This window comes from Malania oleifera, chromosome 9, assembly GCF_029873635.1.
Source record: "Malania oleifera isolate guangnan ecotype guangnan chromosome 9, ASM2987363v1, whole genome shotgun sequence".
NCBI lineage: Eukaryota > Viridiplantae > Streptophyta > Magnoliopsida > Santalales > Ximeniaceae > Malania > Malania oleifera.
The window spans coordinates 93,744,746-93,816,834 of record NC_080425.1 but is presented as its reverse complement, the minus strand read 5'-3'; the positions used below and the strand labels follow the sequence as shown (position 1 = coordinate 93,816,834).

At 36.0% G+C, this 72,089-nt stretch overlaps 1 protein-coding gene across 1 annotated transcript; it reads right to left on the bottom strand.

Moving 5' to 3' along the window:
• Window positions 1–26,444: 26,444 nt before the first annotated feature.
• LOC131163585 (serine carboxypeptidase-like 40) lies at window positions 26,445–62,514 on the bottom strand. Its single transcript, XM_058120175.1, has 8 exons — window positions 62,136–62,514; window positions 60,470–60,574; window positions 60,077–60,357; window positions 37,000–37,269; window positions 36,480–36,595; window positions 36,279–36,371; window positions 26,705–26,810; window positions 26,445–26,600 (listed from the first exon to the last, which is right to left on the bottom strand). The coding sequence occupies exons 1-8, from the start codon at window positions 62,512–62,514 to the stop codon at window positions 26,445–26,447; spliced, it is 1,506 nt and encodes a 501-aa protein (XP_057976158.1).
• Window positions 62,515–72,089: the final 9,575 nt, after the last annotated feature.

The following is a 72,089-nucleotide window of genomic DNA, read 5'->3' as shown; positions in this document are numbered from 1 at the left end:
ATTCTTCTTCTTCTTCTTCTTTTTCTTCCATCCTCTCTGTCTCTTTCATCTCATTCCTCTGTCTCATCGCTGCCCCGCATCCATACCCACAGTACCACTCGCAAAGCAGCAGTCGTCCTCTCCCGTTCCAGCCATCAACTTTGGCAACGACCCACTGCTCCGACCACCACTGCAACTCCGGCCAACCATTAGTCTCCTATGCAGCAGCACTCGAGTCACCTTGCTGTGTTACAAAGTCACCCAAGACTCCCAACCGGCTGTCTCCAATCTTCTTCGGCAATCCATCCACTCCGCCTTCAGTTCCCCTACATCACACCAGTCACAGAACGCCGCGGCAAGACGACGTTACACCAGCTCCGCCGGAGCGGAGCTCTTCACACAGCTGCACTGCTGCCGCGGCACCATTGCCGAGCACTCCATCGTCGCCGTGGCCATCTTTCCAGAACTAGAACTTCACGGCCAGCCAGCAAAGCCACGAGCCATCACCGCTGCAACTCCCCACAGGCCACCGTCATCTCCGACGAAGCCTCCACAGCCGCGTCAGCCTCGACTCCAGCCACCGGTGGTCTCCCCTGCTGCACCGACCACCCCCACAGTAGCCAACCACCAGAAACTCGAGCAACTCCATCATAGCCGCGCACATATATATGTCTATATATATACATGTACATGTAAAGTTTAAATTTTTTATTATACATTTAATTGGGTTTATATATATACGTATATTGGTTTTATTTTAAGTCTTAAAGTTCAAGTTTTTATTTTTATTTTTTCTCTTTTCTTTTATTTGCATGTGGGTACGTATTAAAATAATATCTATTGTGGTATTTAGTGTGCGTATATTAATATAATATTTGTTGTAGGATTTAGAAATATTTATATCTAGGCTATGAGTATATGTATATTAATACATTATTTGCTGTAATATTTAGTTAATGTTTATATCTAGGCTATGTATGTGTGTATGTTGATATAATATTTGTTGTAGAATTTAGTTAATATTATTATTATTATTATTATTATTATTATTATTATTATTTTGTTAGTTTTGGTTTGTCCTAATATCTAATGTCTTGATTTTTGCGTATGCAGGTATATAGGTTTTTATGATTTTTATGGTTATTTTAATTTTTGGTATTCAGGGTAAGTTTTGATTGTATTATTCATATAAGTTAATTGTCTTTAATAGGAAATTTTTATAGTTGGAATTTGTCTAGATATTTAAAGTTTATTTTCATTTTATTCGTTGGATTGTTAATATTATTATTGCATGTTTAATACGTAACTAGAATAGTTATTGTAATTATTTACTTAATCCATATGTTTAGGGTTATTTAGGGTTTTCATTGTTGATGTATGTTCAATTTTAATTACTTAGGGTTTTCTTTATTGTATGTGTTATCTATACTCATATTAATATTTTCTGATATTTAGTATTCGTATTCTAATATTTTATCATGTTTACATATAAAGGTATCAATCATTATGGTAAGTTTAGTGTTTTGGTATATATTTTGCTATTATATTTAGTATGATATTGTATATAATATTATGGTATAATTATTATTTAACTTCACTTATTAAGGCATTTTTTTTTTTTATAGATGGTATTACCTTGTATAGTATCTTAAGTGTTTTAATATATATATATATATATATATATGGTATTTTATTGCCTATTTTGAAAGTTGTAATATTTTAACAGATACGCTTATTATCATTACTATTTTTATATGCATTGTGATAATTTAATATTTTAACTTATTATCTTATCAATATATAGTAAAACCTCCCATACTAGTATTTTCCTATAAAAATTTTATATACAATTTCAAAATTTGTGAGCGTATTTTCTTAGATATTTTATTGATTTTTAATCCCTATGATTTTAATGCGGGGGTATGAGCCTTCGGGCTTCACGTACCTTAAGCTCTGAGGGAATATATATGTATATATTATATTTATTTATTTATTTATTTTTCATATGTATTTATAAATTCATAAAAAGGAGTAATTTAAAGATTTATTATATTAACTTAGGGATAATTTCAAATTAATTAGGTACCGTTCGTAAGAACGGGCGCGTAGGGGGTGCTTGTACCTTCCCCTCGCATAACCGAACTCCCGAGCCTAACTCTGGTAATGTAGACCTATTCTACCCTTAACGGGGTAGTAATCATGTGTTCTAACCACACTAAAAGGTTAGTGGCGACTCCGACATTCCATGATTTTTCCTTGAAAATATAAAATTGATTTTTATTTCGCCACCCCGGGGCACATGCGCTCCCAGGACGTCGCGACAAGGATTACAGAAAAACCCTCCCAAAAAAACCAACACTAGCAACCAACCAAATTAGGACAAGAAAAATTAAACATAACTAACAAAGAAGATAAAAATATAAACACGACCAAAATCAAAACGAAATACACCAAACGAAACTTTAGAGTTAAACTAACAACAAATGGAAACGAGACCTCACCTATCCATCCAAAGAATACCTTTCAGATAACGTAGTAGGAGATGTTGTTTTTCGTAAATTACATTGTTTCCCATTTCTCCTTCTTAGCAAGAAAATCAGTTGCACTATTGCTTTCCCTATATTGATGCATCATCATGACGTTTACTCATTCTAACTCCATCACGAGCTCCTCCCAAAATTTCCAAAGATACCATAAAGTACATCTACCTTTCCGAAGCCAATCAACTACAATTCGCGATTTACTTTTAATAATCACATTAAAATAATGCAAACGTTTGCACAAATGAATTCCTTCCCTGATTGTTTTTAATTTTGCATTATTATTAGTACCATTGTCAAAATAACTTGAAAAAGTTGTTTTTACCATGTCATGGCAATCTCGAATAATTCCTCCACTTCCTGAAATACCTAGATTGCCCCTACAACTCTTATCACAATTAAGTTTTAATCACCCTACTGGAGGTTTAACCCACGAAATAAATTTTTTTGGCCTATCGCAAACTCCCTTATGCTTAATTTAAAACTCATTCAAAATCTTAATGTCTGACCTCTTTAATTTTTGAAAAGAATTAGTGCTCTCAATAATAAAACTAACTCAGAATCGAACACTCCTCCACATCTGATCTGCACTTTGATAAACTCCTTCTATTCTCGCTTTACATCTTTGAGTCCAGAGGCACCATGTAATCAAACATGGAATCAGCCCGATTAAAATACCTTTAATAGACGATTTTTTAGCACAGTGGAACTAATTTTGTAGCGACCCTAATCAACTTAACATGAAATATAACATAATAATGGAAAGGTCAACCCGAACCCGTGGATAGCGGGGACAACTGTCATTCATAGTAGAAAACCTACCAATAATAAACATAAAATCTCAAACATCCAATCATAAAAGATAATACCAGAGTTATCTACATTTCCAAAAAACTGTATTCATTTACATTCTTCCAAAATATCAAATTAACTCTAGAACCAGACACAAAATAATTCTAACCCTAGTACAAAATCTTACCCTCCTAACGGGGTAATATCCCTACTCAACGGCAGCCACGAGCCACCGATCACTTAGGGTCTCCTAAAAAATTAATTAATGTTGGGGGTGAGACACTTCTCAGTAAGGGAAAATAAACTAAATACAGCTGTGTGTCAACATGAATATTTAATGCAATTATACGTATACAGTACATTTCATATTTTATAAACGTTCATCATATCATACTGAAAAATCACATGCTTTCGTATTTTCTAGTAAGTCATATCATACATAAAACATTTGTTATACTAATAATACTAGAAACATATACTCAAGATGAATAGCTAGCTGGTGTCATGTATTACCCCTCATGACGGGTTGTGCAGCCCGAGGGCGGGACCCGACAATGGCTGGCCAACCACTGCCGAGTTAAATATGTCTATAAGTACGATGGGCCCTTCAAATCCTGGTCCGAACTGCCAAGTGGACGTCCACACTCTACTAAAAGCCACATTGACTATCCATCTCACATCCCATCGTAGGATGGTTAGCACTAATCTAAACGTAGATATCTGATCTACATATAGCTACAGTACCGAGCTCTTGAACTGAACTAAACTAACATCCGAGTTCTGATAACATATAATACACGATATAATAGCTGCCTCGTGCCGATCATTTTCATAAATACGGCCTCGTGTCGAAATCATAAATACAACCTCGTGCTGAAAACATAAATAAATACGGCCTCGCGCCGAAATCATAAATACGAACTCGTGCCGATAACATAAATAAATACGGCCTCGCGCCGAAATCATAAATATGGCCTCGTGCCGATAACATAAATACGGCCTCGATCCAAAAACGTAAATACATGGCCTCGCACCAGAATCGTTTCAGGTATATACTTTCTGAAAATAAACATTTATCATATATTCATCAAAATCATCGCAACATAATTCATCTTTTCATAATACCTGAAAGCATGCTTTACTCGTAAAATCTTTCATATCATAATACATTTCACGTAAAATAATATTCATGCCACACATGTGCTGTTAAAAGTCATACTTCATATTCTAAAATCATGCTTTTCTAACATCTCATACATACATATACATTTTAATCATCATAGTAGTATTTTCCCAATTGTACATTTCATTCATAATAAATAGTTATAACATAAGCTTTTCTGAAAATAAAATAATTAATCATAATTTACATAGAAATTAATTGCTTTAATTTATTCCCTTACCTGACTACTAAGAAAGCCCCCAAAATATCCTAGGTTAACCCCCGTATGATTTCCTCATCAATATCCTGAAACTTAAAACTCCCAGTATTAAACATCAGTATTTTCATACGTACATTATTTCCTATAACTACCATAAAGTCTAATTTGGCTTAAAAAACCTTACCTCAACTTAGGGATAATTTCCAACTTGCTTTCACCAACGATCCGCTACAACAGATTTGGAGAGAACTTCCTCAGGAGCGTCGTGGTGACTTCGGATTGTCGATCTGGTGTAAATCTGACCTGTAATCAAGGAAAGAAAGGGAGAGAGCCGAAGAGGAGAGAGAGAGGAGTGAGTTGGCTTAGTTTAGAAGTAAAATCCTGATTTTCCATATTTATAGAATAGGGGATTTCGTCGACGAGCCACGTCATTCGTCGACGAAATTCATTCGGCTCAAAACCCCCCTCTCGGTATTTCTTCGTCGACGAATACAGGGGATTCATCAACAAAGCCCTGATGATCCCCTTTTTGTTTTTCCTTCCAAAATGCATTGTCGCGTTCGTCGACGAAGTCGACTGTCTTCTTCTATTTCCGATTTCCATTTCCCTTCCTTTTATTATTTAAATCTCATTATTATTCGGGTCGTTACAAATTTGCTATTTTGTTTTTCCAGGGAAGGGATCGTTGGAAAGGAAACCCCAACGCCACACTAGCCCAACGCCAAACCTTTGAAGCCACCTCACCTAAAGAAACTATATGATCAATGTTTTCCTGACTTCTCTGAACACAGTAATCACAAACCGAAGCCATCGATATTTCTTTAGCCTAAATTCTATCATCTACAGTCAAACATCTAAACCAGACTCTCGATAAACACATTGAGATTCTTCTAGGCAATAAAAATGCCAAAACTAGTCATTCCACACAAAATTATCACTTCTACTCCTCACTGCCTCCCAAGCCATTTTTGTAGAAAAATTACTGTCGGGGGCAGCCTTCCAGACAAAAATAACCTGCCCACTTTTACCTACAGGCACCTAGTGCAAAATTTCCCTTGTTTTATTGGTACCAACCAATTCCAGTACTAAATCAAAGTTCCATTTTTTCTTTTTTAGACATGCTTAATGTATAATCTTGCATTTCGTTTCATTTCCAATTCATTCTATTCTAGTGTATCAAACACTTGAGTAAATATAAATTTTTTTCTTTTCTCACAAAATCATTACAATTTTGTAGGATGATTATTTCAAATCACATGGGAACATAAATTATTTAGCCTATTACTAAAGCATTGTACAATTTCATAACAGGAAAAAAAATTTATATAAAAATATGAGGTAGGGAGAATCGTACTCTCAAAATAATAGCCATTTTTGTGTCTAAGATTGAAAATTTTAATCTCAAAACTTTTCAAATTTATATACATTTGAAAAGTTAAATCATCTTAAAACTTTTCTAATTTACATATATTTAAAATTTATTAATCTCCCACCATTTGCAACTAGACATTTAGATGGAGTCTTTGAATATTCCAAGAACATCAATTGCGTGTTTGGTTCATTCTAAGAATCTTGATAGCAGGTGTCGCAATGTTCCCGACAAAGGACACGCAATGAGGAGAAATAATAATACTATAAGTTCGATGGAGTCGTTACTAACCTATTATTTACCTAGGTGCAGTTAGGACACCTAATTACTACTCGTTTGATTGGTCTCTAGATTAAACCTAAGCCAAGGAACCAGTAGTCTTGATTTGTTTTTACCAGAGTTAGGATCGGGAGTTCAGTTATACGAGAGGAATGTATCAGCACCTCTTACACACTCATACTATGAACGGTACCTAATTAATTATGAATTATCACTAGATTGAATTTAATGGTTTTTAATTAACTCCGTTTAAAATAAGATAAAACAAACAAAAAAATAAATTAAACTAAAACAAGTAATGGAAATTAAAGTGTGATTTATGAATGTCTAATAAAACCTCCAAACGAGAAAATCTTGTTAGATGAACCCCCTTTAGAGCTAATACAGGTGAGGTCTAATACCCATTTTGCCCTGTTTTTAAATCATTGGGACGCACGCAGGCGAAAATCGAAAAAAATTTCCAAATTTTGAGCAGTAGAGTCTTTAAAAATATCTCCAGATTTTTCCAAATTTTATAAAAAAAAAATTCTAAAATTTTTCAAATATTTGTCCTAACTTTTTCGAATTTTTCCAAATTTTTTTTCTAATTTTTCCTCATTTTAAAATTAAAAATCCAATCAAAATTAAAATTATATAATAAAATTTTTATTTAAAAAAAAAAAAAAAGCTTAGGAAAAACCAAATCGATTCAACCAGTCTAAACCGAGTTTAGCCCGATTAGGGGTTTGATGGGCCACGTGTCCACCTACAATGGGGACATGTGGCAAACTCTCTTTTTTCTTCTTTTTTATTTTTTGAATTTACACATTTTTTTTTATTTTTAATTTACTGTAACAGGGTGACGTTAACATGACGTCACCAGCCATGTGTCAATCCCTGATTGGTTATAAAAGTTTGACTGTGATTGCTGACGTGGCAGCAATTAGGTAGTTCAGAGAAAATACAAATCGGACAATCAAGATTGCTCCACATTGCCCCCAAAACACTTGGACAGGGTTGTGACACGTATCCTACTAAGCCCTAGGTATAAATACCTTTTTGTTATCTTCTTTCTTCCTTTTCTCTTGTTCACTTTCTCACTTCTTCCTTTTCTTCTTCCATTCTCTCTCTCTCTCTCTCTCTCTCTCTCTCTCTCTTCTATATGGTTCTTTTTTTTATCTGTTTCTCTTTCTACGGATCTTCTCTTCTCTCTCTTTGCACAGATCATCTCTTCTCTTTGGTCTTCTCTCGATTCTTCTCCTTCTCTCTATTTCTGATGTCTTCATGTGTACTTAACCTTTTTTTTTTTTTTTTTTTTTAATTTTTTGCAGGTTTTAAACAGAGATGGTTGTTCAAGTTTTCGATGGAGGCAAATAAGTGTCTCACCCCCTATTTTTTGGATACTATCTTTTTCACTTTGTTTACTCCTCTCAGGAGCCAAACAAGCTTTTGGGATTAACCTAGGTTGGGTCAAACTACGGCTAGGGTTAGATCTGTGGACAGGGTTTGGTTAGGTTAAACTGGTTCAGGGTCAAGTTAAGCCCACTTGGGGCCAATGGCTAGGTTGGTTTAAGGTTTGAGTTAATTGGTTTGTTGGGCTGAGTCAGCTTGAGGCTTGACCAGTGGTTGGGTTGGTTCAAGGGCTTGTTAGGTTTGTTGGGCTTGAGTTCGGTTGGGCCCACTTAGGGCTTGACTAGTGGCTTTTTTTTGGGCTTAAAAAAATGATTCTGGGCCTGGTTTTTAAAACAGTTTGGGGCTTTTTAAAACGTGGGCCATGACCTAGGCTTTTTAAATAATAGTGGGCTTTGAGGATTTAAAAAAAAAAATTGTGCGTTTTGGACTTTTTAAAACATGGATATGGGTATGGTTTTTAAACAACTTGGCTTGTCCAATTTTAGCGCTACATGCATGCACAATGTGCATTGTGATCCCACACTAAGTAGCAATTGCCAAATTCCAAAGTGTTTGGTTGAATTCTAATGCTTGACTATAGGGCCCATTAGATATAAATTATTTAACATATAACATGACAACTAATGAATAAAGACATTAGAAGTTTGCACTGTTAGAAGAGAAACACTCAATTATCTTATTAACACTATAAAAGGCTTTATACAAGGGGACAAGGGTAACTTAGGAAATATACAAGGATACAAGGGTAACTTAGGAAGTATACTAACATCCCCCCTCAAACTCAAGGTGGTATTGAAGATGTCAACTGGAGTTTGCATACTAAAGCACGATGGCAACCAGGTGGATGAGCCTTTGTGAAGATATCAGCCAATTGATCAGTCGAAAGAACTGACAAGAGGCGAAGTGTCCCTTCCTGAAGATGATGACGCATGAAATGACAATCGATCTTGATGTGTTTGGTGCGTTCATGAAAAATATCGTTGTGAGCGATCTGGACAGCACTGTGATTGTCACAGTAAAGCAGAGTGTGTGAGGGCTGAGGAACACCCATATCGTGGAGAAGCCAACGAAGCCAAAGAAGCTCAGAAGTTGTATCAGCAAGAGCCCGATACTCAGCCTCAGTACTAGAGCGAGCAACAACAGTCTGCTTTTTGCTTCGCCAAGAGATAAGAGAGTCACCAAGTAGAAAAAGAAAACCAGTGGTAGATCAACGATCAGTAGGTTCCCCTGCCCAATCAGCATCTGAATAAACCTGCAACGTCAAGGATGAGTGAGAGGAAAAGAAAAGCCTATGAAATAGGGTTCCCTTCACATATCGTAAGATGCGAAGAATAGCTGCATAGTGAACGGAACGAGGAGCTGACATAAACTGGCTAACAAGGTGCACTGCATAGGCAATGTCAGGTCTAGTGACAGTGAGATAAATCAAGCTCCCAACAAGTTGTCGGTAACGAGTGGCATCAGGAAGAAGCTCCCCATCAGTAGGACGAAGTTTGATGTTGGGCTCCAGCGGACTATCAGTGATCTTACAATCTGTGATACCGGCACGTGTCAAAAGATCAAAAGCATATTTAGCTTGAGTCAAAGAGTAGCCATCAGAGGTAGGAGACACTTCAAAGCCAAGGAAGTAGCGAAGAGAACCGAGGTCTTTCATCTCAAACTGCTGACACAGAAATTGCTTAAGCTCATGAATACCAGTAGTATCATCACCAGTAATGATCATATCATCAACATAAAGTAGTAAAATAGTGATGCCAGTAGCTGTGTGACGGGTAAAAAAGGCTGAATCATAGGGGCTAGAGGCAAACCCAAGTTGTGCAATAGTGGAGCTGAACTTGGCAAACCAAGCACGAGGAGCTTGCTTAAGCCCATATAAAGCACGATGGAGACGACAGACCTTACCAGAAGGATGAGGATATCCCGGAGGAGGCTGCATATATACCTCATCAGCCAAATCACCATGTAAGAAGGCATTCTTAACATCCATCTGAAATAAAGGCCATCGGCGAGCAGAGGCAATAGCCAACAGTGAGCGAACGGAGGTAATACGAGCAACAGGAGCAAATGTCTCCTCATAATCAATGTCATATTCCTGAGTAAAGCCCTTTCGCACTAAACGAGCTTTATATCTTACTTCAGAACCGTCGGAGTTCGTTTTCCGTTTATACACCCATTTGTTCCCAACTACAGTCTTTCCAGGAGGCAGGTCAACTAGGTCCCAAGTATGAGTTTTGTGAAGGGCGTCTAGTTCTTCAGACATAGCTTGCTTCCAAATAGGAACAGAACAAGCTTCACGATAATCGTGAGGCTCGTGAAGGGAGTCAAGAGGAGAAAAGCAGTGATAATCACTAAGATAGGTAGGAGGTGCCCTTACCCGACTAGAATGACGGACATCCAAATCATAGGACTCAGGCGGAGTGGATGCGATGGCATGATCATCAGAAGGGCCAGGTTCGGGAGAGGCAGACACAGAGTGATCACCTGATGAGCTGTCATGACCTGCACTAGAGGAATAATCCGGAGAGAGATCGATCGCAGGGTTAGTAAAAATAGGAGAGTATGAGGGACAATCAGAAGAAAATGGAGAGATACTAGTGAACATTTTGTGTTCCCAAAACTGAACATGTCGAGAGACTCGAAGACGCTTATCTATGGGGTCGTAGCACTGATAACCCTTGTGTTCAATGCCATAACCAAGAAAGCAACAGAGACGAGAACGAGGTTCAAGTTTTGTATGTTCATGAGGTGGAAGCAAAACAAAGCAAGCACAACCAAATACTCTGAGAAGAGAATAATGAGGTACCTTTCCATAGAGAGCCTCATATGGGGATTTATTAGAAAGAGTAGGGGTGGGAACCCGATTAATAGTGTAAACAGCTGTAAGAGCAGCTTCTCCCCAAAAGGATTCTGGGAGGGAGGCAGAGAAGAGTTGAGAGCGAATAGTGTCAAGGATGTGGCGATGCTTACGTTCAGCACGACCATTCTGTTGGGAGGTGAATGGACAGGATCGATGGGATAAGGTGCCAGCCTCATGAAGTTCTGCAATGAAAGGAGTAGAAGTATATTCTAGGGCATTGTCGGACCGAAAGACTTTAATGTTGTGATTAAATTGAGTTTGAATCATTTTCTTAAAGTCACGAAAAACAGTAAGTAACCCAGTGCGATCATGCAAAAGATAAATCCATGTAAACCGAGAGTAGTCATTGATAAAAATAACAAAGTAACGAGACCCACCCTTAGTAGGGACAGGAGCAGGTCCCCAAATATAAGAATGAACCAAATCAAAAGGTGAAGAAGACAGAGAAGTACTTTCATTAAAAGGTAAAGCTTTCTGTTTCCCAAGTTGACAAGACATACAATCAAAAGGTTCAAACTTAACATTTCCCAAGCAACCACTAGAAGCTAAAGACTGAACACGAGGTAATGAGGTATGACCAAGACGAGAATGCCAAACACGGGAAGACACTGCAGCAGAAATAGATGGGGGAGAACACGAACGAGGCAAATGCAGAGATGTGAGCTCGAAAAGGCGACCAACTTTACGCCCTGTCCTAACAAGCTGGCCCGTCTTTGGATCCTGCACATCACAACCTTTGTGAGAAAAGGTTAAAATCAAACCACTCTCAACAAGTTGACCAACAGAAAGAAGATTGAGAGACAAGTTAGGCACAACATATGTGTTAGGTACAGAAAAAACAGGAGTAGAAACATGACCAAGATGACTAACAAACATATGCGAACCATCAGCAGTATAAATCAAGGGAACAGGAGTTAGAGACTGCTTATGCGTCACTAAAGAGGAATCAGAGGTCATATGATTGCAACAGGCAGAATCAATAAACCAAGGTGAAGAGATACCAGTGGAAACTGATAGGGCAGTAGAAGTGCGGGAGAAAACCTGGGTGACAATTGCCTCAAGGTCAGCTGCAGAAAGAGACGACAAAGGAGGTGCAGGAGATGGAGCAGAAATTGAGGAGCTGGTGGAGACAGCAGCAATAGCCCTAGAAGAGGAAGATGTCTTAGCTTTGAGAGCATCCCTAGCATCCTTGGCCTTCTTTTTAGGACAATCAGAAATACGATGACCTTCCTCCTTACTGTCGCGACGTCCCGGGAGCGCGTGTGCCCCGGGCGGCGAAATTAAAATCAATTTTAAATTTTCGGGAAAAACAAGGAGTGTCGGAGTCGCCACTAACTTTTTAGTGTAGTTAGAACACATGATTACTACCCCGTTAGGGGTAGAATGGGTCTACATTAGCAGAGCTGGGGTCGGGAGTTCGGTTGCGAGGGGAAGGTACGAGCACCCCCTACGTGCCCGTTCTTACGAACGATACCTAATTGTTTGAAATTATCCCTAAGTTAATTTTAAAAAAGTCTTTAAATTACTCCTTTTATGAATTTATAAATACACATGAAAAATAAATAAATAAATAAATATAATATATATATATATATATATATATTCCCTCAGAGCTTAAGGTACGTGATGCCCGAAGGCTCATACCCCCGCAATAAAATCATAGGGATTTACGTACACGAAAATAAATAGTAAAATAAAATAATAAGAGTAAATATCATAATACATAATACAAAATTTGAATATACCTGAGAAACAAAAATACAAAGAATATTTGATATTAATAATAATAATAAAAAGTAATAACAATAGTAACAATAATGAAAACATAATACTATAATAATATTCATATACTAATAATACCATATTAATATTGCAAGCTATACTGTAACAATAACATACAATGATCCCACAATGACACTACATAAATAATTAAAGAATAATAATTATATACTAATAATAATATCACATGATAATAACACTACCTTAGCATATGAATATGTATGTATGATAATAATAAATGACTTGTACTCTTATATATTGTAATAATAATACGTAAATCAAATATATATACGTACACTAATAGTAATAATAACATCTATTTTAACACACACACACACACACACACATATATATATATATATATATATATACCTATATAAAAATAATAATAATATAAAATAATACTACACATCTAAAAACATACATATGTATATGTATATAATAATAAAGATAATAATTACGGCAATACTAATACTAATAATGATAATAAGCCTATTTTAATAATACCAAACCTACCTTAATATTAACACATAATTAATGGTAACATGTACAATATGGAAATAATTAAAGAAATAAATTAATCCTATAATTAACACGTAAACTATACAATTTGGAAACAAATCAAGTGAAATTATGGGAACAGTTCAAATTATAATCTATTATGCAAATATATATATATGGGTACAATATGGAAACATGTGATAATTAGGAAATATACCAAAATCTAACATGGAGATACAATAATAATACGAAAATAAATATGTAATCAAATATACGATAAGAAGGGTAGGTAAAAGTAACATAAAAATGCACATAAACATATGAGGTGACCACAATAATAAGATGTAAACTATACAATTAAGTGATGATATAAATATGGCAATAAATAATTAAGGCAATGACAATAATACACAATTAAAATATGCAATCAATAATAACATAAATATAAATATATAAGGTCATCATAATAATAATCACATAAATATGCACAAATATATAATCAAATAAATATGCAACATAATAATAATAATAATATGCAAAATAAATATACAATGATAATATTAACATGACAACAAAAATTATTATATTTAAATATTACAATTGAAATCTTACCTTGGCAATGAAAAAAAAAATCCTACAACAATGAAGACAAACCAATTAGTGTAGCACAAAAGAAATTTAAACAACTATCACGACAAGGATATGTAACCTGTAATAACAATGTTAAATCATAAAACATGTATAACTAAATATATATATATATAAATTGCTTAACATAATCAACAATTATTCGTAACAATATAAACAATATAAACCCTAAATATGGACATGTATACATTGAAATTAATAACGACAATAAAAACATAAAAATTCCATATACATACAAATATGACGATAACAAAAGTTTTAACAATAGTATACAACAATAATCATGGCAATAATAATACAACAATAAAATATCAATAATAATAAAATCAATATGATAATCAACATAATAACGATACTAATAACAATATCCAAACAATATAGTAATTTTACTAATAATGAAATACAAACAGAATAGTATAAAAATATTACAATAATGTTATTAATAATAAGATACAAGCAATGTAACAATATTACTAATGATAATATGTAAATAATAATATTAATACTACTAATAATATAGGAATAGCAATAAATGTAAAATATATAGGTACATATATATTAACACTAACAATAAAATAAATATATATATATGTGTGAGTGTAAGTGTGTGTGTGCGTGCGTGGGTGTTCTGTGTATGTGTGTGTGTATTCTGTGTACGTGTGTGTGTGTGGTGTGTATACTGGTGTGTTGTGAGTGTGGGTTCTGTGTATGGGTGCGTATGTGGGTGTGAGTTCTGTGTATAGGTGCGTATGTGGGGCTGGTTGGCGGTCGGAGATGGGAGAACAGTGACGGGTTCTGCTGCTGTGAGTGGCTGGCGCGAATGGTGGCTGGCCGGAGCAGAGGGCTGCTGGAGTGATGGTGAAGATGCTGCTTGTATGATGGCTGCCTCGGCTGGAGAGGGCCTTGTGAGAGATGACAACGGTAAGCCTGAGGAGCCAGAGTTGATGGGGCTGCCGAAGTGTGGCTGTGCTGGTCTGCGGGGAACGACGGCGTGGATGGGATGTCGGGGAGCGTTGATGATGGTGGGCTGTTGTAGGGGGGTCTTGTAACTGCAGAGACGGGGGCGGGGTGGAGCTGTTGCTGCTGCTACTGCCTGTGTCCGTGGAGTGGTGCTGCCGGTGGAGATGGTGGCTGCAGAGAGGAGAGCTGCTGTCGGAGGATTAGTGGAACGTGAGTAGCGTGATGGCAAAACGGGGGGCTTAGGGTTTTTTTTTTTTTTTGTTTTTCTCTTTTTCCTTTTTTTTTGAATGGCTCCTGCCCCGCTGCCCTACTCTTGCTGTGCGCCCCCCACCTTTTAAAAGAAAATTTTTGAGAACCCTAATAAAAAAACTTCTTTTTATTTTATTTTATTTTTCTTTTTTCTCTTTTTTTTTTATGCTTTTATTCTTATGGTAATAGTGAAAATGGTAACTAAATATATATAATAATAATAATAATGATAATAATAATAATAGTAATGTAGTAATGATAAGATTTGAAAATAATATAATAATAGTATGATAATAATCATAATAAAGTAATATTTAAAAATAATAATAATAATAATAAGGATAATAAGAAAAATAATAGTAAAGTAATAATAATAATTATAACACTCTAGTAATAAAATAATATTTAAAATAATGATAATGATAATAAGAGAAATAATAATAATAATATATTAAAAATGGTAATGGTAATAATAATAAAATACTATGATAATAATAATAATAATAATAATAATAATAATAATAATAATAATAATAATAGAAATAAGAATAAAGCAATAATAATAACGTATGAATAATAATAATAATATATCAAAAACAATAAAATAAATGAAAAATAAAAATAATTATAGTAAAGTAAAAATAAAATAAAGATAATAAAAGTACTAGTAATAATAATAAAAATGAAAAAAAATAATAATAATGATAATAAAAATACTAGCAAAATAATAGTAAAGTACTAATAATAATAATAATAATAATAATAATAATAATAATAATGAAAATAATAAGAGAGGACCCCGTGTTCTATTTGGTTAGGGCAAAAATAAGGTGTCTACACTTACAATAGCGGCACTGGCCATTAAAACGTCGCGATCTAGAAGAAGCAATAGCCGCAGCAGGAGTAGATGAACTAGATGAAGCAGTAGCCAAGATCATATTGATAGAATGAACACGACGAGTCTCTTGGCGTGTCTCCTCAGAAATGAGCTCCGCAAGAGCAACTTCAAGTGTAGGAAGAGGAGATCGATGCAACAAAGAAGCTCGAGTAGTCTCAAATTCATCCCGGATATGCATCATAAAGTATAGGAACTGACGGCGATCCCAATATGCCACAAAAAGCCTAATTGACTGCTCATCAGAAAAAACAAGGTCAGCATGAGAAAGCTGATCCCAAATGCCACTAACATGAGCATGAAACTCGGCAATAGATTGTCCAGGTGCCTGATGCATATGAGAAAGCCTAGTTTCCAACTAAAACTCGAGAGCACCATCACTACCACAGTTGTATCGTGTGGCCAAAAAATCCCAAGCAAGTTTGGCATTACGAAACTTAGGAAGGAGACTCTGAATAGTAGGAACGGAGGTATTAATAAACCAGGAAAGAATCTTACAGTGAGTACTTTCCCATTCATCAAGAGCCTCATCAAACTCCTCAGTGGATTGCGAGGCAGTTTTGGTAGGTTTCGGTTTTGTTCCAGTGACAAAACGCCATAATCGTCGATCAATCAAAAAAACTGACATTTGTTGAGCCCACGCATTGTAGTTGGAGCTATTCAAAATAATCTCTATAGGGCGAGCAACATCGGTGAAAGACGCCATTAAAAAAATAATAATAATAATAAATGCAAGGACAATGGTGGAAAATATGAAGCACAGGAAGGAGAGTAAGAACTCAGCAGATTTTTTTTTTTTTTTCTTCTTACTCTCCAATGGAAGCCCACTACTAAACACACAAAAAAATTATTATTATTAGTATTTTCTGTTTGGAACATCAGTAATGCTGGTGCCTTTGCTGTATTTTCTTTATGTTTATTTTCCATTTAAGTCATTAGAGCGCAACATGCTTTGGAACCGATGCTGGTGCTGCCGTAGGGACAAAACCGATGAGACGACGCTGAGAAGCAAGGTCGCCGGAGAATCAAGAAGGACCACGACCAAGATGGCTGAGAACGGAAGACCACGACCACCACGAGTGCAGAGACGACGAACGGAGACGATGCCGGAGAAACAGAGACGACGCCGGAGAAACAGAGACGACGCTGGAGAAGGAGACGACGAACCAAGATGCCACGAACAGAACACTACCACGACGAGTGCAGAGACGACCCCGGAGAAGGAGACGCGAGACGGTGGAGAACGGAGACGACGCCTGGAGAACACCGAGAGGGAGCCACGAACAGACCACGACGGTCTATTGCTGCAGGAGAGATGGCGGGTCGGGTGCTGGCTGTCACGGCTGGCCGAGGAGCTCGGGTGGCTGGAGACGGTGGCAGACTGCACGGGAGGCTGCTGGTGCTGGCTTAACGGAACGGCGGCGGTGAAAAAATAAACAACCCTAGTAGGCTCTGATACCATGTTAGAAGAGAAACACACAATTATCTTATTAACACTATAAAAGGCTTTATACAAGGGGACAAGGGTAACTTAGAAAATATATAAGGATACAAGGGTAACTTAGGAAGTATACTAACATGCACAATATTACATTTTTGTACTTGAATTCTAAATCATCTTATAATATTTTGAAATTAAACTCCCTAAAATTATTCATCTTACTCGTAATAAAAAAATATGCATAAAAAAAGGTTATATGTTGCACTTCTTTTGACTTATGATTCATTTGGTAGGCAAGAATAGGGTTAAATTAAATGGGATTAGTCTTCATATTTAGACATGCTTAATGCACAATCTTCCATTCCATTTCATTTTCAATTCATTCTATTCTAATATATCAAACATTTGAGTAAATAATTTTGTGGCATGGGAACATGAATTATTTAGCTTACTGCTAAAGCATTGTACAATTTTATAACATAAATACAAACTATATAAAAATATGCGGTAGGGAGAATCCCCCAACGAAGACCGGCGCAGATCAGATCTCCTCGCCCTCGATCCGTTTCTATCCTCCATCCCTCCTTCTCTCGGTGTCGTCACCATAATGATTTGATCCATCGATTTCACCGTTTGGCTGGAGGCGATAGCAACTCTGTTCTTGGCCTGCGGCGACGGCCGCGGCTGCAACGGCAGCGAGGAATGATCTGTTCGAGTCTTGGTGTCAAAACACACAAAGGAAGGAGCTGTAAGCTCAGCGTATTTGTATAGTAACTGTTTTGTGTTATTTTGTTTCTTCGGAAGGAAGAAAAATAAATTATAAAAATGTGTTCTTGCAAGTTTGTTATCCATTTTCAACTGTTTGTTAAATAATTAAATATTATATTTTATGATTTCTGGTTGTTTTCATGTTGATAGGAATTTTAATATCTACATTTTTTTATAATTATATTATTCATTTTTTGTACTTTCAAATTCAAATTAAAATTAAATAGTTATACGAATTTAAATATAATTAAAATATAAATATAAATAAATTTTTTTAAAAAAAATAAAGGCAATTACAATATACTTTCACTATTTTTAAATTATCATGTCCAGTAAAAGTTTTATTGTAAAGTAAAATTTGAAAGTAAAATAATTATGATAATTTTTTATTATAATATATATTTTTTAATTGTATTAGTTACAATTTTATTATTTTAATCATATTTTTTATAATATTATTTGATTTAAAAATGAAAATGGGCATTTTTAAAAGTATGTTTTTAATTCGTATTAGTTTTATAAATGTTAATCAAATAGGTTGTTGGTTTCTAGTTTTTTTAATTTTTGTTTATGGTTTTGGTTTTCATTTCTAGTTTTCTTTTTTCTAATTTTTGAGAGTGATATTCAAACGAGCCCTAATAAATCAATGAGCAGTATATGTTTTGAACTTCTTTCCACCTTAAAATTTTGGAAGTTAATTTTTTTTAAAAAAAAAAATTAATAATGTATAAAGTCAATTATTTATTTATTAATATAGTAGGTGTTTTTTTTTCTATTTTCTTAGATAACTAAGCATAGAAAAAAGAATTATTTTGAATTTTATTTTTCTTTCTCTAATATTTTAGAAGTTGTAATTGGGGTTTCAGTGTTTTGGTTCCTAAAATTCTACAAATTTAACGAAGTTTTAAGAATTTATAAAATATTTGAATTGTAAATTTAATATGATTTTCGAAGATCATCATGAATAAAATCTCGTCGTTTTTGTATTGTTTTATTTCCACTGTAAATTTATGAATATATTATATTCATTGTTATACCTTTTTATATCTACAAATATATTTAAATTCAATAGACATTTTTTCACACCAACTTATGCAATATTGCAAGACACCTCAAAATTATTCATATCCTCTATTCCTTTACAATATTTCATGATTCATAGGATTCTAGCTTGATTTTTATCTTATAGATTCTCATTTTTAGAAATCAATTCCACTATTTGCAAATCAAACACTTTCTCAATACATTTAAACCAACCAAAATCATATTGTAAAAATACAAATAAGATATTATACAATTCCTAGTGTATGAACATTCAAATAAAATAGTGAGATTGAGTGAAACGAGGACCCATTTGGAGAGTAACCACCTAGGCAAAGATCTTAGACGATACTCACTACAAATTTCAAGACAAAACTAAACTGCAAAACTAAACAAGAAAATCCACCCATTTATGCCTAAAATTAAATTGAGAATAAGGTAAAAATTTCATAAATTTTACTATATAATAACCGGATCAAATGGGGTCTCTACATATATTTAATATAGTTAATTTAAATATTGCGCATTGTATCGATATCCAATTAAGTCTGTAATATCCATTATGAATATATATTGATGATAATAATAATAATAATAATAATAATAATAATATATTATAGTTGGTAAAATAACTGTTTAGAATATATTATTAAATTATTATATATATATATATAGACAAAAATGTCCTTAACATATATGTCACATGATCATTGGTTTATTAGGTGCCAACTAAGATGCTAATGTGATACGTACTTAGTATCTAATATTTTTCGAAGGTTGGAGAAGCCGAGAGTTATTTCTCTTTTCATTTTTCCTAAATTTAAGAAAGAAGATTCTTCAGGCTTGGTATAGTTTTTTGAATGGCAAACTATCCTTTTAACTTTATCTTAGTCCTTAACAAGACTTGTAATTAAATTAAACCTTATTTAGACTGTCTTAAAAAATGAGTGCTTTTTCAAAAAAGTACTTTTGTATTATGTATTTTTTGTCACTAAGTAGTGTTTAGCTTACACTTATTTTAAAAAATACTTTTTCAAATGATTCTTGTAAGGAAAATAAGTATTCTCTGAAAAAGTTTTTCAGAAAAAAAAAATACTTATTTAAAAAAGTACTTATAATAAACAACTTCACACTATTTTATACAAGTACTTTTTTAGAAAAATATTTTTCTATAAGTGGTTTCAAACAATTCCTAATATAATTTTAAACTTTTGTCCATTTTATTTATGTCGTAACGTTCCAAAGAAAGGTACGGAATAGCGAAAGATAATAATAATAATAATAATAATAATAATAATAATAATAAATGTTCGATAGAGTCGCCACTAACTTGTTTTTTGCTTAGGTACGATTAGTTTACTTAATTACCACTCATTGATTGGTCTTTAGATTAATCCTAAGATCAAGGAACCAGTAGTCTCAGTCTGATTTTATCAAAATTGGAATCGGAAGTTCAGTTATGTGAGGGGAATGTATTAGCACCCCCTATAGACTGTTCTACGAACGATACCTAATTAAATATAAATTATTGCTAAAATGAATCGAATGGTTCTTTAATTAACTTCTTAATAACAAATAAATATTGAAATTTAAAAATATATATATATAAAATAAAGTGTGATTTAGGAATGTTTAATAAGATCTCTAAAGGAAGTAAACTTATTAGATAAACCTCATTCAGAACTAATATAAGCGAGATTTGAAACACCTATTTATCCTTTGTTTAATCATTGAGATGCACACACACGTCAAATAAAATATATACATATTTTAATACACAAAATCATTAAAAAAAAAAAAATCATGAAACTCAAGCAAAAAAAGTTCTTAAAACATTTCCAAGTTTCCAAAATTTTTCCAAGATTTTTCTAAAATTTTCTGATATTTTTCAACAATTTTTTGAATTTTTTTCTCCATTCTATTTATTTTTGGTATTTTATTTTTCTATTTTTTGCTATTAGAGTAAAAAATAACTCAAATAATTTTTATTTATTTAGTTATTTTAAATAATTTTTCCAGATTTTTTTATTTTTCTACTTTTTTTCAATCTTTAAAAATTAAAATTATTTTTTTAAATTATAAATAAATTGACTGTCCAAGAGGAGTTAGACCGGTTCAATCGATCTAAACTGGATCAATGGGCCAACTCAGGTTGACCCAAGTCAAATTGGATTGATCTGGTTCAGGGAAGAGGTTGCCACATGTCATCCGATGGTGGTGGCTTGTGGTGTAGAAGATTTATATTTTTCATTATATTTCATTTCTTTTTCTTTTTTTTTTGAATTGATTGTAGTAGGGTGACGTCAGTTGACATGTGGCAAGATGCATAGGGTGCTGGCTTGTGACACAGATCGTTGATATGACAGCGATTCGACCGTCTAAAGAAAATATATATTAGGTGGCTAGGATTACGCCACATCGCTCCCCAAATGCGCAGTCCTGGTTGTACCACGTGTCACCTTCTGTACGGTGACACATGTCTCACTAATTTTGTTTTTTTAAAAAAATATTTTTTTTCTTTTTCTTGTTTTCTTTTCTTTTCCTTTCAATTTTTTCCCAATCACACACACTCTCTCTCTCTCTCTCTCTCTCTCTCTCTCAGCTATCAAATTCTTCCTTCTTTCCTAACTTTTTTCCTCATTTTGCAGGTTCAAAACATAGTTTTGTGAAGGTAGAGCTTTGAGCCTTCCCCAAACCCCTCCAACCAGATCTTCTTAGATAAGTTTCTGCTCCTATAATCTTTATATTTTTTGTGCTTCTTTGAGATTGTTATGAAGACTTGCTAGTTGATTGGGTATTTTCTTGGAATCTAAACAGAATTGGGGTTGATTGACCTGATTATAGTTGAGTTTAAATCTGTTGATTGGGTTAGGTTATGTGCCCAATTGGGCTAGGCCAGCTAAGTTTAGGTTTTTATATTAGATGGGCTAACTGGAATGGGCTGTTAAATTGAGCTCAAGGAATAGGCTAGGTTTATTTTGAGTCAAATTGGGCTTCAGGTAGTTGGGCCGTGAATTAACCTTGATTGAGCCCAATTGGGCTTTGGGTTTAAGGTTTATTAAGTTGTGGGCCTAGGTGGAATTGGGTTAATTTACTTGGGCTTGGATTCTGGGTAAGTTAGGATTGGGTTTTTGGGCTAAAGGGTCGATATGACCCAGTCAAGGGTTTACTTGGGTTGGTTGACTTGAACCCGAGTCAAGTTGACTTGGATTCTTGGGTCGAGAATGGGGTTCTCGGATCTGAGTTATTGGATTCAAGTCTGGCATTTGGTATTTGAGTTTTTGAGTTGAGGATTTGACTTAAACACTCTAATATTGGGGTTTTTTAGAGGGATTTTTGGATTGGAAACTTGAGAGACTTTTGTTTTTTTGGGGTATTTTGGGACTGATTGGGGAACTTGGCTTAAAATTTTAAAATAGGAATCTTGGTAACAAGGTTTAGAAATTGAAATTCTTGGGTTTAAGTGTTCAACAATTTCAAATGTGCCCGCAAAACAAAACTTTTAAATCCAAAATTAGAGTAATAGGCACTAACCTTATGCTCTTTACTTTCCTATTTTTGAATTTCTCTTGTTCGCAAGTTGGCTTCTTCTCTTTGCCCAAGCTCCAATATTCTCTCTCTGACCTTTACTTCTGAAATCCAAAGTTCAACAAGCTCCTAATGTGCTACCTTCCAGCTTCTCACCTTCTCTTTAGAGGAGCCCATGGGTGAGCTTGATACACATGAGTAAACAACAACTTGACCCAAAAGTTTCAACCTATTGGGTCTTGGGTCCAACTATGTATATAAGCTCCCATCATCCATTCTAATTTTCTAATGTGGGACAAGCTCACAAGTGAAATTCTCAACAATCTCCCTCTCACTTGTGAGTTCCAGCTACTCCCCCTTGAACGGAAACCGTCTTCCTTATAGGACAATTCTCCAACAGTTGCTCAAGTGGGCTTTACCACTGGCGCCTTACGTGCCTTAGATTGCATTCCATGTGCCTCCGAACCAATCCTACCTCTCACGTCTTGACCCTATTCGGATCCATCCGCAGCCTAGATGATCCTTATTGACCTCAGCCACACACTTGATCCTCCAACTATTAGCACATCAGGAGAATTAGCTTCCCGTCTCGACTTTTATGATGTCGCTCACCCAAAGTTACGAACCGTCGACTCTGATACTACTTGTTAGGACTGGAGGAGCCCATGGGTGAGCTTGATACACATGGGTGAACAACTTGACCTATTGGATCTTGGGTCCAACCATGTATATAAGCCCCCATCATCCACTTTAATTTTTCAATGTGGGACAAACTCACAAGTGAAATTTTCAACACTCTCAATCTTAATCTCTCAGTTTTTCCTCTTCAATCTCTCATTTTTCAGTAAGCAACTCTTTCTTCTGTTTGCTTCCCTTTTTCCAATAATCGAATCTTCTCCAATTTTTTCCTCCTCCCATTTGCCTTTCGAAGCTCAATATTTCCAGGCCAAGATGAGAAATCCTACTTTGATTTGATTGGTCAATCAATTTTAGATTGATAAATCAAATTTAAAACTAATTTATTGATTAAATTCAATTGATCAATTAATTGTTCAATCGAATTAAAAACTTATTAGTTTTTTTTATTTTGATTTATTAACTGAAAACTCTATTGTGTAGGTGTGTGTGCAAGTGTAAGCATGGAGGAGCTGACCTACTAAATTTTTTTTTTATTTTTCTGTTTATATTTTTGCATTCAAATTTTATTTTCCATGTATTTAGTTTTTTATTCTTTTATATAAACATGTATAAATAAATATGAATTGAATGGAATAGTTTGATTTTTTTTTCTATATGGAGCCCCAGACAAAATAGGGTGTTTACAATTTATATTTGGTTGATTTTTAAAACACTCTTATAATTGATCTGTAATTGCTCTATAATTACCCAAACTACCCTTCAATTATTTATTTATTGAAATATTGGTATCTGAAACTCTTTGAACACTTGATTAATCCACCAAGATAATGAACCTACGCATTTACCCTTTTCCACTTAAATACTAAGATATTATATCAAATGGAAAGTCGTAATCTCAAAACTCAAATATTTTCTCAAATACCCTCCAATTCTTGAATATTTTCTTTATAATTTTTTAAAAAACTAAAAAAATAGAGTTGTGGAGCACAATATAGACGATAATACAGTGCTTGGCATTCTTAGTAGTATTGTTAGAAAAAGGAAACATAATAATAACAAGTTTTTATTCATTTTTTTTTTTATCAAATAAAATTATAAAAATTTGAAAATTATATGTGTTGCTACTTTGTATTACAATAAATATCCAAGGACTCTTTATTTCATATAAAATCATCTCTCATTAGTTAGTGACAATCATCTTTCTTGCATTTCAACTTCAGTTAAATTGTTGAGAGTGGTAAAAATACTTCCATCTTTCATAATAATGGGCATCTCTCAACTACTATTATTGTAACCTTTGGCCTTCATCTAGTCATCTTTTTTTTTTTTTTTGATTACATAGGAACTCCAGCCACCAACGAGCCATTCGGACCCCCTGGTGCGGCACCAAACCTACGGATCAACGTCCTCCGCCCTTAGGTCTCGCTAAATAGGGTAAAGTCCGGAATGTGGACACAACTTTTGTGCATCAGTTAGACGTTCGGCCAACCCGACCCCCGGGACACATCTCTATTACCATCTATGGTCTCTACTAGCTCACAGAAAACTCTCATCATTCACTGTCTTCGCTGGCTCACAGAGCGAACTCTCACCATCCACGATCCCCATTGGCTCACAGAGTAAACTCTCACCATCCACAGATACTGCTGGCTCCATGAGTGTATTTACCTAGAATTGAACTCCCTATGCTCCTTACTTGTTGATGTCTTTCCACTGCGTCATGCCCGTGGGGACTTCATCTAGTCATCTTCCTATTACATTTAATTGACAAGTGAAAGATATTATTAAATATCACTCATAATTTTCTCATGGAAGACAATTAAACAAATTGAAAAAAATTAAATTTGGGCAAATAAGATTTAGCCTACATTCTAGTACTAAAGATAAGGTCTCATGAAACTTGGCAACTTTGAGATTTTTTCTTATTATTCCTCCTTTCCTTTTATTGAAGCACAACATCCCAAACCATATTGGGCTCCTTCTCGATCAATAAATGAAACTCAATATTCTAAAGCATGTCATAATTTTGTTGGTTCACATTAAGTTTTATACTCTTTGACATATTATCAAGACGAGGCAAAGCTAACTCTTCTATTCACGCACTTCATTGTGGGAAATTACACACATTTATATGGAAGTGGTGTGCAAGCTAATTGTATCATGTGTTGTAAAATGATTGAAAAATATATTTATAATAGAAATTACACATGTTTATACTTGATTAAACTTGTGTCTATCAAATCATAAATTCAAGACATTAATTCTAATAATGAAAAACATTATATATAAATTTGCAAAGTTTCTAAGCACTAAGAAGCTTAATTATTATAGTTGATTTCTCCTCTTTGGTGTCGCCTGAATGACTTTTGTAATTCCTCATGGGGTTTACCCCTAATTTTCTACTTGACATACACTGGAATTGGGTCTAAGACCATTATATTTGGTATTAGAGCCACCCTGAGGGTGATATCATGTGAATGGATCCATCCTGGGGTTGTTATCATGTGAGTGGATCATACATAGAGGTGTAAGTCACTTTGATGAAGACTCCATAAATTGGATGGGATAGACTATCACGATCCCACATTGGATGTATACTAGGGAGATCACTCTAACGAGGACATCAGAAATCGAACGGGAGAGCCTATCATGGTCTCACATCAAATGTGTACTAGGGAAATTTTGGACTTATAAGAAGGATTTGAACTTTAGCTAAGTGATATATCTTTTATAAGACAAATCCATGAGACCAGTAGATTAAAGCAGACAATACCTCATCGAAGTTGGACCCAAGACCATAACATTCTCGAGCCCTTTTAACCATATTTCAATATATTCAAGACATACACTAGTAGCAATAAATAAAGGGTATTTATTTGTAGTTTTCAACTACGGTCAAGAATCATTGTGTTTGTGCATGTTGGGGTAAGCACCAATCATTTAGTTTGAAAAGTAATTAATTACAAGTCAAATAAATGAAAAGAGATAGAACTAATCAAATTAATAAAGTTGGGGGAGGGGATTAATTTGATTAAAAAAAACATCATGATAATCTTTTTAATTGTGTGACATTAAAAAGTCTATAACAATCGCTCAATCATAATAGATGGTATTGAAGAATATTAGAGAAAAATAGTTATATTTTAAAGTATTGGAGTGCAACGTGAATCTAAGAAAGTGCACGCTAGCTAAGTGAAATATTCACTAATTGTGTATTACTTTCTTATTGATTGTTGAGTAAATAGAAACCACACACACACATATAGAGTAACCAACTTTGGCCAAACCGTTGCCGTTAATTTCCTTCAATGAAACCCTAATAATTTCTTTATTAATTGCTGAATACTTGAAGTTCATAACAAGCAGAGTAATGCTAAATATTGGATTGGAGACTTGAGGATCAAATTAGTTCTGCTTTGAAGTATTGGGGAGGAGTGTTCCACTAAGGAAGTGCGTGAAAAGTGCAAGAGCCTTGTTGGGTTCGTAACTTGGCGCCTCATGCCCTGCTCCTCTTATTGTAGAAAATGTTAGTCCATTGAACTCTAACGCATACCCAGCAACCTGTAAGACAAATTACAAATTTGTTCATCAATATAATCCTTTTGGCATAAAGCCAAAGTTCTTTAAAAGCACTTTGAGCTCAAGTGGAATTGAGTAAAAATTACCTCTTCGTTAAGGTACCAAGGATACCATGGAAACTTTGTAGTCATATTCATTGCTTTTATAGAACTTTTTGTTGAAGTAACTGGTAACACTCCATCAATATCACCACTGCTTTCAATTCATTACACACCCCTCATCAAATCGATATAATTTAATCATTGTTCTCTAAGTACAAGGTGTAAAGAAATATACATGTGACCTAATTTCCTATAGAATTCATAGCAAATTATTGCAAGTATTGATCTAACCAGCGAGCGCAACATGATTTATGTGGTTCAATATGTAATCAAAATAACAATCCATGAAGTGGTTGGCCTAAATGCAATTTTCTATCTCGTTGTATTTAAAATGCACTCAAATTTGCTTGTGTCGTGCTTAAAGTTAAAGTCAACTTTTTAAAAAACAAATAAAGGAGGATAATGGGTTGTTGAGTTGTGACCCATATTTAGAGGATATACACTTGAAAGTTGTTACAAATTAGAGGGCTTAGGAGTCACAAGACCACTAAGCCCTCAGTACATGAGACTTCTTTATCTGCTTGAACTAATTAAGTGGGGTGCATTGAAGGGGGGGGGGGGGGGAGGGTATGGGAGGGTGAAGTCCCCCTTCACAGTATGATATGGTATGTTTGAGTCAAGGTGTAATGTAATTGTATATCATATGAGGGTATTTTGAGATTTTCATACAGAATTATATATACACATTGTTTTTCATATGAGGGTTGAAACTCTAAGATTGTTTTTCATTATTATGCAAGGACTCCATGGATATATGCATATTATCAAACTACATAAATTCGTGTTCTTCTTCTCTCTTTTTGATTTTCTCTAATTTTTATATTTGCTATGTATGTGCGAGCATCATTTCACAACATTAGGTAATTGATAACATTTGCTATATCCCCATAACGTAAATCATTATTGATTATTTATTGTAACATCCCATTTTTTTAGGACATTGCCCTAATCTTTTGAATAATAAAAAATAATTCGTAAAGGTTTTGTCTCACTAGTGAAACTAAAGATCTAGTTGTTATTGTTTCCTTGGTTGTTGGTTAGGATCTAAAGTGCATATAAAGATTTTATAGTTTGGAGTGTTCACATTTTTAATTAGACAAAAATACTCTTCTTATGAATCAAAATTAACATTCTTTCAGTTTTTTTTATTTAGAAATTGAGTCCAATAGGAACTTTTATAAACGTAATCCTAAAATTAAAGGAGATAAACAAGCATATTTGATTTCTCAAATTTTGTCCATCTCTTCTTTGTATCCCTTAAAAGATAACATCGTGCTCTCTCTTTCTAATCGCAAAACTAAATATAACTAAACATTGCATTATTATTTCGTTTCAAATTAAAATCAAATCCAATGAAAAGTGTTAAGTTTTCATATTACAATATCAGTATAAAATGTTGAATGTAGGTACTACTACTACTACTACTAATAATAATAATAATAATAATAGCTTAGTAAAAATGGTATGAAGTTCATTATAACTCAAATTGTGAATAATCGAATCTTTATTACAAAAATAAATTTTATTCAATTGATATAGTACGTGGTTTATATATATATCTTGTAATATGTGACTCTGTATACAAAACACATGATCACACAATTGTGCTATTGCATGTGTATGCACACCCATACATGAGAGAGAGAGAGAGAGAGAGAGAGGAGAGAGAGAGAGAGAGAGAGAGAGAGAGAGAGAGAGAGAGAGAGAGAGAGAGAGAGAGAGAGAGAGAGAGAGAGAGAGAGAGAGAGTAACCAATTTAAAATTACCAACAATATTATAGAAGATCATTATAAAATCCAAACTCAATTAGGTTTATTCAATTCTATCATATCATATGACTAACATCGCATATGTAAATGTGTCATACCTAATATATACTTTAAAATCACAAACTTTAACTAGATAAGAGAAAAAAGATAACGAACCCAAATTCCCAAAAAAAAATTATTGTGATTTCAGCAATTCTAAAACCCTAACTTGACTAGGTATCTTATCTTAAACATAACATAGATTATTAGATTATACAAACAACTTTACATTAGCCTATTAACAAATCTTCTCTTGAAAAAATAAAAATAAAAATAAAGGATCAATAAAAGCCCACAATTTGGTGTAGACAAGCATCAATTAAACTACAAATTGGTGACAATTTTACCCATACCCATCTTTGGTATGCTATAATGGAATAAACTCAAAGTGGAATAAAATAAAAAATTATTTTTCTAATATGTAAAATTATAAAAGCAAATCCACACATCTATGGGCTTAGTATCTATAGAAATCGACCGCTCCTCTTCTATGGGTCTACATTTAGAAGAACATATTTATAAATTCTCTAACCCAATATGATTTCTCTCTCCATAAGAGCAAGCCCAATTTTTCAATAGTTGCTTAACTGGGTCTTACCCTATGCTTTATGTGCCTTGGTCATAGGTCAGGTTCTTCAATTGTTAGCATCTTACGATAATTAATTTTGCACTATGACTTTACAATGTCCCTCACTAGAGTTATGAACCATAAATTTTGAAATCACTTGTTGTGATTAGAAAAATGGTTTACATCCATAGGAACACATGTATGAATACTTGAATCCAATATAAATTGTCTCTTCATGGGAGCAAGTTCAATTTTATTATAGTTGCTCAAGTGGGTCTTACCCTGCACTTTACGTGCCTAGGTTACACGCTAGTTTTTTAACTATTAACACGTTAGGAAAGTTAACTTTACATCTCAACTTTACAATGTCCCCTTCTACAATTATGAATCATCCACTCTAATGCCACTTGTTATGATTGGGGAAATTCCTCATGGGTGGGTGATATAAATAGGTGAGCACTAACTTAATTCAAAAGTTTAAGACTTCATTTTTGAATCCAACTATTAACAATGCATCACATCTCGACACACTCAATGAGAGTGATGTTGCTCATGGTTACATCGACGGTTTCAGGAAAAAACAAATTCAAAAGGAAATCATCGACTGTTTCATCAAACCATCGATTGTTTCATTTAATCGTCAATGGTTTCATCAAACCATCAACGATTTTGTCTACTGCAAATTTAAATGTTAAAGATTCAAGGCAAATCATCACAATAAAGTCTGAGCAGTATCAAAGATCCAAAGTCAATTGTCTAAGGATCATATATGCTAACAAATCAAGAGTCTATTGATTCAAAAAAATTAAAGGAGCATATATATCAATTACGTAGATTTTATCTCAGATTTCATGGGATTTATGATATCTCCTTTATGTTTAACTATATCTGGTAAACTTGTTTAATTACCCCAACTAGTATCCTCCTTATGCACTTAGTGTTCACTTTTCATTTTTTGTAATGATGTCGTATTTGTGTGTGGCTCTTATACTTGGTGGAGTTCATAAACAAAGGAAGAAAAGCATATGGTTGAAGTTTTGGTGCTCTGCAGTAAGGACTCGTCGACGAGTGTGCCTCACTTGTTGTCGAGTAGATACCAAGAGCTCAAGAATTGCAGAAGTCTTGAGATACTGAGAGCAGGAAATGAGAAACTCGAAAACTCATTGATGAGTAGACTCACTAGTCGATAGGTGGTCTTCTTTATTTCATCGAAGAGTGCCCTAGTCTCGTCGATGAGTGTTCTGGGTTAAGAGGAAGAATTCAAATTTTGAATTGGAACGTTGTGACGATTGGGGATTCGAATGGAAGCCTCCGGTGGGTTATTAAATATACTATTCTGAGTATATTTTTGGAAGAAAGAGGGTGAGATAAGGAGAGAAGATCATTGTATACCGTTGTAGTGTGTATCTTTGATTTTCATAGTGAAACTCTTGTCGATTGCTCCCGTGGATGTAGGCTTTGCCGAATCACGTAATTCCTAGTGTCATTGTTCTTATTATTGTTTTCTTTATGTTTCTATGGTTGTGCAAGTATTCTGTATTCACCATTTAGATTGTTGTAATTGTATGTTTGATCCTTTAAATAATACTATTATTCCGCTATGCATTGTTGGAAGAGGCTTTATTACACAGCAAAATGGTATCAGAGCGAAGTTGTAATTGCTTCTGCATTAGAGAATCTCATGGTGCAACAAGGTTAATTTGGTGAAAGTATTATACAAATTTCAACCAGATAGCATAGGTGCAACTACTTGGAATGAATTAGGAGCAATCATTTATATTTGTTTGGCTAAAGATGTGTTGTATCACGTCATGGATAAGAATTCTCCAGCATTAGTTTGGTGAAAGCGGGAATGTCATTATATGTCTAAGGTTTCGTCAAAATCTGCAAGTGTAATGGAGGAAGATTCAGAATGTTGTGATGGAGATATGCTATGTGTTTCATCATGTTCGGAGTGCCTCACGGGTGTTTGGAGATATTAGATGCTCCTATCCTAGGAAATGGTTTGACACCTACAAGTCAGTTTATATTGGTTGTATTTTAGTGGAAAATAATATTTCATGCAAAAAATTTGTTATTGGAAATGTCAAAGTCGGAATGTATGATGTTGTTGTAAAAGCCATATGTGATGTAAAGCATGAATCGGGTCTAAGGAAGAATGTTATTTCATTAGGTATTTTAGATTGTGGAGAAATGACAGTGCGTGAAGGCGAATCGATAGTGACAAAAGGAGAAAAGATAGCGGGAAATATCTATGCACTGCAGGGTGTTACGGTTGTAGACGGAGTTGTTGAATCTAAATCAGATATTTTATGGCATATGCGGTTAAAGAATATAGGTGACTACATGTATTCAGATGTTTGGAAACCGATAATGATAGCATCAGGGAATGGACATATGTATTTCATGGATTTGTCATGAAGGGTCTTGGTATACTTCATGCGGTGGCTGAGGTGGAGAACCAGACCGAAAAAGGGATTCTCAAGTCAAACATTGGGGCTGAGTACGCTGATTTTGTTCAAAAAGTTTCATGAGCAGGGCGAGTCATATGCAAGGCTTGCAGGGTACTTCTTGGTAAAGTCAGTGAGTATGACGTGTTTCTCGTGTGACCGATTGCCAAAGGTATCTCTAGATGAGAAAGTTGTAGGTAAATTATGGGCAAGTTTTGCGGTAGACTACTCAGTTGTGAGTAGATGTCCACTGGTGCACTATTCTAGTGATGGAGGATCTATGCTTGATGTGATGTTCGAACAATACACTTTTATGGAGTATAAGAAAGGTGGGTTCAAGTTAAGTGATCCTATGGAAAACAAAAGGGTGATCGAGGACATGGCTTTTGTTGATGAAGTCATGGTGCACCGTACTCAGGTAAAGGAAGAGAAACAAATGCCAGAAAACTGTATCAACAGTAATCATGTTATTCAAGTGGTGTTAGGGACTCAGGGCAAAAATGTGGGGAGTTCTATCTTAGGTCAACAGTATCATCATATGAATAGACATGTGATGCAGGTGAAGTAATAGACTTAGGACAGAGATGACATAGTTCATATTGTAGGGAGTTTCAGCTCAGGAGACCAGCAGAATCACGGTAGACCCATGGGCATTATTAGATCACCACTCAGGTATAAATTTGACACTCTGGAGTTTTATGTATTCATTACTAGCAACAGCAAGGTATCTACTATTTTTCAAGTTTCAATGCATGGCAAAGAGAAAAATAGAAGAAAAAGTGTGATGGTAGATAAAATGGATGTATTGCATATGTACCAGGTGTGTGACTTGGTGAGACTTCTAGTGTGGAAGAGGGTGATAGTATGTAGTGATGTGATGTATCTATTGTGTGTGAATGACATGTTATTGGCTGGAAAGATTTTAACTAAAGCTAATCAATTGAGAACTTTGTTGAAAGTTTTTTACATGAATGTCTTGGATATGGCCAAGATGGGTTTTGGTTTGCTGATTTGTATGGACAGAACTACAGGGATATTCAATGTTATCTCAGGGTGGTTTTATGGACAAGGCTATAGGGAGATTGGTGTTATCTCGGGGTAGCTTTATGGATGGAATCGTAGGGAGACTTTGTTTGTTGTCTCAAGGGGGTTTCGTGGAGAATCAATATGGAATGTCTACCGTACGATACCCAAGGACAGGCTGTGATTGTAGTGACCCAAAGAATAATAGCATTTTAATAATAAAGAGGGAGAGAAAATAGATACAGAAAAAGAAGGAGGCCGTAGACTTTGTCAATGACATTGCATTTTGGGGATAATTTTAATTTTAGGAAACTGCCAGGACTCGTCGATGAATACAAGGGTTCGTCGACGAGTGCAAAAGAAAATTCGTTGACGAATACAAGGCTTCGTCGATGAGAAAATACCGAAAGACAATTTTTGGCTGCTCTGAATTTCATCGATGAATACAGGGTCTCGTCGACGAATTTAATGAAGGACTCGTGGATGAGGTGACGTGTCTCGTCGACGAATCTGGCCCTATAAATAGCTAAAAACCGGATTTTTAACCCATTTTTCACGCTCCTCTCTCTCTCCTCTCTCTCCCTACATCACTCTCTCCCTTCTCTCTTCGTTTCTGGCCTCGTTGGTCGCCGGATCGAAGATATGAAGTTACCACGACGCTCCTGGCGAAGTTCTCTGCAAGTTTGTCGGAGTGGATCGTTGGGGAATCGAAGTTGGATTTCATCCCAAATTCAGGGTAAGACCTTTTAGTCCCTTTTTGGCCTTATGATAGTTATAGAAAATGATGTAGGCAGAGAAATACTGATATTATGTTCTGACATATATTAGTTTCAGGGTGTTTTGTAAGAGGCCCTGTGGGTATTAGGCTAGTATTCCATAGGGGCATTCCAGTAGTTAGGTAAGGGAAATATGCTATGCTAGGTATTTTAAAAATATTATACAGTTTATTTAATGATGAAAATTATGTATTACAGTATCGTGTGGCTTTTGAATATGAATATAGTACGAATATAAGTTTTACGAAATTTCAGTATCCTGATTTTACGATATTTTAGTACCATGATTTTATGGATTTTAGTACCATGATTTTTATGAATCTCAGTACCATGATTACACGAATATTAGTATTATGATTATGCAGTTTCATTATTATGATTATATAGTTCTCAGTATTACAACATATGAATTACAGTGCAGTTATGCAGCATCATGATTAATTTAGTACTTCAGAATCATGGTAATTCAAATATATATATATATATATATATATAGAAATATACTATATAATATCAGACCCTGTTGGACTTGCAGCTACAGAGGACGGTACTGTTGCTACAGATGCTATGTTAGTTTATGAGTGCAATCACCTATTTAGATAATACGTGGTAAGGTCGTTCACCTAGGCCCTTGAAGAGGTTAGGCTCCCCATCTAGATATGGGTTGAGGTGAGCAGATCAACCTATGGAGTATAGTGATTTATTCCTGGTTGACTAGTTAGGGTAAATCCAGCCTACGGGCCACACAACCCTGTCATGAGGGGGTAAGTCATGATACACAGATAGCCACAGGGAACATTTTCAGTTATTATTACGTATGTATAGATTTGCAAAAACAGGGAACATACTTACTTATACTAGAAGTATTTTGAATAATAAACTCCAATACTGTCATGTTAAGCAATAGGGACAGGGGTGGTGAATTTTATTACTTATACCGTACTTACATATTCAGTTATACACGTTTACATGAAAACAAATTCCATGATATACAGTAGCTCATTTTCCAAACACTAGTAATAACATATTTCTTCTTACTAAGCGTTGGCTCATCCTAGTGTTCAATTATTTTTCAGGTGATCCAGGTAGGCGAGTAGATCAGGCTTGCAGGTAGAGGGGCTTTAGTGGTGCCCTGTCAGAGAGTGAGTACATTTTTGGAAATGATTTTTGTATACCCTAGCTAGCTGAGGGCGCTTTGGGAACAGAGATATGTACATATTTTGGGAAACATGTAGTACTCTGGTATTGTGTGGTATTGTATATATATGTTCATATGGTTATGTCTATTTGATTTATGCTTTTCGCTGCTTAGGTTCATGGTTGGGTCTATCCCAGTATGGTATCAGAGCATTTAGATAATCATAGTATATATTTAAAATAATAATAATGATAAATATAATCAGTTTATTAAGCAAGTCGTTACAGTGATATTCGGGATATGTCAAAGGTCCTTCATGATTGTGCAATGGGGTGTTTTAGCAGGAAACATAGTGAACCGTCAATTGTCAGTTTTGTTGAAAACTATACAGGGGGCTTTGGTGATATAAGGCTTGCAACAGTTTTTATGTTTTCTATTGTGGAAAGGTCTTGTTGGAAGCCTAGGGTGAAGTCTTCAGGTGATGCATCTACAACTGCATCGGAGTTGATGGTAGAATCTGAAACTACCATCGGCAAGTTCAAGCGGCGTTGCTTGGACTTGGTGCATGTCTTTAAGTGATAAAAAGGAGACGGCCCCAACTAAACATTTTAAGGTCGAGGTGGAGCAATCAGATATGTTTTTCAAGTTCTTATAAGGGGCGTATAATCGCTAAGGTGGAGATTGTTGTATTTTTGTGTGACACTTATACTTGGTGGAGTTCATAAATAAAGGAAGAAAAACATATGATTGAAGTTTTGGTGCTTTGCAGTAGGGACTCATCGACGAGTGTGCCTCACTCGTCGACAAGTAGATACCAAGAGCCCGAGAATTGCAGAAGTTTTGAGATACCGAGAGCTGGAAATCAGAAACTTGAAGACTCGTTGACGAGTAGACTGACTAGTCAACGAGTGGTCTTCTCTCTTTCGTCGACGGGTGTCTTGTTATCGTCGACGAGTGTTCTAAGCTGTAAGGAGGAATTCAATATTTGAATTGGAACGTTGCGACGATTGGGGATTCGGAGGGAAGCCTCCTTAGAGTTATTAATTATACTATTCTGCGTATATTTTTGGAAGAGAGAGGGTGAGAGAAGGAGAGAAATATCATTGTAGTATGTATCTTTGATTTTCATAGTGAAACGCTTGCTGATTGCTCCCATGGATGTAGGCTTTGCAGAACCACGTAATTCTTGGTATCGTTGTTCTTATTATTGTTTTCTTTATGTTGCTATGGTCGTGGAAGTATTATGTATTCATCATTTAAATTGTTGTAAGCGTATGTTTGATCCTTTACAATAATAGTATTATTCTGCTGTGCATTGTTGGAAGAGGCGTTATTACACAACAAAGGAAAATTACAATTTTCTGCTCTTCTCATTTTTTTTCTTTAACAGCTATGTATATAAACATACATCACATATTCAAATTTTTTATTGTGAGACAAATTGACAAGTGAAATTCTCTACAATTAAAATTATACATTCTTTAAAAATAAAAAATAAAAAACCCACTTGGGATGCCTTTCAAGTCTATAAGTACCCCCAAATGGTCTTACAAGTAAAGCATGTCATGCACCTAACCTAACTAAAACGGCATTCAATAGTAGTGAAGGATTAGGGTGTGTCTGTTTTGTTTGGCTAATGTTTTAACAGGATGGAGCTAGACTAATTGTTGGGTATACCATTTGCGACGATACATAGGCATTAGTGAAATAAAGGCTAACGCTAATTCACTGAAATAAAAATGAATGCATTCATTTTGAAACCTCAGAATATAATTAATGTTAAATAATGCAATTACCTATATAGCCATAATCGAACGCCATTCGCCATTAACTCTTGTAAAATAGAGAACATTGACGATGGGCTATCTTCCCATTTTTCTAGAGTCTCACTGCAATGTTTAATTTTGAAATATTTAATTAGATGTTAACGTTCTAAGCAACGTGCCAGCACGCATGCTAGTGTACATAAATTGAGAAGAGCATTGTCTATAGTATACCTGCAACCAGACCAAGGATACTTGAGTTTGGTAAGATTAGCATGGAGGGCTTGCTGAACATCAGGCCTATTCAAATAAGCATGGACGTAATTGTCACTGCATGGATCAAATTGCTCCTGCCCATCACATAATTATACAAATTAATGTACACAACATAAGAAATACTTATGTTACATATATATAATTATTTATTTATATATGGACACACATGTATACATGCATATATACATAAGTACATACAAGCAATTAAGATAAACCTAGCAAGTTACTTGGTCTGTAAATAATTTTAATATGTCCATTCTTATTTGGATATTTTTTTGAAATGAAGAAAGATCTCCGACTGTTTAGAAAATTTATCATTTATGATTTTTTTTTTGTATAAATTACTGCAAACAAATCAAAAATCGTTATCCATAGGCAATATAAGTGTTTATTTGTAAGTGGTACTAAATAGAGGCTCAAGATTGCAAACAATAATTTTATTTCTACGATTATATAAGGCACGGGCACTTCAACTTACGCAATTAGTTTTGCTATCAGGCCTGATCTTGGTATTATTGGAAGAGGGACATAATGGAGCATAAATGTTGTAGATGTCAATATTGGCAACATCCTTACGATACACCTTCAAGGCTGCCACACACCTAGGAGATTGAAAGGTGGCTGTTGCAGAGAAATTACATTGCGTCTGAATTTCAATATTGGTTTCATCGGAGATAATCGCATGGGTCGCCAAATAATCATACCTTCCTCTCCTATCAGTTTCATAATTAATCAATGCATTTCCTATCTGCGACCATATCACAAATAATATATATAGTTAATTCAATCCAATTAATTAATTGTACATATACTATGTACACACATACATGCACATGCATTATTATTAGAATAATGATGCTAAGCCCCATTCGATGTTTATATTTCATATAAATATAAATATATAATTGAGTTACCCTTATATGACAACTCTAATTTGTTAAATTGTAAAGTCTTTTTCAAGCATTCAAAGTCTAACATAGGGGCTGTACTATTCATATGGTGATTGTACTATTTATATGGTGGCTGCACTATTCATTTGATGGCTGCACAAGTCTACAAAGGTGGCTACACTATTCATTTGGTGGTTGCACTATTCATTTAGTGGCTGCACAAGTCTACAAAGGTGGCTACACTATTCATTCGATGACTTTGAAAAAGAGGCTTACAAAATCCCTATAAATAGGGAAGTGGTGGTGAAGGAAGTTGTATCCATCCCAAGCATCTCCAACTCCACCTTTAGAGAGAGATCAAGTGCACTCCTACAAAGTATCTCTGTTGTAGCCCGTGTTTCTTGTTTCTCCTAATTTGAGAGAAGTTGTATTATTATTTTTTTTTCATAGTGGATTCCTTCTACTCTTACCCGTGGTTTTTCCCTCAATTTGTTTGGAGGTTTTCCACGTAAATCTTGGTGTCAATTCCTCTTTTCTAATTTCTTGTTTTAGCTGTGTGATACTGTTCCTACCCATTCAATTTCCTAACAGTGGTATCAGAGCCTTGGGTTACGGCCTTTGGGTTGGGGTTACTATTCACAGCTACTATTCACACGTGTCACCGGATACTTTTACAGTATTGTGAATGTATACGAGATTTGTTCAAGTATACAGTTCCATTCATTTACGATACTGTTCACGTATACGGTATTGATCACGGTGAAAAAGTGGGAGCCGGGTTAGTGGAGGAGCAGATCTTATCTACTACAATGGCAGCAAAGTACGAAATTGAGAAGTTCAATGGGGGTAATTTCTCCCTTTGGAAATTGAAGATGAAAGCGGTCCTGAGAAAGGACAATTGCTTAGCGGCAATTGGAGACAGACCAATAGGGATAACTAACGAAAAATGGAGCGAGATGGATGACAATGCTGTGGCTAATCTTCATCTAGCATTAGCAGATTCGGTGTTATCAAGCATTGCAGAGAAGAAGTCAGCAAAAGAAATTTGGGATGCACTGACAAAGCTCTATGAGAATATTGAGCCAACCGAATGAGCGGAGCTTCTACTCCAAAGTCTGCCAGATTCGTATGATCAACTCATCATCAACATTACAAATAATATTTAGTCAGATAATCTAGTCTTCGATGATGTTGCGGCAGCTGTTCTGGAAGAGGAATCCAGACGCAAAAACAAGGAAGACAGATCGTCCAGTTCTCAACAAGTTGAGGCACTACCGATGATGAGAGGAAGATCAACAGAACGTGGCCCTAGTGGGAGTCACAATCATGGTAGATCAAAGTCAAGGAGTAAGAAGAATTTTAAATGTTACAACTGTGGCAAAAGGGGGCACATCTCGAAGGATTGTTGGCATAAGAAGAAGAATGCAGGGAAAGCTCCTGAGGAGAACGCTTCTCAAGGATGCACTGCGAGTACTTCCAGTGATGGCGAAATCCTGTACAGCGAAGCAGAAACGATCTCTAATGGCGGTAAGAAACTTACTGATGTATGGATCATGGATTCAGGAGCAACTTGGCACATGACCTCTCGTCGAGATTGGTTCCACTCTTATGAACCTGTTTCAGGCGGATCTATATTCATGGGTAATGATCATGCCTTAGAGATCGCTGGAGTTGGTAATATTAAACTGAAAATGTACGACGGTACAATTCGCACCATTCAAGGGGTACGACATGTGAAGGGCTTGAAGAAAAATTTACTGTCTCTCGGACAGTTAGATGACCTTAGCTGTAAGACCCTTATTGAAAATGGGATCTTGAAGGTTGTCAAAGGCGCGCTTGTATTGATGAAAGCAGAGAAGATCGTGGCAAATCTATACACACTGCTAGGAAATACTATACAACAGGGAGACGCATCAGTTGCATCAACCCAGGAAGAATCAACGATAATGTGGCATCGTAAACTTGGCCACATGTCTGAACGTGGTCTGAAGATTCTTTCAGAACGTAATCTTCTTCCCGGACTCAAATCAGTAAGTCTACCTTCCTGTGAGCATTGTGTTACAAGTAAGCAACATAGAATAAAATTTGAAAGATCTATTGCCAGAAGCAAACACATTCTAGACTTGATTCATTCTGACGTATGGGAATCACCAGTTCCATCCCTAGGAGGAGCGCATTATTTTGTATCATTTATTGATGACTACTCCAGGAGATTATGGGTGTATCCAATCAAGAGGAAGTCAGATGTGTTTCTAGTGTTCAAAGAATTCAAAGCGCAGGTGGAACTTGAATCTGGAAAAAGAATCAAGTGCTTAAGGATAGATAATGGAGGAGAATATAAAGATGGCAATTTTATTTCATTTTGCAAGCAAAATGGTATTCAAAGGCAGTTCACTGTTGTGCATACACCTCAGCAAAATGGCGTAGCAGAGCGGATGAATAGAACCATATTGGAAAGGACCAGAGCCATGTTGAAGACTGCAGATCTAGCCAAGTCATTCTGGGCTGAAGCAGTCAAAACCGCTTGTTATGTGATAAATCAATCACCGTCAACAACAATTGGTTTGAAGACACCAATGGAGATGTGGATTGGTAAGCCAGCCCAATATTCTTCTCTTCACATTTTTGGATGTCCTGCATATGTAATGTATAATACCCAGGAAAGAACTAAACTGGACCCAAAGTCTAGGAAATGCATATTCTTGGGTTATGCTGACGGAGTCAAGGGGTATCGTCTGTGGGATCCCACTGCCCGCAAGGTTGTAGTCAGCAGAGATGTGATATTTTTAGAAAATGAAATGCAAAATAAAGAAAACAACAGCACTTCAGAAACGAATACTGTTCAGATAGAAGAAAATAAAGATTCTTCTGAAACCGCACCAGAGCATGAGGAACAAGAATCAAATGAGGCCAATGATACAGAAGTTCGACGTTCAGTACGTGAAACAAGGAAACCATCATGGCACTCAGATTATGTCATGGCAAGCAATACTGCATATTGTCTTCTAACAGAAGATGGAGAGCCATCAACTTTCCATGAGGCTATTAGTAGCACTGATGTTTCTTTGTGGATGACAGCAATGCAGGAAGAAATTGAAGCCTTGTACAGAAATAATACATGGGAGCTTGTTCCATTACCACATGGACGTAAAGCCATTGGAAATAAATAGGTCTACAAGATCAAACGAGATGGTAATGATCAGGTGGAACGATATCGTGCAAGACTGGTAGTAAAAGGGTATGCTCAGAAAGAAGGTATTGACTTTAATGAGATATTTTCTCCAATTGTTAGACTTACTACTATCAGAACTGTATTGGCTATGTGTGCTGTGTTTGATTTATATCTAGAGCAGTTAGACGTGAAAACTGCTTTTCTTCATGGAGAACTTGAAGAAGAAATTTACATGCTCCAACCAGAAGGTTTTGAAGAAAAAGGAAAAGAAAGCTTGGTTTGCAGGTTAACCAAATCTCTGTACGGTTTAAAGCAGGTGCCAAGATGTTGGTACAAGAGATTTGATTCCTTCATAATTAGTCTCAGATACAACAGACTCAGTATAGACCATTGTACGTACTACAAGAGGTTTGGTAATAATGATTTCATTATTTTATTGTTGTATGTGGATGATATGTTGGTTGTAGGCCCCAACAAAGAAAGAGTCCAAGAATTAAAGGCACAATTGGCTAGGGAGTTTGATATGAAGGATTTGGGACCAGCAAACAAGATTTTAGGGATGCAAATTAACCGAGACAGAAAAGACAAGAAGATTTGGCTTTCTCAAAAGAATTATTTGAAGAAAGTCTTGCGACGCTTCAACATGCAAGATTGTAAGCCAATTTCTACCCCAATTATCCTCAAGTATGTGTCCTAGCAATGAAGCAGAGAGGATGGAATTGTCTCGAGTGTCGTATGCATCAGCAGTGGGAAGCCTAATGTATGCTATGATTTGTACAAGACCAGATATTGCTCAAGCAGTTGGTACGGTCAGTCGGTTCATGGTGAATCCTGGTAGAGAGCATTGGAATGCTGTGAAGAGGGTTCTAAGATACATTAAAGGGACCTCAGATGCTGCATTATGTTACGAAGGATCAGAATTTATTGTCAGGGGATATGTTGATTCAGATTTTGCAGGTGATCTTGACAAAAGAAAATCCACTATAGGTTATGTGTTTACTCTTGCAGGAGGAGCAGTAAGCTGGGTATCAAAGTTGCAGACTGTTGTGGCATTGTCTACGAATGAAGCTGAATATATGGCAGCTACGCAGGCTTGTAAGGAGGCAATATGGATTAAAAGACTATTGGAAGAACTCGGGCACAGTCAAGAGGAAATTTCTCTATATTGTGACAGTCAGAGTGCCTTGCATATTGCAAGGAATCTAGCTTTTCATTCTAGGACAAAACACATCGGAGTACAGTATCACTTCATTCGAGAAGTTGTGGAAGAAGGAAGTGTGGACATGCAAAAGATTCACACTAAAGACAACCTAGCAGATGTTATGACAAAACCAATCAACACTGACAAGTTCATATGGAGTAGATCCTCTTATGGCTTAACAGAAACGTAAGTGGCATGAAACTGGCAAGACTAGAAAGGATGAAAAAAAAAAAAAGAAAAAAAAAAGGGGGATTTGAAAATGACTTTAAGTGGGAGAATGTTAAATTGTAAAGTCTTTTTCAAGCATTCAAAGTCTAACATAGGGGCTGTACTATTCATATGGTGATTGTACTATTTATATGGTGGCTGCACTATTCATTTGATGGCTGCACAAGTCTACAAAGGTGGCTACACTATTCATTTGGTGGTTGCACTATTCATTTAGTGGCTGCACAAGTCTACAAAGGTGGCTACACTATTCATTCGACGACTTTGAAAAGGAGGCTTAGAAAATCCCTATAAATAGGGAAGTGGTGGTGAAGGAAGTTGTATCCATCCCAAGCATCTCCAACTCCACCTTTAGAGAGAGATCAAGTGCTCTCCTACAAAGTATCTCTGTTGTAGCCCGTGTTTCTTGTTTCTCCTAATTTGAGAGAAGTTGTATTATTATTTTTTTTTTCATAGTGGATTCCTTCTACTCTTGCCCGTGGTTTTTCCCTCAATTTGTTTGGGGGTTTTCCACGTAAATCTTGGTGTCAATTCCTCTTTTCTAATTTCTTGTTTTAGCTGTGTGATACTGTTCCTACCCATTCAATTTCCTAACATAATTTATCCTTTATCTTTGTGAAATTCTTTGTAGTGGCTTTATCCACATTTCATTTCAAAAGAAACCTCAAGTCTCTATTTTATAATATATCCCTTTTGATTCCTAGGATCATAATTATAAAATGCTCTGTTTATTTTTGGGTCATAATACAAGAATTTACAAATTAGATAAGAATTTATTAAAAGAGTTCCAGGTGAAAACGAGAATGTCAAAGTTTAGAAGTCCTCGAAAAGTAGTATGAGAAAATCCTCAAATAGATTGGTTGAAACTAACTATAAATGACTCTTGTAAAGGTGTGGTGGTGACATCTGTGACTCATCGGGTAATATTAAGGCTACTTTCTCTGAAAAATTTGAGTCAGGTACTAACAATGGAGCAGAGTTATGGGCTCTTACTGGTGGTGTTTGACTCTATAAAGAGTTGGAATATTAGAATATATGTATTGAAAGGGACTCGAAATTGGTGGTGGATGACTTACACCTAGAATTTGTTTCTCCTGATATTTATGGACTTTTGGGAATTGTTGTAGAAGAAGTTCTAAGGTCTTCGGTTCTCTATAAAGTACAAATTTAGAGAAGGTAATCAGGTGATGAATTTTTTGGCTTGTCAAGGCGAGGGAGGCAACATGAGGAAATATTTAATAGGTGATGTGTTGTTGAATAAAATAAGAGCTCTCATTCGTATGGATAAGATGAGTATTCCAAGCCGTCGTCTTTAATTTTCATCATTTATTTTTCCTCTGTTTTCCTCTAGTTTATGTTTGCAGGTAGTTGACATTATTTTGTAGGTAATTCTTTTATATATATTTGTTTTGTTTTGTTTTGATTACATACATGCCGGATAATGACATGATTTTTTTAGTATTGGTCTTGATGCTTGGTATTATTATCATTAGTATTGGTCAAATATAATTTTTAACTAGTAAAATGGTCATCACCATGCTATGGGACAATTTAAAACGTAAAATTTGAAAAAAAAAAAAAATTTACATGTTCCATTAAAATACTTTATAACATAATTAATATTTCAATGATATGAGGGGCAGTGATGTAATTTTACCTGAAATATATTGTAAATGAAATAAAACAGCAGGGGGCATGAGGTGGAATTTTTAGTTCAGTTTTGGGCAGCTTCAGAACAGAGTGTTTTTTCCACAGCCGAGAGATTGCAGCGCAGGAGTCTTCTTCACCCGAGCGCAGGACGTCTTCTTCTTCCACAGCTGCAGCGAGTCTTCCTCTCTTCAGCCGCGAGTCTTCACCAGCGCGAGAGAAGGAGACGGCAGGAGGACGTTCGGCATTGGGAGGTGCACGCTCAGGTAAAGAAGAGGTAATGCACAGATCTATTTCTTGGGAGGGATTTTTTTAGGGAAACTAGAGAGAAGGATAGGAAGAAGCCTAGGGTTCTTCGCAGGTGCGAGGGGCTTTTTTGGATTGTTCTTGGACTGATTTTCAGAGGAGATTGATAAGCCAAGAAAGGGAAAATCTGTGCATATATATTTGTTTCCCTGGATTTAATATAGTATTTTGGAATGTGAGTTTCTCTCGTGGATGTAGGTCACTTTTTGGGCCGAACCACGTAAACTTGTTCTTATGATTGTGCTTGTGGCATGTTTATGTTTTCATGAATTCATTGAGGCTTTGCTGAATTTATTTGGTGAATAAATTATTTTTCTTGATCAGAATTATAACACATGGACACGTTAAAATAAACAAGTTTAAGTTTAGGTGTGATTATAGTTGATGCTCCGACAAAATCAGATTGTTATTGTGGTTTGTTTGAAATTAATTAAAATCTGAAAATATAATTAGCAATCAGTTGAATTACACACAACAAAAAAAATATATAATATCTTAAAGATATATGTGTGCATGCGTAGGCACATAGTCACGTAGTCTAACTAATTTTGCACTAAATCATCAAAATAATGAATCTACAAAATAAATAATAAAACAAATTTAAAGTTAAAACAAATAAAATATGACAAATCAAGAACCTAATATGAATCTTTATTAAGTGCTTTGAAACCCAATTTAAGAGGCAGAAGAAATGCAAGTGTATCCAAAGTCTATAATCTTCTTGATGTTCATAAAATATCGTTGATTCACATAGTTAAAAGCTTTCCCCAACTCTAATTTGCAAAGTAAGTCTATCCTTTTTGTTTTCCTCCAAAAGTCAATGCATTCATTTTGCACTAAAAAAGCATCAAGAATCTGTCTATTACTCATAAACCCCAATCGATTCTCTAAAACTATAGAAGGGAATAGCTAAAGTTTTAGTCATAATTTTGTAAAAAGGCCAATAGGTCTGAAGCCTCTCACATTTTGTGCTCCCCCATTTTTAGGAATGAGGGCAATGAATGTGGCATTTAAGCTTTTTACAAAGCAGCCCGCCTAGGCGAACTCCCTAAGGCTTCCATGAAATAATTTTTGAAGGATTTGCAGCAATTCAGAAAAAGGGCAGTTGACAAGCCATCGGGGTCTCGAGGCTTTGTCCCTGTTCAAGGATTTAATTGCATTTAACACCTCTTCCTTAAAAAAAAAAATCTTCTTCTAATGTCTTTCTCTCCTGAACTAAGATTTTCTTAAATAATGACCGATGATATTCAACTACCCCTTTTTTTTTTACCTCCTCAGAAAACTTACAAGACTTTATCATTAACAACAATGTTGGGGATGTAGTTTGCCGTTCTTCTGAAGGAAGCCATGTTATGGAAGTACTTTGTATTCTTATCCCTACTTTAAGCTAAGTTCCTCTCAATTTGAGTCTCCAAGAGGATTCCACTTATCAAGGAAGAAAAGTAAATTCTTCATTGTATTATTTCTGGATTTATTTGGATTTAAACAAACCTTAATATAATTGTGATAAGTGAATTGGAGATGGAGATTTTACAAATTGGAAAAGTCTCGTTGGAGACGAACTAGAAAGATTTCAGACAGATGGAATACCTGTTAGGGTTTTACAGATCAAGTAATTAATGGAGAAAAATAAACAAAACACACACACAAATATTGACACCAGAGTTATGTGGTTCGGCCAAAATCCGGCCTACGTCCACGAGAGCGAGAGATTACTATGTACTGGGAAAAATATAGAGGAGGAGGAGGATACAATCACTCAACTCTTACAGCTCTCTCTCTCTCTACACAATCTCTCTACTTCACGCAGCTTACACTGCAACACACTCTTTCAAACTCTGCACTCTTATGCACGCTGCAACACACCACACTCTCATCCACAACTCCACACACACGTGTATATATATATACACAAGGGGGAGCAAAAAATTCAACGGGCGGTGGCTAAATGTCAACATGGCCGGCAAAGTAGGTGGAGCAGCAAAGGGTGACAGAGGAGCAGCTGGCACTGAAGATGTTGAAGGAGCAGCAGCCGTTTGCTTTGACTGGGTATGGATCCATCAATTCTCCCTCTCTATACCCATAGGAGGAGAATAATATGTTAATCTTAAATTGACGTCCATCCCAGCTATATCCCTACATAGCTGGAGCTTCTCATAAGTTACCCCCTTTGTTAACATGTCTGCCGGATTCTCTTTAGTATGAATTTTGACTAGCTTCAACAGCTGTTGTTCCATCACTTCGCGTATCCAATGATAGCAAATGTCAATATGTTTTGTTCAGGAATGGTACATTGAATTCTTGTTCAAGTCCAGTGCACTCTGACTATCACAATGTACCTTGTATTCTTCCTATTTGACTCCTAACTCTTGAAGAAACCGCTTTAAGCACAACATCTCCTTCCCAGCTTCCGCTGCGGCAATATATTCTGCTTCTGTTGTGGATAGGGCAACACACTTTTGTAATTTTGACTGCCATGATACAGCTCCCCCTGCAAAGGTGAACAAAAAACCTGATGTGGACTTTCTTCCATCAAGATCACCAGCCATGTCTGCATCAGTGTAACCCTCCAAGATTGGTTCAGCTTCCCCGAAACATAAGCATAATCCCGATGTACCTTTCAAGTACTTGAGAATCCATTTCACAGCTTCCCAATGGTCTTTCCCTGGATTGGAAAGAAACCTGCTCACAAGGCCTACAGCGTGGGAATGTCTGGTCTGGTATATACTATTGCGTACATCAAGCTTCCAACTACTGATGAGTATGGGACTATTGACATTTCTTCCCTTGATGAGTGAGACAACTTCTTGCTTAGCTTGAAATGATTAGCCAGTGGAGTACTTACTGGCTTGGCACTTTCCATGTTGAACCTTTTGATTACGCATTCAATATACTTCTCCTGTGATAACCATAATTTTCTGGCTTTCCTGTCGCGACTGATCTTGATGCCTAGGATCTGCTGAGCTGGGCCTAAGTCTTTCATTTCAAATGACTTAGACAACTCCATCTTTAACTTGTTGATCTTGCTTGCATCCTGACCAATGATCAACATGTCATCAACATAGAGTAGTAGTATGACAAGACTACTATCAGAGAATATCTGAACATATGCACACTGATCTGCTGCAGTCCTCTTGTATCCGTGACTCACCATGAAAGAGTCAAATTTTCTATACCATTGTCTTGGTGCTTGCTTAAGGCCGTAGAGACTTTTCTTCAACCTGTAGACTAGGTGTTCCTTCCCTGGAACTTCAAATCTTTCTGGTTGCTCCATATAGATGTCTTCTTCCAAGTCTCCATGTAGGAAGGCTGTCTTCACATCCATTTGTTCAAGCTCTAGATTTAACTTGGCTACTAATCCGAGTATGACTCAAATTGTTGTCATTTCATTACTGGCGAAAATATCTCGTCAAAGTCAACGCCTTTCTTCTGTTCGAAACCTTTGACGACCAATCTGGCTTTATGCGTCACAATTTGTCCACTACCATCTTTCTTAAGCTTGAAGACCCATTTGTTCCTTAGTGCTCTCTTCCCTTTGGGAAGTTTTACCCGTTCATACGTTTGATTCTTATGTAAAGAATTCACCTCTGCTTTCATAGCTTCCATCTATTTGATTTTGTCAGTATGAGACTGGACCTCTTGGAAACTTTTTGGCTCCCCCTCATCAGTGAGTAAAAGATATTCTGATTCTGGATATCTTCTCGATGGAATCAGAATATGACCTCTTTCAGATCTTCTGGGCTCAACTTCTTCTGGAGGAGGATATACTTCATCATCTAACTGATGTGATGATTCTGCAATTTCTGGTGAAGGGGGTTGTTGCTCCCCCTACTCAACACCGTCTACATCTGTTTCCAAAGGATCATCCTGCAATTCTCCATGGTTTGTGGGAGAATATGATGGTGTAGGATCCGTTACAATGACTGGAGCACTGGAACTAGGCTGGTTAGACTTTGTTTGTGGTTCAAAGTCCTCAAACACCTGGTTTTCATGGAAAACCACATCTCTCGATCTGATGACCTGCTTCCTCTCTGGATCCCATAATCTGTAGCCGAATTCATCATCTCTATAGCCAATAAAGATACATGGAATGGACTTCACGTCGAGCTTTTGCCTCTGCTCATTAGATATATATGCAAAAGCTTTGCACCCAAACACTCTTAGATGAGTGTAAGAAACTTTTCTTCTGGTCCATTCTTTCTCTGGAATTCCAAATTTAAGTGGTGCTAACGGTGATCTGTTGATAAGGTAACATGCGGCACGAATAGCTTCCCCCCGGAATGGCTTAGGTAATTTAGCCATACTGAGCATACTTCTAACTCTCTCCATAATGGTTCGATTCATTCTTTCAGCTACACCATTATATTGTGGGGTACGTGGGGCCGTCTTTTCATGCCTAATACCACGTTCAGTACAGTATGCTCTGAACTCGTTGTATACTCGCCTCCATTGTCTGTCCGGAGGCACTTCAATTTCTTCCCTGTTTGCCTCTCCACCATAGCATGAAATTCCTTGAAATATTTAAATACCTGGTCCTTTGTTTTCAGAAAATATACCCACACCTTCCTTGAAGCGTCGTCAATAAAGGTAACAAAATACCTTTTGCCACCGATTGATTCTATTTCAATGGGTCTGCATACATCAGAATGTACCAAACTCAATGGCTTTGACCTTCTCTTCATAGAGGAACTAAATGAAACTCTATGCTGTTTCCCAAATAAGCAATGATCACATGGGTTTAAGGCAATACCTTTTGTGATTTTGATAAATGCCTTCTTCGCCAGTGTAAGGAGCCCTTTTTCACCCACGTGTCCGAGTCTCTTGTGCCATAGGTTTGGTGATGCTTCATCTTTCATTGCATTGATGGCATCAGTACAAATCTTCACTTGCGTCTTGTACAATGTGCAGCAATTGCGTCCTCGTGCTATTGTCAAATTACCTTTTGATAATTTCCAAGCACCTTTCCCAAAGTAGCTTTCATAACCATGTTTATCAAGGGCTGCCCCAGAAATAAGGTTGAGTTGAAGGTCTGGGACATGTCGAACATCCTTTAGTGTTATGGTGCAACCAATATTGGTCACAATCTGCACGTCTCCGATTCCCACGATCTGGGAAGAACTAGTGTTCCCCATCTTTACTGTACCAAAATCTCCATATTATACATCGTGAAGAATTCTTTGTGGGGAGTGGCATGGTAGGAGGTTCCTGTGTCTACCACCCATTCAGTGTCGTGGTTCCCGATATGACAACATGCATCTTCTTCAATTGAAAAGACTGATATATCTTGGGTTAAGGTGATCGAGTTCTCACCTTCCTCTTTCTTTTGTTGCTGGCGGCTTTGACCATGATCCCGTCGAAATTTTCGACAATCTTTCTTCATGTGGCCTTCGATGCCACAATAGTAACAAGAGATCTTTCCTCTCTGCCAATTTTTACCATCACTGAATCTACTGCAATCCTGGGATCTTCCTTTAGATTTGCTTCTACCTCTGCCTCTACCTCGACTTCTGGTACTGGTACTTTCTTGAGGTCGACCTCTAGTTTTAGTAACAAAGGCTTGTGACTGATCTGCACCTGTTTCTTTTCTCCTGGCCTCTTCGTTGAATAAGGCATCTTTTACCATCGCCATGGTAAGTTTGCCGTCAGGAGCTGAATTGCTGAGAGTGATAACCAATATCTTCCAACTGTCCGGTAAGGAGCTAAGAAGCAGCAATGCTTCTGCTTCATCACCAAGATCCATCTTTACTGATGAAAGCTGATTTACTAGGTTTTGGAACTCACTAGTATGTTCAGCTATAGAGGTCCCGCTTTTTAACTTTAGATTAACAAGCTGTCTCATTAACATGGCTTTGTTGCAAGCAATCTTGGCCTGGTACATGTTTTCCAGCTTCTCCTAAAGACTATAAGCATCAGTCTCTTGTGCGACGTGATGATATACCTTATGGTCAATTCATTGTCTGATTTGACCAATGGTCTTCCTATTCATTCTTCTCCAATCATCATCTTTTACGGAATTTGGTTTCATACCTTTATAATCCAAAGAATCTGCCAGATCCTTACAATTAAGGAGATCCTCCATCCGAGACCTCCACAGAGTGTAATTGGAGGCTGTGAGCTTGATCATAGTACCCGAGTCTGACTCCTCCATTGATTTTTAGCACTAACTTGCTTGTACAGAAAAATTGGGATAGAATCTCAAGAAACCGGATATACAGTTGCGTCCAAAATGGTCGAAAACCCTAGAAATGGCTTAAGTTGTTCGAAAAACGGACCTGGAATGGCTTTGAAAAGCCCGGTCAAAATTTGGTCAAATTGGTCAACTCTAGTCTACTATGCTGACGTGGCAGTGATGACGTGTCAGCTGACGTGGATAGGGGCCCACTGCGGGTCCCAGTGCTGACGTGGCACTGCCCGGGTTGCTGACTAGGCGCCACGTGTCGCTAACTGGTCGCGGGTCCCGACTGACGTGGCCGCTGACTGTGCTGCTGACGCGGCGCTGAAGTGGCTCGCTGACTGTGCGGCTGACGTGGCCTGGCGTTGGTTGATGCGGCGCTGACTCAACGATTATGTGGCTGCTGACGTCAACGTCTTCTTCCTGCGAATGTGCGCCGGACCTTCGCCGGCGCGTGAACAAGCGTGACGATGCTTCCCGATCAATAGTCGGTGCGTGGAGGTGCGTGTGGGAGCGTGGAAACGTCGCCTTGACATTGGCGGCGCGTGTAGGCGCGTGCAGCATTTTTTGAAATCGTTTGGAGCTCCGGTTGACACCGTTTGCTTCGTCTCGACGAGTGGAGTTTGATGGTAGCCTCAAAATTAAATTTTGAGCTACTGGATAGAGGCTAAAAAATCTGGGAATTTTCTCCGATCTGAAATTCTACTCCAACAATACTCTCTAATACCACTTTGTTAGGGTTTTACAGATCAAGTAATTAATGGAGAAAAATAAACAAAGCACACACACAAATATTGGCACCAGAGTTACGTGGTTCGGCCAAAATCTGGCCTACGTCCAAGGGAGCGAGAGATTACTATGTACTGGAAAAAATACAGAGGAGGAGGGGGATACAATTACTTAACTCTTACATCTCTCTCTCTCTACACAATCTCTCTACTTCACGCAGCTTACACTGCAACACACTCTCTCAAACTTTGCACTCTTATGCACGCTGCAACACACCACACTCTCATCATACACAACTCCACACACACGTGTATATATATATACACAAGGGGGAGCAAAAAATTCAACGGCCAGTGGCTAAATGTCAGCATGGCCGGCAACGTAGGTGGAGCAGTAAAGGGTGACGGAGGAGCAGTCGGCGCCGAAGATGTTGAAGGAGCAGCAGCCGTTTGCTTTGACTGGGTATGGATCCATCAATACCTCTGTATCAAAGTGAGGGGTAACAATTTTTCAGTAGATCATTGTTCTTTGCAAAGGAGCCAATGTCATGGCTATGTCAGAGTTTGGAAGAAGTGGGACAAAACAAAGTTCTAAGGGAGCATGCAGAAAAGGTTTGGGAAGATCGGACTTACTGCTACCAGATTAACAAAAAAATGGGGACGATGACATATGAAGGTTACTGAAGAGGTTAAGTGTAAGGGAACATTCTATATACAGATTCAAATGGATCATACATTGCAAGCTTGTAATTGGCTTGCTTGGCCCATCAGAAAATGGCAAAAGAAAGTGACGGTGGTGCCGGTGTAGGCTACGAGAAAGTAAGGGCAACTTGGAAACTGTTGAAGATTAAACTTGAGAACAGTGGGACGGTGGCAGCAAAAATTTGACTGCAGAAGCTTCATCAACCAGCAGCCCACCTCCATTGAAGTTAAGCAAAATTTGGCCACCAACCTTACAAAACTAGCCACCATTGTTGATTATTTGTTTTCTGTAATTGTTATAAATAGGTGAGTGTGTGTGTGTGCATTGTAAATGTGTGGTGTGTTGAGAGTGGAAAGCCAGTGAGTGAGCGAGAGATTTTGTTTTTAAATTCCTTTGTATTATTTTCCAGATTGAAATATATTTGTTTCATATTTATCCTCACTGAGTTTCAGTCACATCCAGTGACTGAGTGTACCTCTCCACCCATCAGTGGTATCAGAGCGTCCACGTACGCTGGAATTTGCCAAACATAGGCGAACGAGAAATTCAATTTTCTTCTCAGTTTTGAAGTTACTCCAAATCCCAAATTGAGTCTTCCATTGTGCAATTCGACTCGAGACGATTCCAACAGTGGAAACTACGTCTCAAACGGACACCGGGAGAGTATACACGAGCTCCCACGAGCCTCCCACGAAGACAGCGCTCTTTCCACGCGCCGCACGCGCCGACGAAGACTCCTTCAGACGGCGACACTAGCCTCATGCTCCCGCACGCATCTTCTTCGCCCGATTGGCGAGATCCGACCCGGATAGCGACCCGCAACCTGGCTCAGCAACCTGCAACCCGGATCCGTGCCCGAGACTCGACCCGCATCCGACCCGCCTCCCAGCAGCGGACACGCGGCGCGAGCAGAGAACGCCACGTGGCATAACGGGAAAATTAACGCTGTTAAACGGCCGTTAAGTTAAACCGGTTAGTTTAAAAATTCACCAGAATTTTCCTGTAGCCGGTTCAGTAATTTTTAAACCGGTTCTTTACAAAACAAAACCGGTTCCTAAGGTTTTTCGATCTTCTGAATACATTGGTGGCATTAGATTTACCAAAATCAGCCCCCATCTCTCTGTTTTTATATACTAAATTCGATGGCTAACGGTACTATCCAATCGGTCATTCCAAAATTGACCTGAGAGAATTATGACAACTGGTCGATTCAAATGAGAGCCCTTCTAGGTTCTCAGGATGTCATGGATATCGTTGAAGATGGGTACAGAGAAAGTCCATCAAAAGAAGTCGAAGCAGTTATGCCCGATGCTCAAAGAACGATCTTGCGAGCCGATCGAAAGAAAGATTGTAAGGCGAAATCCATAATCTTATAAGGCCTTGATGAGACCACGTTTGAAATCATCGCCTCCGCAAAGACAACCAAAGAAGTCTGGGACTCTCTCCATCGAACACACAAAGGTGCAGATAAAGTAAAAAAGATTCATCTTCAGACATTGTGAGGTGAATTCGAATCTCTCAAAATGAAGTCTACTGAATCCATTGTAGACTACTATACACGAGTAATGGTAGTATCAAATCAAATGAGAAGAAATGGAGAGACTCTCAATGATGAGAGAATTTGTGAGAAAATTTTGCTATTTTTAGATCCAAAATATAATTATATAGCTGTGACCCTAGAGGAAACAAAAGACTTGGAAACAATGTCTGTAGAAGAACTTGTGGGCTCACTCCAAGCCCATAAGCAAAAAGTCAATAGAAGAAGTGATGATAAAGCACTGGAGCAAGCTCTCCAAACGAAGTTGTCCCTCACTACAGATAGATACGACAAAGGGGGGACGTCACAGCAAGGAAGAGGACGAGACCGAGGATCTCGTGGAAGAAATTCTGGAAATTTTGATTCCAGAGGAGGTGGCAGAGGCAGAAGAGGTCCCACTAGAGGAGGATGAAATCAATAGAGCTATGTCCCACAAGGCAGAGGACAAGGAAGAAGAGGAGGATACAATAATCGATCGAATGTAGACAAAAGAAACATTCAATGCTACAATTGTCACAAGTATGGACACTATAGCAATGAATGTTGGGGGCAACAATAAGAAAAGGTTAGCGAGGAGGCCAACCTTGCTGAAACTGATCATGCAGATGGAGAGTCGTTGATGCTGATGGCACACAATTCAACTCCCCAGGACCAAAGCGTTTGGTACCTTGATTCTAGAGCTAGCAACCATATGACTAGCAGAAAGAACTTATTCTTTGAACTTAATGAGAAAGTTCAGGGGGAGATCTCTTTCGGCGATAATTCCAAAATCCCAGTCCAAGGGAGAGGAGATGTTTTGATCAAACAAAAGTCTGGAGATCTTGCTTACATTTCCAACGTCTACTATGTGCCAGCCATGAAGACTAATATACTTAGTCTCGGACAGCTCATGGAGAGAGACTATCGAATTAGCCTCAGTGATAAGCAGATGGTGATAATAGATGCTCGAGGAAAGCTTGTTACTCGAGTTCAAATGGCAAAGAATTGAATGTTTCCGCTTGCCATCCAACATGATACGCCAAGGTGTTTGAGCGTTATCATCAAAGACAAAGACTGGCTATGACATCTAAGGTATGGGCATCTAAACTTTGAAAGTTTGAAGCAATTAGGAAGCAAGAAGATGGTGAAGGGCTTACCCAATATTCATCATCCAAATGTGATATGTGAAAGCTGTATTTTGAGCAAGCAACATAGAAACAGCTTTGGAAAGCAAGCCGACTGGAGATCAACCATGCCGCTCCAGCTAATACACACAAATGTGTGTGGTCCACTAAGACCATTTTCGAATGGACAGAATCGATACTTCCTCACCTTCATCGACGACTACAGCAGGAAGACCTGGGTCTACTTCTTGAAAAGGAAGTTAGAGGTATTCGATAAGTTCAAAGAGTTCAAAACTCTTGTGGAGAAACAAAGTGGCTTCCGCATTAAGTCACTTCGGTCAGACCAAGGAGGAGAGTACAAAGACGAAGCTTTCCTGGGATTCCTTAGACAACAAAGAATTCAGAAACAGTTCACACCATCATACACTCCCCAGTTGAATGGTGTAGCCGAAAGGAAGAACCGCACAATCCTTAACATGGCTAGAAGCATGTTAAAGGATAAGAATGTGCCCAAGAGTTTTTGGGCAGAAGCAGTGTTATGTGCAATCTATCTGCTCAATAGGTGTCCTACGAAGAGCCTTGACACAAAGACACCATATGAAGCCTGGAGTACTCACAAGCCCAGTGTGAGTCATCTGAGGGTGTTTGGCTCCATAGCCTATGCCAAGATCCCAGAAGCAAGAAGGACAAAGCTGGATGATAAAGGAGATAAGTGTATCCTTGTAGGATACGGTGACAGCACCATGGGATATCGACTCTACAATCCCATCAACAAGAAAGTCTTTCACAGCCGGGATGTCATCTTTGAAGAAAATGAATCCTGGAAATGGGACCAGGTTGAATGTTCCAAAGATGCGGAATTGACACTTGAAGTAGAAGAACCTACACAGACAAGAGAAGTGGCTATTGAGCCACAAGTTCCTGAGCTGCAGACACCTCCACATGGTTCACCATAGAGGAATGAAGCTCCATCACCAATAGAGCGTGAAATCTCAGACATGAGACCTAGAGGAGCTTGAAATCTAGCCGACCTGTATGAAACTACAGAACCAATTGAAGAGTATGTTACTCTTTACTGTCTATTGTTAACCAGCGACCCGGTTAGCTTTGAGGAAGCTAACGAAGAAGACAAATGGAGAAAAGCGATGGATGAGGAGATTCAATCCATCAAGAAGAACAAAACTTGGGAGTTGAAAAATCTCCCGAAGGGCCGCAAAACCATTGGTGTTAAATGGGTCTACAAGACCAAAAAGAATGCTCAAGGAGAAGTTCAGAGATACAAAGCAAGACTTGTCGCCAAAGGCTACAAGCAAAAAGAAGGGATTGATTATGGAGAAATCTTTGCCCCGATTGCCAGACTTGAAACCATCAGATTACTTATTTCACTTTCAGCACAAAATGGATGGAAAATTTACCAGCTGGACATGAAATCAGCATTTTTGAATGGTTTTCTAGAAGAAGAGATTTATATCGATCAACCACCTGGATATGTAATGAAGGGCAAAGGAGACAGAGTGTACAAGTTGAAGAAAACACTCTATGGTTTGAAGCAAGCACCTCGTGCGTGGAACATGAGGATTGATGACTACTTCCAGAAGAATGGATTTGAGAAGTGTCCCTACGAGCATGCGATATATATAAAGATGGAGACAGATGGAAGCATGCTGATAGCCTGCCTATATGTTGATGATCTGATCTTCACCGGCAACAATCTAGAGATGTTTGCCGCTTTCAAAAGGAGCATGGTCAAAGAATTCGAAATGACGGATATTGGCCAGATGGCTCACTTCCTTGGCATAGAAGTCGTGCAAAGCGAGAAAGGAATTTTCATCTCCCAAAGCCACTATGCAAAAGAAGTATTGAAGAAGTTTGGGATGGACAAATGCAAACCAGTGACAACTCCAGTTGAAATGGGATTAGAGTTGAGAAAGAATGAGCAAGGAGATGTTGACCCCACATATTTTAAGAGTCTGGTTGGAAGCTTGAGGTATTTGACGTGCACCAGACCAGATATACTCTCTGGAGTTGGACTTGTCAGCAGGTACATGGAGACTCCTGACCAGTCCCACCTGAATGCAGTGAAAAGAATACTCCGATATGTCAAAGGTACCATCACTGATGGTATGTTTTATTCATCAAGAGGTAATTGCAGACTTATTGGCTATTCAGATAGCGATTGGGGAAGAGATCTTGATGAAAGAAAAAGCACGACTGGATTCACATTTTTCATGGGAGATACAGCGTTTACATGGTCTTCAAAGAAGCAACCCATCGTAACGTTGTCATCATGTGAAGCTGAGTATGTTGCTGCCAGCTCGACTCTTTGTCATGGAATATGGATTAGGAATGTACTGAAGTATCTGGGATTTCTTGAAGATAACCCCACAGAAGTTTACATCGACAACCGATCAGCGATTGCACTTGCGAAAAATCCAGTTTACCATGAAAGAAGTAAACATATTGATACTCGGTATCATTTTATCAGGGAGCATGTCAAAAATAAAGAAGTGGAATTGATATCTTGCAGAACGTATGATCAGATTGCTGACATTTTCACAAAGCCACTCAAACATGATATTTTTGTAAGACTGAAGACAATGCTCGGAATGACAAAGTTAGGAGAGTCAAGTTTAAGGGGGGATGTTGAAGATTAAACTTGAGAACAGTGGGATGGTGGCAGCAAAAATTTGACTGCAGAAGCTTCATCAATCGGCAGCCCACCTCCATTGAAGTTAAGCAAAATTTGGCCACCAACCTTACCAAACTAGCCACCATTGTTGATTATTTGTTTTCTGTAATTGCTATAAATAGGTGAGTGTGTGTGCATTGTAAATGTGTGGTGTGTTGAGAGTGGAAAGCCAGTGAGTGAGCGAGAGATTTTGTTTTTAAATTCCTCTGTATTATTTTCCAGATTGAAATATATTTGTTTCATATTTATCCTCACTGAGTTTTAGTCACATCCAGTGACTGAGTGTACCTCTCCACCCATCAGAAATAGGTGGAAGCAGGAAAATTCTGTTTGCAAGCAACATTGGAAGAAGATTTTCCCATAGAAAGGGAATGCAAAATCAATTCCGCTGAATCAGGTATCTTTATTATGCTAGATAATTTCAACAGAGACAGAAGAACAAGGTTTCTTAAAAGATGTCTGCTGGAAAGAAAAGGAATCAATCTTAAGGCAGAAAACAAGGATATTGAATTGCTCAGCATAGGGGACAAGGAGAGAGGAAGACGGCGCGTGGATGCACGCATGCAACCTGCGAGCCCACTAGGTTGTGGTGAAAGGAGTGCGTCCCATCCTTGAATGCATCGGGACCAGTCGATCTTTAATGCAAGAAAAAAGTTAATTTGAACCCGATATATATATATATATATATATATATAAATTAAAGAGATATATTATTTTTTATATTTTATGTTTTTTTAAAAGTATTAACAAATAAAATAAAAAGTATTATTATTATTATTTTTAAAAAAATTACGTCACTTTATATGAAATGTTTTTAAAAAAATTAAATTATATTTTTAAACGGATTTTTATACACATTTATGACTTGCTTATTAAATGAGCGAATTTGAGTTTATATTCTAGTCATCTATTAATGAACGGTTCAACCTGAATCTAAACCCGTTCAACCTCTACCTATTTATGATCTTTTCAAATTCGACCCACTAATCCGTTTTGCAACTCCTAGTTGCAAATGATAGTGATCACGTGTTGGTTGGTATGCATGCAGGCCCAAAGTTTGTGGACGGTGCATTGGCGGGCTCTCAAACTAGGCCTGACCATCAAAAGGCAACCCAGTTGTAATGGGCAAATGGATCATGGTCAAAGCCCATCATCTTTTTGCAAGAACATAGAGGAATAAAACCCATCCCATTTATGACTCGCTTATTTAATGGGCAAGTTTGAGTTTATATGCTAGTCATCTGTTAATGAAGAGTTCAACCTGAATCTAAACCCGTTCAACCTCTACCCATTTATGACCCTTTCAAACTCGACCCGCTAATCCGTTTTGCCATTCCTAGCTGCAAATGATAGTGACCACGTGTCGATTGGTATGCATGTAGGCCCAGAGTTGGTGGACGGCGCATTGGCGGGGGCTCTCAAACTAGGCCTCAGAAAGCAACCCAACTATAATGGGCAAATGGATCAGGGTCAAAGCCCATCGTCTTTTTGCAAGCACACAGAGGAATAAAGCCCAGCCCATGATCCAATTGTAATAGGCAAATGGATTTTTTTTGAATACCCAATGGAAGATGAATGGAACGATTTTGTACATTTTGGCTCATATGAACATCAAGATGGTTTTCGTGGCTTCGGATGCAAGATTTTCAGAAAAGCATAGGAGATTGGTGAAAGGAACTTCAGATGAACAGAATGACTTTGTATTTTTTGGCTCAAAGTTTTTTAAGTGCAATATGAAAAGTTGTAAGAACTCAGTTCAAAAAGAAAATGTCTTGCAAAAACAAAAGTTAATGCAGGATACTGAAAGCCGGAATGGATTGAAAGAATGCAATCAACTAAAGTATTTTTTTTTTATAAACATCGTTCAAATTTTGATCAAATTAAAATATAAATAAACATAACTCAAATATGCAAAATGAGCTTTTACATCCACTAAACATATTATATTCTATTTTACATATATATTAAAAAATAGAATATAAGAAAAAAAAAATCACCAAGCCACATAAATTTAAAATTTTTCAAGTTTAAAATTATGCCTCAAATACAAATATTTAAAAATTATATACTCCAACATGTCAAAAAAAATAATAATAATAATAAATAAACTGTATTTAAGAAGCATGACTTTAAGTTGTAACATCAAAGGCAAGACTCTCCATACTAATAGATTTGCCCATCCTCCCTATTGGATGAACCCCATCACACAGCCTATAAGAAATGTAGATGTAAGCTTAAAAGTGACATAAGATTTTCACACAAAAAAAAAAAAAAAGAGAAAATAAAGATTATCCCAAAAAACCCTAATACCCCTTTGCTTGGCGCCATGTCACTCTAGATGAAGAAATTTTTTACCCATATTTTCAAAAAAATAAAAAAAAATTTAACAAGCAAATGTCATCCAATCATGAAAAAAAGGAGGCAAGGTAAAAAAAAAAAAAAAAATAGAACATAAAAAGATGAAACAATTTAATTGCCACGACAAGTATGATTAGATCAAATTTCAAAGCTCAATCTTCTAAAAACTTATTTTTATTTCATGAAAAATGGCTTTTGCATCACTCCACAATTTTTGGGTTAGGAAGTTTCAGGACCTAGTTTACAGTACCACGTTATTAAGACTTGTGTGTGTACATGTATAGTGTATGTATATATTAAGGCTTGAAATATAGAATTCACCTAAAACTTAGGTAGAAGCTTAAGTAAACTCCTAGATATAGCTAATGGTGTTTGCTTTAGTTTTAGGCTATTAAAACTAGTAAATCTACATTTATTTGGACACCTTCATTATCAAGGAACTTCAGCCACCAACAAGCCTTTCGGACCCCTTGGTGCTGCACCAAACCTACGGATCAGCGTCTTCCCCCTAGGTCTCACTGATCAGGTAAAGTCCGGAATGCGAACATGGCTTATGTGCATTAGTTGTTACATATTCCATATTTTTAAAAGAGAGGTACATGGACAACATAGAGGAGCAAATCCTCAGTGTAATTGCTCTTTTAGACACCCAATCATATCTTGAATTTTGAATAATTTTAGAAATTTTTTACTTAAATTGATAATACTTAACTGAAAATCACCCAAAATTCAAGAATATGAGTGTGTGTGTGTGTGTGTGTGTGAGAGAGAGAGAGAGAGAGAGAGAGAGAGAGAGAGAGAGAGAGAGAGTCAATCCTTACCATTATTCCTTTAAGGTTAATAGTGGACGGATTAGCTGTCTTTTTACTATTTTGGTGTAGAATTGTTTGTGCTAATTGTGGCACATAATGGCCTGCATAGCTCTCACCAGCAATATAGAAAGCTCTGTCCTTATATTCAGGAAATTTATTGAACCAATTCACCAAAAAAATATAATTATCTACCGCTGTTCTTCCATCTCCACCCACTACATTCTCAGATGATTTGTTTGAGTATGAAAATCCCACTCCAGCAGGAGTCTCCAAGAACAAGACATTAGCAACTGCGAAAATTGAAAATGATTTAATTAGTAGATTTTGATACTAAAAAAAAATGCATGTTTACGGAAGGAGAAGATCCTTTTCAAATTTGAAAAAATAAAAAAAAATATAAACCTTGATTCCAAGCAAATTTATTAATGCTAAGTGTTCCATTACTTTGAACTCGAAATGGTCCAACTTCCTGCATAGCTCCATAGCCAAGAGAGGAACAACCAGGACCTGAAAAAAGATTGAAGTATATTTTTATAAATAAGAATTAGTATATAAACCTGCAATAATACTTTAATTTGATTTATTATGAAGAAGAATTACCATAATAAATGTCACGTATAGGCATCGATTACTTATTAGGTATTTCGGTTTATGAATATCTCATCACGATCTGCCCTATATAAACTGATTGGATAATCTTATACTTGTATTATTGCACATAACCTTTTATCCATCTCAGAAGGCATGTATTTCTTTTAAAATCCCACTAGTCAATATATTATAGCGGAACTTATTTTTACATTGTTATATATATTGTTGATGCTAATTTTTTACGGGCTATATTATAATTATAGTAAAAACAAATTATTTATTCTAACAATATAATTACCAAAGCATAATTGCTTTTTCAGTTGTTTGCACATTTAGGCCTTACAAAAGGGTGATAAGGACCCCAATTATAATTTTTGACACAAATTCATGGCTGTAGGAGGGGATAGATCACTTGGCAAGGTAAATTTACGTTATAACTTATAACCCTTATGTAACAAATTTATCCTATTTATATTTGTACTACTTACAAATGAAAGTTTTATAATTTTTATTATAATTATTTTTAATTTAATTTGTTTATAGAGTTTTCTTTTAGATGATGTATAAAAAATTGAGATAGTTAAGTTGGCTCATGAATAACAAGAAAAAGAAAAAAAAGAAAAAGAAAAAGAAAAAGAAAAAGAAAAAGAAAATCTTATTACATAAATAAACAAAAGATTAATTAAATGAATAAGAAAGAACATGTCTTGTTTATAGTGAAGCATTTTAGTACGTGGAGTGAAAAATGTCTCTTGATATACTAACAAGAATTGTTTCTAAGATTAGGATGGATCAAGAAAAATGTCTCGAATAAGTATTTGATGTACACTTCAAAAATTTTTGTTAATCTGGATAGTTTAAAGATAAATTTATGGCGGCAATTATTCAATACTAATTGTGTGCGCATATACATACACCTTATTAAATGAGAAATATATTTTTAACAGAGTGTGGACTCTTAATGGTTTAAAATTCTATAAAGTAATTTTATTTGATAAATCTTTTAATTGGTGATGAAAAACCACAAACAAAACTCAAGATCTTTTTATTGCTGATTCAACAAGATATTCATTCCAAGATTATTAAACATTTTCGCCCTTAAATGCAAATTCCACAATACTCCTTATCTTTATAGACACATTTATTCTTATCGTTGAAACTCTATCTCACACACATACAGAAGAAAGTTGGCAAACAATAGAAATAACATAATATTTAGATTCAATGACTCCAACTAAACCTACTTCACACAGTGGCTAAGAAGACTAGATGAAGCGAGGATGGATCATACTATCAGACCATATCAATTTGAATGCATATAATTCTATTTTTCTTTTTTGAAAAAAAAGTTTACCACTTTAAACTCAAAATAACTAGAGTTTATATCAATCTAAATTTTATATACACACATACATATATGTGTGTGTGTGTATACATGAAAAAAAAAAAAATAGAATTGAAATCTTAAATAAATAACCTCCATTAAGCCATAGAAGAAGAGGCAAAGACTCCTTAGAGTATTCCGCTTCAGCAAAATAATAAAAAAGTGCGCGCCCAGCTTTCTCATCAATTGTAACGTAGCCACTATATTGATTAAAACCGACTGAGGGCTGTCCAGGCAATTGCGAAATTCTCTCTTGCTCCTTCGATTCTTGCTTAAGAGGAGCATTGACATCATTCTTCACAATATATTCAACTGGCTTAAAGTTGCTAGTGTCGATGACGGAGTTTTCCCACAACTTGGCCTTATAGAGATGGTCAAGTGCAATTCCTAACCTCTTTCCATAATTTTGAGGTACAAGGCATAAGACAAAAAGAACTAATAAGAAACACCAAAAACTGACTTCTTTCTCCATTATTTTTCCCTCAATTATTTCTTTAGACTCTCAATAATGGAAAATAGAAAAAAGTAATGAATCAAACTAATTCAACTAGATGATTTATAAATTGGTAGATGAGCCACTATTTGAATAAATGCTCAAAATATTGGACATTTTAAAATCACCTTTAAAGCAAATTTCCAAATAACCCCACATGATGTATCATACTTTTGTTTTGTGGTTGCTGATGCAGAACGTATTGGTTTTATCGTCATACGATCTTGTTTCATCATGCTTGCACATGCGTATATATAATTTTTTTTTGTTATCTCATAATTTTGAAAAATTAAACTTGCAAAAGAGTGTTCATCTAAAACCAACAAGTGACCAAGCCCTAACGCCCACTAAATATCTATTGAATTTATAATAAATAATTAGTTATAAGTCTTCTTTTATGATCCACTCTAAGCTGGCTAGCATAATTTATAGGCTATATTAATTTCTTTTGTGTAAAAGGGGAAATTTGTTTATCATTTTTTCTTAATTTTGACTAAATCATTGCTTTTTTTTTTTTAAGAGAACCATCTAGAAGTGTTCATGAATATTAAAATTCTGATTATATTTATAGAATTATAAAATTCATAAAGGCTCCTATTTTTTTGCCTCTAAAAATGAAAGTTGAATAATGAGCCCATTGAAATTTGGATTCCTAAATGAAAAAAGGAGAGGTAAAACTAGCAAGTCTAATTAACGCATGCATAAATGTAGTAATTACTATAGTTACCATGGATTTCACTTCTTATTTTAAACTAAAGTTAGTGTAAGTATTCAAAAAAGTAAATTGTGTTGTCTAAGAATTTGATCTTGCTGAGGTACTTGCACATGTTTATGTTTGGAACTTTTTATTAATATTAGATGTGAAACTTGCTAACATCTTAATAATGTTAGCAAGAATTTAGTACTAGAGTAAATATATATATATATATATATATATATATATATATATATATATATATAGGATAGGGAGAATAATATTTCACCAAGAGTGAATCACATTTTTTATCTACAAAATAAAAAATTGAATAATGAGCCCTTTCAAGTATGTATAGCAGTTGATAATTCTGCATTCCTTATATTTTGATCTAAAATTATCCTAAGCATTCATATATATATATATATTATGAAAAACTCTAATCATCATAGGAAAAAATCATGACTGATTTGTTGTCACATGATTTGATAGAATTTATTAAGAGGGGGGAATTTACCTAATTCTATTAAATGAAGAAATGTCACATCATTTGTAATTTTTGAAATGATTTTTGGGCATGAATAACAATTTAAACTTTGGAAAGTAATGATATGCTATATATATATATATATATATATATATATATATATATATTATCTTGTAACATTAGAAAATCAAATTTGCTAGAATTATTCATTTAGGAACAATGACAATGAACTCTTAAGCACTATTAGGTGAGCTACATCAATATCGTATCCCTAGGGCTAGCCTAAATAGTAGGCTTATTTAGTTCTTTTGTGCAAAGGGAAAAGAATATTTATCCTTTTTTCTCTTTTGACTAAATCACTATATTTCTAAAGAAAAATACTTAGAATTGTTCATTACTTTGATTGTATTCATAGAGTTATACAAGGTATAATATTTTGCGTAAAAAATCTACAGCGCAATAATTATTCCACCTAAAACTCATTTCTATTATTTGTCTCTAAAAATAAAGTTGAATGACAACTCCTTGAAATTGAAATTCCTAAAGGAGAGTTTGGACTACTAAGCATAAGAATAAATGTATCAACTAGTGTAGTAGAAATTTTTTAACATATAGCATGCCAAGTAGTGAATATATAATATGCTAGATGCTTGCATACTATGAAAAATTTCTAGTTGTAATATTGTATGCCCAGTTTGTTAAAGTTATCCTAACAACAAACCCTTATTTAAGTCCCACATTAGATGAGGTTGACAACATAAATATTTAATATAATATTAAGGGTAAAAAATTTTATATGATCGACTTTAGACTATTTTAATTAATGGGTTTCTTTAATTTCTCACAAAAATAAAAAATAAAAATTGTCCTATTTCTCTTTTGAGCAAAAGACACTCACCTCTCCTAAGATTTGTCAAAGAGACGGAAACCTCCCCTAAGATTTCAAAAATGCCACAAACCTCCAATGAAATTTCAAAAATATCAGATACATCCCTTGAGGTTTGCTGAAAAAATAGAAACCTCCCATAAAAAAAATTAATTTTTTTTTTTTTTGTAAAATACAAAGAAATGTTTGTCTTTTTGACAAACCTCAAATGAAGTTCTTGAAATTCTTAAAATCTCAATCTTTGGAATTTTTAAAACCATAGGGGAGGTCATTACCTTTTTGTCAAATTTCAAGGAATGTAAGTATCTTTTACCCTTGGATTTTTGAACTACTTCATTTTCTTAAGAATATCTTTTATAATTGCCTATGAATATAAAAATTTTAATTATATTTATAGAATTAAACAATTGGTAACTTATGGTAGAATAAATAAAGTTTGATTTTTCCATTAAAATTCAATTCCACCTGCTCTCCAAGTTGTGACACCTACTATAAAAGTGTTTGATATCTCAACTTTTAAATAGTGTTTGGGAGTATAAAATTTTGACCACTGATTTAGATTTGTGTTTGAAAGAAACTTAATATAATGATATACTATATTTTGTCCAAATCCTTACAAATCTAATTTAAGGCCGAAATCTATGCTCCCAAATGCAAGATTAGTAATATTTTGATGAAAAAAAAAATTCATTTAGGCAAGGGTTGGAGGCACCCAAAGGGACATCAATGTCCAAACTTGCCATGTTTTTGCCTTAGCAATCTTTAATACAAGAGAATACTAACAAAAAATTGTTGCCCCATATAGAATCTAATACCAACCAATTATATAATGCTACAATAGCACTTGGATCCATTAAAGAGGTGAGAGACCCACATTGCAAGGATCCACAACAAAGTATACACCCATTGATGTTGATCCAAGTTCTTAAGTGGCATTCGGTAATTGAGAGCTAAAATCTTTTGTAAAAGTAAATTTGGAGATATATAACTATTAAGACGGATTTGGTTAAGGTGTATGGAAGAGCAAATTGGGGGTTTCTTTGAAATAGGTTATTTAGATTTTTGGTTCCCCACAAACTATGTAAATCTTATTATGACATGGACATTCAATGCTTTTATAACCATCTTGTGATTGCAAAGTGACTTAGAGCTATTTAATTGGGAGACTTGCTCTTTGTTTATCTTTTTGTGAAGGGTATGGAAAAGCACCTCACCTACTGTAGGCACCTTAAATTGTTCGACCTTATATAACAAAAGTATGTAACATTTCATTCATTTTTTCATGAAAATATATATATAAATGAAATATAAAAATAAGAAAATATAGGGAAATAAATTGTAAATAATATATATATAATATATCTCAAATATATCACCTACCATAAGTTCAAAGGAGACTAGAGCCCAACATTGATGAGGGCAGTTACTACCCAAGTCAACTGCTCGGTCAGGGCAATTGACGTCGACGCCATGATGACCAGAATAATCTACGCCAATGCTGTAATAATTGGAGCGATTCACGCTCGTACCATAATTCGCCAATAAATGACATATCACCCTTGGGTCAAACTTCATCGCTATAAATGAGGATTAGAGAAGAGGCTAAGGTATCTTATTTTAAACTCTACTTTACTGTTACATAAAAAACCTCACATGCCAATACCTGACTTAGGCATCAGAGAGATCCCCTAAAGTACACCCCGGGTCCTCCAAGTCTTGCTTATTTATCCCTTTTCGGGTGGTCGTGATCAGGGATTGTGAAAGTCGTTCAATTTTTTGCTACAATAGCTGGCGCCGTCTGTGGGAACTTCTTAAGAAGTTTTCTCTTTTAATCCTTGATCATGCATCAAATAATTGAAGGTCGATGCATTGGCTCGATTGAGATAATCTGAAATGCCGCCGTCCAACACCTAGATGTACTCGGTGCCGTCCGATCCATAGCCGATCGGGACCCTATCCAGCGCAAACTCTTCATTCGTAGCCTTGGATGGGACACTACCATCAAGAACCTCCGCAATCTCTTCTCCACTTATGGTGACCTTGAAGAAGCCATCGCGATCCTTGGCAAGGTCACCGAGAAAAGTAAAGGGTACAAGTTTATTACGTTCAAGCACGTCAATGGCACTTTGCTCGCATTAAAGAAGCAAAGTAAGAAAATTGACGAACGAATAATTGGGACCCATCTTGCGATATTAGGAAATTCTGGATGTAATGCGAATCCAACTACAATTGATGTTTCTACGCACAAGATTTATGTAGCCAACGTACCTATTCTCAAGGTATGATTTTTTCTCCATCATACAATAATAATTCCTAAAAAAAAAAACACATAGATGTCATAGTTTCAACGCTTGAAGAGCTCCGCCTTAATGACTAATAATAATTAATAGTATGTTTAAGTTATTTAATTGATTGAACAATGACCTATGCACCAAATGCATAGTGGGGTAATGATAGCTGCACTGTCAACCAAATAAACAAAACCAAACTTTGAAATTCGAATGGGTTGAATGCACCATGGAGTCGGCAATAATGACGCCAAAATAATGGAAAATAGAAGAAAGTAATGAATCAAACTAATTCAACTAGCTGATTTATAAATTGGTAGATGAGCCACTATTTGAATAAATGCTCAAAATATTGGATATCTTAAAATCACCTTTAAAGCAAATTTCCAAATAACCCCACATGATGTATCATACTTTTGTTTTGTGGTTGCTAATGCAGAACGTATCGGTTTTATCGTCATACAATCTCGTTTCATCATGCTTGCACATGCGTATATATAATTATTTTTTTGTTATCTCATAATTTTGGAAAATTAAACTTGCAAAAAAGTGTTCATCTAAAACCAACAAGTGACCAAGTCCTAACACCCATTGAATATCTATTGAATTTATAATAAATAATTAGGTATAAGTCTTTTTTTATGATCCACTCTAAGCTAGCTTGCATAATTTATAGGCTATTTAATTTCTTTTGTGTAAAAGGGGAAATTTGTTTATCATTTTTTCTTAATTTTAACTAAATCATGGCTTTTTTTTTTTTTAAGAGAACCATCTCGAAGTGTTCATGAATATTAAAATTCTGATTATATTTATAGAATTATAAAATTCATAAAGGCTCCTATTTTTTTGCCTCTAAAAATGAAAGTTGAATAATGAGCCCATTGAAATTTGGATTCCTAAATGAAAAAAGGAGAGGTAAAACTAGCAAGTCTAATTAACGCATGCATAAATGTAGTAATTACTATAGTTACCAAGGATTTCACTTCTTAATTTAAACTAAAGTTAGTGTAAGTATTCAAAAAAGTAAATTGTTTTGTCAAAGAATTTGACCTTGCTCGTATAATTGACTATGATGTCCAATTAAATACAAAATTTTTAATATACAATGTGTCAACTAGGTATAGTAGGCTAGGTACTTGCACATGTTTACGTTTGGAACCTTTTATTAATATAAGATGTGAAACTTGCTAACATCTTAATAACGTTAGCAAGCATTTAGTACTGGAGTAAAAAAATTATTTATATAGGGTAGGGAGAATAATATTTCACCAAGAGTGAATCACATTTTTGTTATCGATGACAAGAAAAAATCATGAGTGATGTTGTAACGACTTGAATTTTTAAATGAAATTTAAATAATAAAGAGAGAGGGAAATAGAAACAGAAACAGAAGGAGGCCGCAGACTTCATCGACGAATGCGGTGCGTTCGTCGACGACAATGCATTTGGGGAATAAAATAATTTTTAAGAAAATACCTGAATTCGTCGGCGAACACAAGGTTTCGTCGATGAAGGCTTTAAAAATTTCGTCGACGAACACAGGATTTCGTCGACGAAGGCTTAATGGATTTCGTCGACGAACATAGGGCTTCGTCGACGAAGAATTACCGAGAGCGGTTATGGAGCAGACTGAATTTCGTCGACGAAGACTGGATTTCGTCAACGAAATTTATAAAGAACTCATCAACGAAGATCGAGCTCGTTGACGAATTCCGCTGTCTATATATATGAAAAATCCGATTTTAATTTCATATTAAGCTTCCTCTCTCTCACTCTCTCTCTCCTCTTCGGTCCTCTCACTCTCTCTCTTCGATTTTGAGCTGGTTTTACGCCGGATAAAAGATCTGAGGCTACCAGGACGCTCTTGGCGAAGTTTGCTACAAGTTTGCCGGAGCGGATCGTTTGGGAAATGAAGTTGGAAATCATCCCAAAGTTGAGGTAAGATTTTTTAAATCAAATTAGACTTCATGGTAGTTATAGAAATTGACGTACGCGTGAAAATACTGATGTTTAATACTGAGAGTTTTGAGTTTCAGGGTGTTCATCAAGAACTCATACGGGGGTTAGCCTAGGATATTTTGGGGGCTTTCTCAATAGCTAGGCAAGGGAATAAACTAAAGCAGAAATTTTCCATGCATATTATTATTAATTATGAACACATTTATTTTCAGAAAAGCCTATGCTATCTTTGTATATTACATATGAAATGTATGATTGGAAAATACTGCTATTGTGATGAAAAGGTATATGTATGTATAAGATGCTAGAAATGATGATTTTAAAATATGAAGTAAGACTTAACAGCACATGTGTGGCATGAACATTATTTTTATGTGAAGCGAATCATGATATGAATGATTTTACAAGCAAAGCATATTTTCAGGTATTTTGAAAATACGAATTATGCTATACTGAGTTTGATGAATATATGATAAATGAGTTGTTTTCAGAATATAAGTACCTGAAACGATTTTGGAGCGAGGCCACATGTATGTTATTGGCACGAGGCCGTATTTACGTTTCGGCGCGAGGCTGTATTTATTATGTTATCGGTGCGAGGCCGTATTTATTATGATTTTGGCACGCGGCCATACGTATGATTTCGGCATGAGGCCGTAACTATGTTTTCGGCACGAGGCCGTAATGATATTATGTATGTTCATGTATTATATGTTATTACTGCCAGGATGTTAGTTTAGTTCAGTTCAGGGCTCAGTACCGTAGCTATATGTGTAGATCAGATATCTACTTCAGATTAGTGCTAACCGTCCCACGAGGGGATGGGAGATGGATAGTCAATGTTGCTTTCAGTAGAGTGTGGATGTCTACCTGGAAGTCCAGACCAAGGTGTGGCGGGCCCATCGTATTTACAGACATATTCGGGTCCCGCCTTTGGGCTACACAACCCGTCATGAGGGGTAATACATGACATTAGCTAGCTATTCATCCTGGGTATATTTTCAATACTACAGTTACAACAAATGTTTTTATGTATGTTATTACAGTGATAACAGATGCTTATGTATGTTATGATTTATTAACAAATATGAAAGTACATGATTATCGAGTATGATATTATGATTATTTCTAGAATTATGAAATGTACTATATATGTATAAGCACTTTAAATGTTCATGTTGCCATACAGCTGTATTTAGTTTATTTTCCCTTACTGAGAAGTGTCTCACCCCCAACATTAACATATTTTTCAGGAAACCCAGAGAAACCGACGGGTCAAGGCCGCCGTTGAGTGAGTGGAGCTTCCCTACTAGAAGGGTAAGCGTTGAACTAGGACTAGGAGATTTTTGTTATATGGTCCTAGTATTGTTTTTGATTTTTGGAGATTGTACATATAAACAGTATATTGATGATATAGTAAACTCTGGTATTATGTTTTATGTTTGGATGTTGAGATTTTACGTTTACTGCTGCTAGATTTTCCGCTGTGTTTGACAGGTGTCCCCGCTACCCACGGGTTCGGGTTGACCATTTTATTTATTATGTGATATTTTATGTTTATAAATTGAGGGACGTTACAGATGTGGTGTCACATGATTTGATAGAATTTATTAAAAGGGAGGAATTCAACTAATTTTAGTAAATGATGAAATGTCACATCATTTGTAATTCTTGAAATGATTTTTTTCCCGATGAATAACCGTTATTTGTGACTCTTATACTTCTGTTTTGATAAGCAAATAAGTAAGGAAGAAAAACATGAAGCGGGCAGCACAACAGGATTCGTCGACGAGGAGCCTATGCTCGTTGACGAAGGAACAACAGAAGTTCGTCGACAAACACTCTAAAGCTCGTCGATGAATAAGTACCAAGAGCAGGAAATTTCAGACTTTTTGCATCGTCAACGAGAGCCTCGTATTCGTCGATGAAGTTTCTTCTTGGTTTGACGACGAAGCCCTATATTCGTTGACGAGAGGCGCCTGGGCTGTGACAGTTTTTCTGAATTTTGAATTTTTAAATGTTGGGTGGTTGGGAAAATGAGGGAAAACCTCCAAGGAACCTTTATATATGTCATCTGGGCATATTTTGAGAGCGAGAGTGATCATTATTGAAGTGTATTATGTACATTTTGACTTCTTTAGTGAAATTTGTTTGCCTTTTGCTTCCGTGAATGTAAGCTTTGCCGAACCATATAAATCTTTGTGTTGATCTTGTTCTGGTTGTGTGTGTTATTTATATTTACTTGTTGTTGTTTATTTCGATGTGCATCTTCATTATATGATCTATATCACAACGAATTGGTATCAGAGTGTAGTTGTTATGGCATCGGGATCATCTTTTGTAAGATTTAATGTTGTCAAATTTGATGGAACCAGAAACTTCGGTTTATGCCAGAGGAGAGTGAAGGATATTCTAGTACAACAAGGAATGACTAAAGCATTGCTTGATAATCAACTAGAAGGAATGGATGAGACAACATGGATAGATTTGAAAGCAAAGGTAGCGTCAACAATACGCTAGTGTTTGGCCAACGAAGTTCTCTATCGGGTGATGGAGGAGGATTCTCCAATGGCTCTTTGGCGAAAGTTAGAAAGTCGGTACATGTCTAAATCCCTTAATAACAAACCTTTTTCTTAAGCAGCATTTATATTAGCTTAAGATGGTAGAAGGATCTAGTCTAGATCAACACATCAATGCGTTTAACCAAATCATAAGTGATCTTATGAGAGTTGATGTGAAGTTTGATGAGGATGATAAGATTTTTATGCTATTAAATTCTTTGCCCTCAACTCACACCTATGAAAATCTTGTGACCACTCTTACGATGGGAAAAAGAAACACTTGATTTGGAAGAGGTAACAAGTGCTTTGTTAAATTTTCATCAAGGGTTGAAAATATGTAATGAAAGAGAAGGACTTATGGTAAAGGGTAGTAATGAGCGAGGCAAAGGATAGTTTAAAAATGGGTCTAATCAGAAATCCTAGAATCAATCCAAGAAGAAGAAGGAAATCCGGTGTTATAAATGTGGTAAAAAAGGGCATGTGAAACTAGAGTGTCCAGATTGGAAGAAGGGAAATGCTAATAAGCATGAGGGGATTTCTAAATCTGTGAATGTTGTTTATGAAGAGGATTCAACGGATGGTGATGTTCTATCAGTTTCAGTAGAGTTAGATAATCTAATGGACTCTTGGATACTTGACTCAGCATATTCTTATCACATGACTCCAAATAAGGAGTGAT

Excerpts from the sequence above, each read along its gene's own strand:
- LOC131163585 (XM_058120175.1), bottom strand. The coding sequence starts at position 62,514 with ATGGAGAAAGAAGTCAGTTTTTGGTGTTTCTTATTAGTTCTTTTTGTC. Across the intron at positions 37,270-60,076 it reads TTAACCTTAAAGGAATAATG|ATAGGAAATGCATTGATTAA; the intron begins GTAAGGATTGAC and ends ATATGGTCGCAG. Across the intron at positions 36,596-36,999 it reads CTGATAGCAAAACTAATTGC|GAGCAATTTGATCCATGCAG; the intron begins GTAAGTTGAAGT and ends TGTGATGGGCAG.